Raw genomic sequence first — 67,947 nt, forward strand, 5'->3', positions numbered from 1 at the left:
ATGAACTGTAGAGACGAGCCACACGTGGAAATATTCAAGTGTCTCAAACATACAACTGCTGCTTTGGGCCCTTAGCATGTGTTCCTGAACAAAATCACAAGTTCTATCTTGATCACTGTGTATCACATCCTGAATGGTCCCAGAGATATTTAGTGCATGAAAAGTAATTATTACTCTGAAACATTATGTCTCATAATGATATGTTTGTACACTTGTCTCAGTAACGTGTGGAAGTGCTGTGTCTGAATACAAAACATTTACGAGCAGAAACACGCTTGTCTGGAGACTCATTCGTTAAAAGCTGTTGTAACATGCAAGGTTTCACCACATGGAGGCGCACTAGATCTCCTATTAGCAGGTGTGAGGTTGAAATGAAACACACACACACACATCCTGATGACTCATAACCTATGTATATGTCGATGCTCATAACTAGTGCAGCAGCCTTTTTTCTTTCCTTTTCTAAACCACCAGAGGGGATCAGGATATTGTGCTTCCTGTCTAGAAAACATGGAGGATCACTGGTATTAAAATGTATTTCCATGTTCGTGTGTTACAGCTGTTGCTGTCTGTCCCAGAAAACTGACTCAGCAGAGGACAATCAGTGCTTTGCCTCCTCCTCCTACCTGCACAGCAGCACTCACTTGGGCTGATCACCTCCTGAGCAACATAAAAAGGAGGGCTGCCAGGAGGAAGGGAGAGACTGGATCTGTGCACGTTCTCTCATGTGCGCCATTTGTTGGTGTTGTAATGGCTTTTAATGGGTTTTAGTTGTTTAAACTTGGTGAAGCTTAACAACTTTTAGAGGTTTTTAACAGACGATGGACCAGAGTGCTGGTTTCCTCTTGGCTCCCAAACTTGTGCTTAAGTCAGTGGACTTTTTGTGAATGCTTGGGAGCATTCGGATGTCTGTTTTAAACGCAAACCCTTGGCCATTTTAACAGTGCGTTTTAAATACTTTTAGATTTGGAGCTTTTTGTCATTTTAAAATCCTTTAATAAAATCATTGTTTACCATTCTAACACCTGAAACACATGCCACTGTGTCACTCCCTGTCCTCCTTATCCACCGATAGAAGACGTAACATCGTGTGTTTCGGTTTCACCCATGTGTGATATCAGATGTTGATCTGTACAGATTTTCTTCAAAATGAGCACATGAACTATCTGACAGTGATCTAACAACCCAGTCGTCTGGTGTTTTCCTTTCCAAGCAAGTGTTAACATTTGTATTCATTTATCCATCCCCTGTCACTTATGATGTTGTTTAGATGGAATTATACGTCTCATGCTCCCACTTGCAGAGAGATGATGGCTGTGTTTGCCTCCCTTCTGTCTCAGCTCTGAACTCGTCCTGTTGTACATCTGGATGTGACAGGAAGTGTTATTGGCGTATGCATAAAAGACCTCAAAGCAGCACTTGACCTGAGAAACCTATAAAGCAGAGATGTTTCCTCTCACCGCTCTGGGAGAACGATCACATCTGATGGAAATCTTCAAGGCGTAGTGTTAGTGGAAGTGGAGCAGTGAGCACAATGCATGGTGTCTCATTAAGTGGATTTTTAATAATCCAGTCATATTGTCCAGATTGTGTTCTTCAAAGTGATCTCAACGTAGGCTTGAGCATGCAGAAAAACCTCTTGTTAAACACAAAAGCCTGCAACGCACACACGGGCAGGAAGGGATCTTTGCACGTATTTTGACCTCCTCATCACACATAACTTCCCTTCCTTTAAGACAACAAAAACAAACATTTTTGGTTCCTTATCATGGAGCTCAACTGGAGAAGTGTGTGTGTGTGTGTGTGTGTGTGTGTGTGTAAACCCTGACAGTGTGCAGGCTGTTTGTGGGAGGCAGCTGCTAGTGAATGGAATGCATGTGAATGTATGAACAGGTTTAGCTCTAATTCAGTCTCCAAGGTAGTCTGCACATCTGTATTCCCTCATCCCACCCCATGTGCGCACATGGATGAAATGCAATCTCACCACAAGCACCATCATGCACACCAGCAGTAGCCACAGAAAGCTGTCTCTGATCTCAAAGGAGATGCGTGTAGTGGAGTTTGGGAGTGAATGGATTTCACCTCAAGAATAAAAAACTATCTAATCTGTCAGCATCCTTCTATCCTGAAGCTTTCTGCAAAAAGGCATCATGGGTTAAAGTTGCAGGATTAAGATGTGCAGATGCAGCCCTGGCGTGCACACATCATTCATGCGATGAGGGCATTCTGACCCTGACACTACAGGAGCTCCAACAGGCCTGTTTAGGATTTGTTTGTTTGCTTTCTGAAAACATGTTGTGTTTGTGTCAAAAAGAGGCTCAACGTAACCAAACGAGGTGCATAATAGGAACCAAGGAGCAACCCAAGTAAAGATCTACTAAATTATCCAATTAGGATTATGAAATAATCATTGATACAAAATTAAGGCCTACCTCAATGACTCACAGAAGGAAGGCAAAAGGATCAAAATGAAATTGTCTTAAAAGTAAGGTCAACAACTATAGCTTGTATTCCAAACTGATTATGGTGTTTCAGAAAAAAATACAGAATAAAGTAAAACAACACAGCACAAGTCCCAAAATAATTCTACAGAAAATCGCTGCCTGTAATGTCACGTTTGTCTGAAAACTTCCTCAAAGTCATTTTACGTAGTTTACGGTTTTAACGTAGCATCTACTTCATTCATGCCAAGTTGGGTACAGACGCAAGAGAACTCAACTCTGCCCCCTGGTCGCAGCCTTTGGTATAACAACTGTTCCGTCTGAGCAGAATGGATCAGAAATCGATCAGCGGTCCTCTTCTACCAACTAAATAACGCCAACGTCATAAACCACGTGTCCCAGGCAGGGCACCGTTATAGAAGAGTAGAAGCAGTGCTGCAGTAGTAGTGCACGTAGGTGCGTGCGTATGCTTGTCGACGTCCTTTATGACGTCACGCACAGCACTTCACACCAGACACTCGACGCAGCAACAGGTAAGACTCAGCTCAGAACGACATGTCTACGTTTGACAACATGAGTGGAAATATGAATGTTGAAGCTCTTCTCAGAGTGCCTAAACCAGATCTGATAGATGAACTCTTGAGATATATGGCAGAAAATAAAACACTTGAAGACAAGCTCTTCACAATGAAGAATAAACATGAAGACAATATTTCTGCAGTCACCTCAGAATTGAAACAATGTCATCACGACCAATTGTTAGAGAGAGATAAACAAATTAATTTACTTAAGGATGACGTTAGGAGGAAACACAAAAAAATATTGAAATTACAAGACGAATATCGAATGTTAGGGATTAACTTGAAAGAGTCAGAGAAGGAACTCTTCGAAGTTAAGCAACAGAGAGACGCCGCTGGATTACTGGAGTTTGAAATTCATGATTTACAAAACAAGATTACTTTTCTGACAGAAGACAACGAGGAAGTGTTGAAAAATAAACACGAGTTAGATGTTAGAATGCATCACGTGGACCAATGTCACACTGAGGCCCAAACCCAAGATTTTAGAACTAGAAGAACAATTACAAAATGAAACTACCAGCCGCATCCAGGCAGACACATTGATCGAGATGTTGAAGCCTTTCGAACATAAAGCCAGCTATTTGGAAATCGAAAATGAGTTACTGAGAGATGAGATACACAACCTAACAAACAAATCTGCTGAACACATCAACCAGATTAATCTTTTGACTGAAAAAACCAACGAGCAGCAACTGAAACTTAACTTTCACCATGAATACTGTGGAAAGAGATTACAAGCCTCCCAGATACATCAAAATGATCAGATGGTTGAACTAAAAACAGAGTTACACACCTCTCAGATGAACTGTCGGATAGCCCAAAACGAACTTGGCGAATACAAGCATTTTAACAATGTCCTTTCAGATGAATTGTCAAACGCCAATCAAGAAATAAGTAAATTAGAAAATGATATCCATAAATCTGAACATACGAAGTGGCTGGACTCAAGAACTCAGGATCGGAAGGCTCATAGAGATAAGTGTGATGCTTTGGAGAAACAACTGCAGCATGCGATGATGGAGTTGGAACGTGCAACGGAGCAAATGAAACGCTCAGCTAATGAAGACAGAATAAGAACTAACGAAATGAAAAAGTTAGAAGAAGATAAAAGAGAATTATCAAAGCAGCTGGAGTTGAGGAGAGCACAGATTCTTGAACTAAATGGTAAATTACAACAGAGTAATCATAAGTTAGAAACCAACAAAACGTTTGCAACACGCGAAAAAAGGCTTCTTGAGTGGCGCTTGAGAATAAAGGAGAATATGCTTGTGGCAAATCCGTCTTCTGCTCAGGAAGGCAACCCAGATAACCAGCCTGGATGCTCGACTCGTTTCAGGAATCACGTTGTCTTGCCCTCTAAAGCACCCAAAAGGAAAGGTAATCCCCTTCCTCTGATAAATAAGTAAGTCCCTCTAGATTTTACGCAACACATCACGAGAAGACTAACAAAAACACCTTAGAACATCTCTGAATGAGGTCCATTAGATAGCTAGAAGATGTTAGAACATATCAATACTCGGACATATCATGTGTTGAAAACTTAGTGACATCATAAAGGAAAAGGGGAAGTGCCATAGATGGAATGTTTACTCTGAATACACTCCACCCAGCTGTGGAGACGATAACCAGTAGGGTTATTGAGAATAACACAGATCACCTTACAGGTGGAGATCAGCAGAGCCAGCATTACTGAAGGCTTGTTGTTTTTTGAATTAGCTAAAAAAAATGAGGCAACACAAGAATTATGTCACAGCTGACACCTTCCAAATCCTGTCTGTGACTCTTTGTGCTGCCTGGGGGTTTTCTCTGGGAGCTCCAGTTCACCCCCGTCTAAAATCCCACATCCTAAAGCGGTTATCTTCAGATTTTAGTTAAGGTTCAGGTAAACTATAACCAGAATACATATTTCATCATTTTACTGTAGATTTTTGGAGAAACTGCAGGTCACAGAGCAGTAAAACACCTATGTAGGATAAGTGTTTGTGTCATTTTCAGGAATTTGTTTCTCCAAACAGCTGAGAGGCGACGCCAAACTCTCCACCTCTCTCTCAGGGCGTTCAGGCTCTATGCTGCAAGAGATCTCTCACCAGATAGAAAGTCTTAACTCTGAACACAGAGGTGACAGCTGTGGAGACGATAGGCAGGAGTGTGTGAATGTAGATTCAGTTTTGATATGAACTCTTGAGTAAGATTAAACTTTTAGATGATAGATTCAGGGGTATTCAATTCCAGGTCTGGAGGGCCGGTATCCAGCACGTTTAGTTTTAACCCTGCCTCAGCACACCTGATTTCACAACACATTCTCACCAAGGTGACCAAGCGTTTCTGCAGAGCCTGATGAGCGTCTGCACAGGTGATTCAACCGCTGAATCTAGTGTGTTGGAGCAGAGAAACCACAAAAACGGAATGTGTACGGGCCTTCCAGGACTGGAATTGAATTGAATATCTGTGTTAAATTGATAGATAAAATATTTATTAATGAAATAATAAAAGAATAACGCCATTACTAATTCATGATTTAAAGTAGAGAAACTGTGCAAATGATAATTGTTTTGGCTCTTTAAAGAGTAACTTGCAGGTTAGAGACTCCCATGAACCGATGTTTAGAGAATCTTAATAGAAACTCGTCTTAAACATTTTTTAACACATACATAAATTATTTAGGCTTTTAGAGTCATTTTTGTGGGAAAGGTTTTTTTGGGCCAAACAAAGTGATGTCGGCTGAGTCCTGTTAGCTGAATCCAGAGAAAATAATGGACTAATGCCGGCTCTGACACAGAGGAAACTTTAAATCAGGGGTGGGGAACCCTGGTCCATCGAGGGCCGCTATCCAGCATATTTTAGTTTCAACCCTGCATCATCACACCTGATTTCAATCAGCACGTGTCTTGTGAGTTAACGATGCTAGCTTAAACTCATGTGCTAACACCACAATCTGTCAGCTGTCCCATATTTATTAATATCCGTTCACGTAACATAGTTTAGTACTTATAGAGATGCCTGTGATCCGGTGTTGTGCCATAAATCGACTGGCTGCCAAAAAATGATTAGCCACCGTGGGATCACGCACGGTTAGGGTAATTGCATTTCTAGTCGAAATTCCCCAGGATTTCGCCTTAAAACTCAGCATATCTAGCAATATGGACATTGAGAAAGCAGGGATAACCTCGTCCGGTACTTAAACAGATGTTTATCGTGGATATTAGTTTTTCCAGTTCGGAAGTTGTTTTAAGTGTTGCTATTTGTCCTAAACGTTCACAATGAGGACATTTTAATCCTTTTTGCAATATTTGCGATTGAAAGATGGTTTGTGGTGGTCACATGTAAAGGGTTAAATTGACTTAAATATTGTTGTGTGTCGGGGTGAGTACTCCTCCTTCTCTACAACATCTTTGTGAGATCTTCATTCCAGGAGAGGGCACTCACCAGCTGCGGAGCATTACCAATCAGCGGCAGCTGCAGATCCTCAGATCAACCGCAGCAGAGCTCTATTTAAGAGGAGAGGGAACTACTTCACATCACTGGATGATTAGCTACTCACGGTAGTATCTTGCCACTCTCAAGTCTTAGGTTATGCTTGGTCTCTGCTCAGACATTTTGCTGTCGCAGTATTTGGATTTTTTCGTGGATTCTTGTGTTTGGACCATTTTGGACTCAAGTTTGTATTCCTCTTCAGGATACTTGGAAACGCTGAACCATTAATTGGAATATACCTACCTGGAACTCACCATAACCCGCCTGGACAACAACTCTCACGGTTCGCCTCTCCTCCTGTTCCTCCTATCCTCTGCCGCCATCGTCTGGCTCCCTCTTCTGGACGCACCCCGTCACACCATCTGCCCTCCCTACTGACTCCTGGACTCTTTCTGGCTTCATTGAACTTGGATATCTCCAGGACACTTTTAGTTAGGTTTAATAAATCATTGTTTGAACTTTCTGCCGTTGTTGTGATGATTCTTCATGTCGTGGGTTAAACACCTTCCCAGGGACATGACAAATATTACTTTATTATCTCTTGATGTTATTAGTCTTATCACAGGACGCTGGGTGTCTTCCACATTCATAAACACCCCAAAGATGTCAAAAAAAATTAAAGTTGTTTTCATTTTTAACCTTTAAAAATATAAGCTGTAGATCAATTTTGTCTAGAAATGCAATTACCCTAACTGTGCGCAACCCCGCGGTGGCTAATCACTTTTTAGCAGCCAGTCGATTTATGGCACAACACCGGTTCTGGGGATCATGCGGGCTTCTTTTAGTTGGATTTGACCCAGCCACCCATTCAACTTGGTATTTTTAAAAGTCGCGCATCCTCTCCTGGCGGTCCAGGCGGCCGTTCTGATGTGGTTTCGACCCAGAAACCAGCTGACCCGCATGTCTCTTCTGGTGGTCGGTTCTAAGCTGGTTCTGATGGCGGGTTAGGGTTACCCTAACCTACCCGGTACCGACCGATGTGGGCTACAGAAGTCAGTCTTTTCAGCTGCGCAAAACGCCCTCAGGCAAAAGGTGCTTCACATCCATGATGCGTTCACATAGTGACTGCTGCTATTAAACGAGTGCAGTTAGCCTAAACCACCATGTGACTAGCTAGAGTAGATGGCAGAAATGATGAAGGTGCTGGTTAAACCTTTGTCTCAGAATGTGCGGCTGTCAGTTTGTTTGAATGCTAACATGAAGGGACCTCAGAATAAAAGCTCTGGAAGGTTCTTTTCTTATATTTATATCATAGTTCTTTATTGTGTTTACACTGTCTTCTTTAGTGGAGTTTATAAACGTACCAGATGACTAAACAGCAGATACGAGGGTTTGACTCCCACCCACCCCTAAAGCTGCTCTTTTGCTTCTGTAGATGGAGCTGATGCAGCAGAGTCAGGTGAAGGCTGAAATCCAGTCCCTGGCCTCCATAGCTCCTGACTTCCTCACCAACATCTACCTCCCTAATAAGCTCCGCTATGGAGGCTGGGTGTGAAGATGCTGCGCCCTGGTGGAAGAGCTAGAGAAGGTCTGACTCGGGTTCTACTTCTGCATGGATCTGCTGAGGCTGAAAATGATTATCGGTGGTTGTGTGGATTCTTGATCTGTGTCCACTTTTCCATTATCACAATAAGAGCTTTGTCAGGATATTTAAAGTTTGCTTCCTCTTCCGGGGTCACTGGTGAACACATTTTGATTAATCTGGAGACTATTAAATAAATAAGGAGAGGGATTTATAAGCGAGGGCTTCATCCCACTCCCCTTGAACATGTTTCTCATTCATACCATTTTTTCTTTTTCTTTACTTCTCATAGCTTGCTTTACTTTATCAGAATTGATATTCAGAGTTGGGACCAGGTGAAGAATAAAAATAAACCCACTTTAGTTTGTTTTTTGACCCGTGAAAACAGGTTTAGTCTGAGGAGTTTTGGGTTAATCTACGTTTAAGTAACTACATGAACATCAGGCTAGTGGTTGTTTTACTGGGGTTAAATGTTAAATGTGGGAGGAGTTTTTCACCATCTAATTGAAAAGGAAATAACCATCATTTGCAGACACGAAAACCATCTGTCTGGCCTCCAAATCCAGAAAGTTCTGCTCCGTTCTTGTTTTCGTACAAGAAGACAAAACATTCTCACCCAAGGCCTCATGCAGACTCCTGCATTTTCACTCTGAGGAAGTCATCCTGAATTATAAATAACTTTACAGCTCATAAGTTGGAATAATCATATGTGTTGAAGGAACAAGATGTTTAAGTCAAATGTTTGTGTTTATAAAATTTAAGTTCAACGTTTTGGATACGTACTGTTATTTTAATAAAAACGAATAAAGGCGCAGTGCAGCACATTGACACAGACTAAATTCAATCAGAGTGTAATGTCATGATTATAGGGTTGGGCATCGAGCATTGAGCATCGATTGGAACCGGTTCCAGCGAGGCGCGTTGCAAGATTTTCAAAAGTGTGGGGGATGTTGTCTGTGCCTAAAATAAGTTCATGTTATTCATCTTGTTAGTTTAATTTCCGTAATAGCGGAGCAGGTGCAAATTTTAGACGCGTCACGCATGTCTCCGTTTTAAACATGTTTAAACTGTTCAGAATACAAATCCAGGCTCTGTTTCGTTAAACTGGTGTAACTAAAGTTTGTACTGAATGAAACTTTACACTAAACCATGTTGATAAGAAAAGGATCCGATTAAATCGTTTCCCCCTCATTTACAGTCAGGAAGTACAGCGCAGTGCTCACGGCTCTGGGTTTAATCAAGTTTAATTGTTTCTCTTTGCAACAATCTTCACAAGAAGGCAAAACAGTTAAATGGCAGGGTTATAGATATTTCCATTTGACTGTTTATTTTGACAGATAAACTCAAGGATGTTGGTTGTTTTGAAAGAATTACCCCGATGCACACTGATGAGCTGACATTTTAATCGTTACACACATCGCGGAGGTAACTAAATCCATCAAGAAAAGATTCCCATCAGAACATCAGAGCTTTATACTGGACACTGTGCTCAGCGCGGATCGGAGCGCACACGGTGGACAGTGAGCTGAAGATCTGTAGAGGGGTTCGCAGCGCAGAACCACAGCGATGCGGTAAGATTTCCTCCCACTGAAACGGTCTGGAAACCCGGTCTCTCTGAGGGATGTGTCACTTGGAAAAATGTTCACTGATTATGAAACTTTGGCTGAATAGTGCTTGTTCCCGTCTCTAATATGGAGATGCACGACACATCCAGTCTGAGGCAGAATAGCCTCTTCAGCTCAGAAAGCACCTGTAGAGACATTTGATCACGCACAAAGTTTATGTGGAGCAGAAGCGGTCGGGCCACGGCAGGTGAAATGTTCCTAGCCTACATGAAGTGTAACGGTTTAATTGTAACATTAATATGTTACTGGACACACTGGTCTGGTTGGTTAGACCAGTGTTTGAAGTGGAAAACACACACACGCACGCACACACACCAATTAAATAACGCTGATAGCATGGACTAGAAGACAGGTGATGGTATTTAAATGATGATCAGGCTGCTGTAAAATGTAATCTCTATCCACATCAGACTTATCCTCTATTCTTTCTCTATTTGCTCTGCTGTCTGGGCTGACCTACCTGATGGTGCGTGCGGCGCATCTAGCGGCTGTGATGCACATTTTACGCATTTGGAGAGGTGGGTTGGATGCTTTGCTTTACTGGCAGATGGATTTTTTTTTTTCAAAAATGTCGGAGATTTTGCCCCATGAATAACCGTTAAAACCACCGGTGTGCATGTACCCTTATGAAAGAGTCCTACGTTGAGAGGTAAATATTAGAAGTGCAGGTAATGCATTCTGGTGCCTATAAATGAAAAATGAATGAAACATATCTATATAAAAAGGCTGCGCAGCGGCACAGTCGTTAGAGCTTTTGCCTTGCAGCAAGAAGGTCCTGGGTTCGCTTCCCGGCCTGGGAACTTTCTGCATGGAGTTGGCATGTTCTCCCTGTGCATGCATGGGTTCTCTTCAGGTACTCCAGCTTCCTCCCACAGTTCAAAAACACGACTGTTAGGTTGATTGGTCTGTCTAAATTGTCCCTAGGTGTGTGTGTGTGTGTGTGTGTGTGTGTGTGTGTGTGTGTGTGTGTGTGTGTGTGTGTGTGTGTGTGTGTGTGTGTGTGATTGTTTGTCTTGTGTGTCTCTGTGTTGCCCTGCGATGGACTGGCTCTCTGTCAAGGATATACCCCGCCTGATTGCCCGTTGACCGCTGGAGATAGGCACCAGCCCCCACCCCCCCATTCGCAACCCTGCATGGACAAGCAGGTTCAGAAAATGGATGGATGGATCTATATAAAAATAACAAAAATACAGAGAACAAATAGATTAAACATACTCAACAATCAACTTCTTGTATAATTCTATTTAACCCAGCTCATCAACATAATGATCCAGTAGATGTTTTTTGTAGCTCTTGATTTACCTTTACACATTTTTTGCAGCATGGATAGTGATTGTAGATTACTCAGGTATGTGTTTCCCCAAACTTCCACACAGTAATTCAAGTATGGCATTACCAGTGATGAAAACAGATTTATCCTAAAGATATAATTTCGTATGTCACAAATTTGACTCAAAAAGTTTATTTTGAAATCACAGGTTGGTGCGGTTTCATAGTTCGCACCATTTAATTCCTGGTGGTTTTAGCCGCGCTTCCATGCGGGCGGAGTCTAGTAGCAATAAATACCTCGAATGTTAAAAATAGAAAAGGCCACATTGGTCAAACATTCATGCAAGCTATTTGAGATGTTAATATTGTTTTATATTGCATCTGTTTCTATTAGCGAAGTTTCCCCTCTCAGTTGATCACAAATACAACTTCCTCCCCGCTCGTTTTGACTTCCGCCCGGCGAATCAAAAGAAGCAAACCCTACCATCGACATAAATATACTGGACATCTCCATTCCAAAGTCAACCCAGGGCCAAAAACTTAACGCTTTATAGTCTTACTTTATTCACAGAAAACCTTGAGTTCCATTCAAGTTGAACTCTGTAATGTTATTTTAGTTTAGGAAAATAAATAAAACGTTTTCATGGTACTTCCTGTTATTTGTGACGTAGTTGTCGCAGTTGTTTGTCATCACTGTTTCTTTCGAGTTTTCCCGCGCTGTCCTTAGCTAACCAAGCTGTCAGCTTGACTGAAGAGCAGCAGTAACATATACCTAGCTGCACATTAGCTTGGCTTTACTACATTATAATGCCATCTTCAGACTACGACTCCGCTTGTCTGCCGGACTTATTACCGCTGTACTACCGACGACTGTTCCCCTTCTACCAGTATTACCGCTGGCTTACCTACGGAGGAGGTAACTTCACAAACAGACCAGAACCACGAGCAAGCGTCAGACCGGGCTGTTAGCTTGTCTTCTGTGATTTAACTAGCTATATATGTAATTAGGCTAGCTAGCCTTCTATGCTGAACTTCAGGGTTTGTGGATTTTACGTTTGCTTCCCCCTGTGTAACATTTGAGATGTATTTACAACTGTTACAGAGCTTTTCAGAGCGTTTGACTTATGTTACGTTTAAACAAGGATTCACTTTAGTAAGACAGCTGCTAATTTATTTAAGGAAAGCAGCTTGTTCCCAGTATTCAAGAGTTGATGAAGACCTGAAAAAAACAACAATAAAGCCTGGGTAGTTAAACGTCACCGTATTTTATTGCACTGATAAATTCAGATAAGATTAAGTAAAATTTTTCTGGAAGACGTTGATTTTATTAGTAATGAAACTTTACAGCGATTATTTTATATGTGATATTTAAACAAAAGTTTGTCACTCATTAGAAAAGAGACAGATTTTGCTTGATTGCCTTTATGAAATAAACACATACAGTGTTTATTTGTCCATTTTCCCACATTCTCAGTGCAGAAGAACTACTTCCAAAACCGAGAGTTCTGCTTCACGCTCAAAGATGACATCTACGTGCGCTACCAGTCTTTCAGCACGCTGAACGAGCTGGAGAAGGAAATGCAGAAGATGAACCCTTATAAGATTGATATTGGAGCAGTGTACAGTCACAGGGTAAGACTTTATTCTGGATCAAATCATGTTTACTATCGTGTAAGTGTAGTAAAGTCACTGTTTGTCATCAACAGCCTAATCAACACAACACGGTGAAGTCCGGCAGCTTCCAAGCTCTAGAGAAGGAACTTGTGTTTGATATTGATATGACAGATTATGATGATGTCCGAAGCTGCTGCAGGTGATTATTTCTAGTTCTGAGCCTGTTCAGAGTGTTCTGGAGGACAATCTACCAAAATGACCTTTTCAAACTTCGATCCAGTGCTGCAGACATTTGCACCAAGTGCTGGACGCTGATGACCATTGCTATCCGCATCTTGGACAGAGCGCTCAGAGGTGTGTCCCTGGTCTTATGTCAGGCATGTGTTTATTTTGAATCAAATCAGATTGACATTTTTTATGTTTCTCCCAGAGGACTTTGGCTTTCAGCACCTGCTGTGGGTTTATTCTGGCAGAAGGGGAGTTCATTGTTGGGTGTGTGATGAAGCTGCCCGGAAGCTCTCTGCTGCAGCACGCTCTGCTGTGGCTGAATATCTCAGCCTGATCAAGGTAGCAATGGTTTTACCGGTATTAGGTGATTTTAAAGCAAAACTCCAAGATTATTTAAGTCTTTTAAGCAGTCCTAGAATTTAAAACCACATTTATCTGGTTGTTGTTGTTGGATAAAGGCAGCTTGGGGGTGTCTAGTGTAGCATACCAAAATGTCTGTGCTGTTGCTGACCTGCTTTCCTATGTAAATTAATAATGCTGTAACGGCCACAGAGAAATGGTTCGTTTGGAGAAAAGCTGGTTTAACACGTCATTAGCACGACACACACCCTAAAATCTGCAGGTCCCAACCTAATCATTGGTCATGATTAGGGGTGTGATGGTTCACGGGGCGGTGTTGAACCGTTTCAGTTTGGTCCACTTGCGTATTGTTTTGGTTTAACAAAGAAGAATGTTGGAGCACCAATCACATTCCAGGATATAATGGGAGTATCCAGATTGTGAATGAATGAATGCTAGATTAATCCATAGCCTGCAATCTGGTCTAACAGAGTACAGCCACACACACACACACACACACACACAGACAGATAGGCAGATCGATCCACATCTTGCAGTCCTTGTTCTCCTGCTTGTTTATCTGCAAAACCTGCTCCTCAACCCATTTGAATCTCTCTTTGGAAAACACTCACTTCTTTACTCGTTTGTCTGCACTGATAGTAACACACACACACACACTCACACACAGGTCACAGACTTACTTGCTTCAAGAAATAAAGCTATTGGGGTGCGTTGGTCAATTTTTCTGGGTTCCTGAGCCCCAACAAAGTTTCATGGGATATATTAAGGCTCAAATAATAGTTTCCAATCGTTAAAAAAATTACTTTTATCTAGAACCCCTTTAAAGTTCAAATTCAAAGCCACTTAACAGCTGCTCCCATAACTAAAAGCTGCTTATTTATTGGTTTCTGACTAACATACAGTACAGTTGTATGTCCAGATGTGATTTCTAAATGTAACCTTTTAGGGTGGTGAAGATACTGTGAAGAAAGTAGTGCTGACAGATCCAATTCACCCCTTTATCAGGTAAATATACGTTTGACTGTTGTTTTTGTCATTGCTGCTTCTGTTTGTGGCTTCAGCTGTGTCTAATCCCACCAGAGAGTCTTTGGCAGTGGTGGAGCACTTCTTCCCTCAATACGCGCTGCAGGATCAGGACATACTGGCCCGCAAAGAGTCTGTAGACAAAGTCCTGGCTCTAGTTCCTGATGATATCCTTTCTCTAACGTGCTTGCTCAGTAATTTCCTGAATATGAAAACCAGCTGAATTGATATGATTTTTAAAAAGCAGTGATAATTATGAGGCCTTAATTTGTTCTGTACATGTAAAAAAAGAGTTACAGCAGGACTTCCAGAATGAGAAGAAATCAGATGTTCGTTGGAAACTGATCAAAGACCAAGCCCGAAAGAAACAGGTTGGTCTTCGTGGTTGTTCTAGTAAATAAAATTCTGTGTATTTATATAGCACCAGGTCACGCTGAGTCCTCTCATTGCACTTCACAAAGTTAACCGTTGAGTTCAGTTCATTATGCCAGTTAGTGAAGTTTCCTACAAAAGGAAGTCCTTTCAGAAATGCAACAAAAACTTAATAATGTTCCTGATCATTTTTTGTTTGTTTTTATATTTAAAAAAACAACAACTGTTGTTTGTAGTAGTCGGTTCAGATGAATGCTTCTCAAATTGTGCTGCATCCACAGCGTGCCAGTGTCAGCAGGTTCAGGCTTGCTGGCAGCCTTACATTCAGCAAGTGCAAGGCTGCAAAATCCCTTTTCTTCCTAATGTAAATATTTGTTTAAATATGTCTGAAGTCAAAGTTTTGATAAATTAAATGTAGTTTTCATTGAATTTTTGAAAGTGTATTTTATGGGAACTAGTTTTGTAAACCATATGAAATTTAAAAAGTAATATTCATAATTTTACCGATTAGTGAGCATTAAAGGGATACTTTGCAACTTTTTCATTTTTTAAATAATTTTCTTGAGTGGGTATGTGCTAAAATGACCCTTTACAGCTGGACTATTCAATTCCGTGCCTCGAGGGCCGGTATCCGGCACGTTTTAGTGGTTTCTCTGCTCCAACACATTTAGTTCAGCTCATCAGGCTCTGCAGAAACCTGTTAATTACCTGGCGATTGAAATCACGTGTTGAAGAAGAGTTAAAACTAAAATGTGCTGATACCGGCCCTCGAGGCACGGAATTGAATACAACTGCTTTACAGAGTTGGTGAAAAATCACTCAGACCCCTTGCTATTTCAGAGTTGCCGGCCAGTCTGGTCCTGGTTAGTCTCAAAGCAGCACATTTCCTGCATGTTTTAGATCGCTAACACAGCTGATTTGTTTGATTTAGGCATGAATTTCTCCTGTAGAAACTAAGGAAGGAGACCTTTCAGCGGTTAGATTAAGATGTTAAAAAGACAAAGGTGATTTTGCTTTGACTGACAGAACACCAGATGGTGGTGAAAGCCAGCAAAACTGCTTAGTATTAATTTAACAGTCTTGCTCCTCCTAGTCTACAGCTAAAAAGGGCCAACACTTTGACAAAGAGATCATGCTGCAGTACTGCTACCCTCGGCTTGATGTGAACGTCAGTAAAGGTGTGAGCCACTTACTGAAGAGCCCCTTTAGTGTTCATCCCAAAACAGGTGAGTTGGGTCTGAAAACACACAGTGACCTGTTTTCTCTACCAGCTGTTAGTAAAACCAGCTCTGCTCCTGAATAGGACGTGTCTCAGTTCCCATCGACTTGAGGGAGTTGGACAGCTTTGATCCTTTCGCTGTTCCCACCATCAGGTCAGTCGTCTCTGTGCTGTTTTGTGACCAGGCTGCAACCCACAGAAACTGATTTTATTTGATTTTTTAAGTCTGATCTGTGAGGAGTTGGATCGACCCAAAACTGGGGAGGAAGAAGAAAAAGTGGAGGATGCCACAGAGAAGGAAGATGAGAGAGACGCCTCAGAGAAGCGGAGGATCAGAGGTGCCGTAAAAACACCAAAAATCTAACTTTCCCCTCACATTTATTCAAAGATCTTTCATCATTAACAGGACATAATTGTGAAGATATCTTTGCTGATCATCTGGTTAGGAGATCTCCTTTCCCCCCAACTAGTTTCAGATTAAGAGTTTTATTAATTCATCTTAGATCTAGGAATTGAGAAACTTTGCACTACTCCTAGATTAAACGGATTGTCAACATCTTCAGATTTTCAGGTGATTTTGACATCCAATTTTCTTAAAGAGTAAATTGCAGGTTAATTTATTTTTTAATTCATATAAAATGCTGTCCAAAAACACTATTTGAAATGCTTATTGTGGATATTTCATTTTAAAATACATAACAGCAGTTTTCTAGTAAAAAGTGGCCTTTCTCAGCAAAGCTTCTAAAAAAAGCTCTTTTTTCTAAATCTGAACCTCTGACGTAACCAAAGGAGTTAGAGGCTCGGTGCTGCCTCAGCTCTGTGTGAGAGTGGGTAGTTTCTGGGTAGAGAGGTCATGTTATCCAGCCAGTGTGTGTGTTTGCTAGATCTGGATTGTGTTCATTTTGATAAACTATAGTTTGTGAAGGCTGTACCAACTCCAGCCTGTCTGGACATCAAGTCCACGGGTTTCCAGACAAGAGAAACAATGCCTCTATCTCCATGCCTGAGGGTGTTTTGTGCAGCTGAAAAGACAGACTTCTGTAGCCCACATCGTTCGGTACCGGGAGGTCCGCACTGGGCTCTAGAGACCCTTGGCAGGGTTTAAAAAATTAAATGTGGATATCTGGAGGTTGGATCACCGTCAGAACCAGGTTAGAACTGACCACCAGAAGAGACGCGCGGCTCAGCGGGCCAGCTGGTTTCTGGGTCGGAACCACATCAGAACTGCCGCCACAGGAAAGGATCATGTGCAGCTTTTAAAAATACCAGCTCGACTGGCTCGCTGGTGTCTGGGTCAGATCCAGCTACTATTTTAATTGTCTGGTACATTATAGTTATCTGTACAATGTTGTGAAATTAGCACACGAGTTTAAGCTAGCATCGTTAAGCTGCTCCCCCGCTGTTGTCACATCGCTGCTCAATCTCTCTGCTTTGGCTGATTGGTTCTCCCTCTGGTTTGTCTCTGCTCTCTGGGGCATGCAGCAAACTCATAACCTTATGGTTTTGGTCCATCAGAAGTATGATTATAAACATTTATAGTTTCCTCTGTGTCAGAACCGGCATTAGAATCCATATTTTTCTCTGGATGAAGCTAACAAATCTCCCTCAGCTGACATCACTTGGTTTGGCAAAAAAAAAATAAAAATCTCACAAAAATTACTCTAAAAGCCTAAATTATTTATGTATGTGTAAATAAATGTTTAAAATGAGTTTCTATTATGTTTCTTTAAACATTGGTTCATGGGAGTCTCTAACCTGCAAGTTGCTCTTTAAGTTAAATGTGAGTGTGGTGCAGCAGGATAACTTGTCTGTTTTTGCTCCCAGATTACAAAAGAACCAGTTTGGCAAAGTATGTGAAGAACTTTGATCAGTTTCTAGAGGGGTTGGCTCGCTCATGGAAAGGAGAACTTCTCAGAAAGAGTGGTAAGAACTAGCTGTGAGAGATGAAACAAATGTCTTGAGCCTTTTATACTTTATTCTGTTTGGTTTGTTTTCCTTGTAGATCTTCAAAAAGAATTCTGAAAAGTACCAACAGTCAGAAAACAACCACTGGCTCCGGTGCAGCTGCTGATGCAAGTTTGGGACCTGCTCTGTGGTTATGTCCCTGGTCATGTTCCTGTAATAACACATTTTTACTGAAACTGTTTAATAAACGTTTCTCTTTTTAAGACTTTTGTTGCTTTAAAATCTAAATAAAAGGCGTTTCTGTTCTTGTACCACTAATTATTTTATATGCATCTATAAATCAGCTCAATTTCATTTGGTTGGGTAATAACTGAATATTTTAAAGCATAGATTGTTATAATATAAATTACTTAGTCACTTTAAATATTTTTCTGTAAATCCCATTTATGTAGCGATCGTTTGCCCAGTGGTTTATATAATTGTTTATTTGACCATTTATTGGTTTTACCAGATTATAGCCATGTTTACTTTTATTATTCAACTAGGTAAAACAAGTTGTGTGTACAGCAACAGTAGTATTTGTTCTGTGTTTGATTCTCGGACAATTTATGAATAGTTTAAACATCCATCTTACCTATTTTAGTGGAATGGATTATTGTAATGATTCTCAAACAAGACATCCTTTGATAATGTTAAGATATGTGGGCTCTTCTAGTGTTTTTTGAAAATTAAGCAAACATACAATTGATAAGTGAAACGACATTACGTATACGTTATTAATACAGTATCAATAAGAAGAAAAGATGGCAAAGGTTTTTCTCACGTAATTGTATACAAAACTGGGTTTTAGTATTTTATAAGTGAAAGGAATTAATCTGTGAATAAAAAACTATCAAATACAAAATTACAAGCAGTGAAATAGTCTTCTACAAGGCTGCAAACCTTTGCAAAAGTATTGGAGTGCGACTTTAAATTTTAAAAGAAAAACCAAATGCAACAACCAGTAACAATAGAAATGCAGTTTGTTTTCTCTCACGTTTTCTGTCTAAATAAACTTTTATTTAGTCATAAACAGTTGTTTGATTTGACTGGTGGCCACACCAATGAAGGAATTTCTGATTTGTAGGAAGTGCTCATCAGTTTGTTTTGTTTAGCTTTATTTTAAAGCTGTAGGAACGGCTTCCGTTCGCCAGAGGGAAAATGAATAAAAGCCAGACAAAATATTTCAATAGCATTTCTGTTAATGCTATCTCATTGTGTTCACTAGATGTAGGACATTTACTGGTCTTGAAATAACTAGTAATTTTATATCTGACATGTCTGATTAGAAATTGCAAACTTATGTAAGTCAAATTATTTAACTAAAATATAGCTATCAATAACCCAATTTAATCTATTAAGATTGAAAATCCCTTTAAATCTACGAAGGACAAAAGTTTGCCTTGTTGCCAAAGGGTTACTTTAGATAGCTGCTCATAGTTCATGCTTTAACTCACTGATTTAACAAATAAGTAAGATAGCTTTGGGAATTTAGATATGGAAATGGCTAATTTTATGTCTTGTTTAACTTGATGTAAACACTGTAGTAACAGCTTCCGTCTGCTGGAGGACGAAACAAAATTCTTACTCTCAAAAGCCAGACACTAAAGGATTGAGTTCTTGTGTTTCCATCAAGCTGATGTAAATAACACGTGTCTGTAGTTTGTGTTTTGTTTCAAGAACATGTGCTTTTACTTTGTTTATAAATATGTTCAATAACATTTGTTGGTGAAATGAAAATATCATAAAATTTAATATTACAATTTAGAGATTTGAAGCTAAAAATTTGTACTTTGATCTATAAATAGGTTTAACACCGCATTGTTTACACGCGGGACAAGAAAAATAGTGCCTGTTCCTTTAATTGACCCGGAACTAGAACTTCCCCCACCGGATATTACAGACAAAGTGAGGTCACGGGTTCTCTCTCACAGCCATCTTGGAAACAGCGTCCTGAATCGGTGAGTTTCTCCGTTTACAATCTTGTCTCATCCAGTCGTTTCTAACACATTTCAGTATCTGTCGTTTGTTTCATTTGTCTGATTGAACTCTGTCAATCAGATTGGTAAAACTATTATTAGTATTTGATCCCGTTATCTAGAAGAAATATTCCTCTTCTGCTGATTACCGGCTCAAAATGGGGGAACATGTAAAACGCATTAGTAACTGTCTGTCTGGGCCGCAGAGAGCTGCTCAGCATGATACGTTTGCTGAGTATAAATGGCCGCTAGCTGGTTGAGTCATTAACGCGTCTAATTTGAATTAATGTATGATAAACGCGTTTATTAACTATAGACTTCTCTGCACAGGCCCGCTAGCTCAAGCTAATATTAGCCCTGTCAAGAGCTGAGCTAAAGCATGGGCTCCGTCAGCTGTTCAGCCAGTCACAGCAGCTTCAGTCTACCGACAAGAGTGGCCTCCAGATCTTGCTTCACACGACTGAGACAGTTGTGCTAACAGCGTGTTTTATTTTACCTCATCCGCAGCCATGCCTAGTGAAGCAACAGACACGGTCCCAGTCACCGAGCAGGAGATGCAGCAGCCTCAAGTGGAGACCGGTTTGTATATCTTGTTTGTTTGCTGATATGGTTAATAAAGCGGGGTTTTGGCTCTTTATGAGGTTGTAATTTTCAGAATTTGCTGCAAATAGTTGAGAGGAACTTGGTATTTGGTCTTCTGTAAGGAAACCCCTCATGTCTGTGAGGTGTTTAAACAGGTGACAGTTGTTTCGTCACTGTCTTCAACCTCTTGTAGCATTAGTTGTGGTAGTATTTGCCAACTTGAAAATTGTAGGTAATATTTTGCTAATCAGTCCACAACCCCCCTTTATTTACTCAAACTCGCCGAAGCTGTGATGTGCTCTAACAGTAGGATTGTTATCTTGTTTGTGTGAGTGCATGTATTTTATATACTACACAGCAACACTGTGTACAAGTTTAGTCTTTTAGAAAGCAGTGTAGAAATATTTCCTTTGCTACTTATTTATTTTGAGTAACTAACTCAGACGAGCTCGTGAGGTCAGAGATGGTGCCTGTATGTTTATTTGGCAGACGCTTTTATCCAAAGCGACGTATGATTGTGAATCTGTAGGGCTTGTTGTGATCTGTGGGGGAAACCAGAGTACCCAGAGGAAACCCACTCATGCATGGGAAGAACATGCAACTCCACGCAGAAAGGCCGCAGCAGAGTTTCGAACCTGCAACCTTCTTGCTGCGAGGCAACAGTGGTTAAAAAATGCGACACCATGTAGATGATCGAATTCTGTAACTTATGGAAACCGTATAACTAGATTATTGGTTAGGGCGAGGTCCTTAGGAATATTTTTTGTAAATGGTACTATTGATACTTAAAGTTCATGCAATAATTCAGTGAGGCTGAAAAGAGCGACTGCTGCAGCTTTAACGCTTACTGTAGTTTAGAAAATTTGATAATTACTAGTTTTTCTGATTTTCTCATGAAAAATGTTTACATTAAACTACTCCTTGTTTAGTCGACTTTGATGGTTATTAATTTCTCTACAATCTTTTGTAATTAACTTGATCCAATAGTGGTTTATTAAGCATTTGGCAATAACTGTAAAGAAGTAAAGATGCACAACTATGTTTGTTTTATTAGGCAGTGTTGGACCAGACTATCAGGAGTTGTTTTGTCTTTATGCCATACACAGTTTGAGGCATTGGGTCTGTTTTTTTCAGTACAGAGTACAACTTCTAAGGCCTTCATTCCTACTAGAGACCACTGCAAATGTACTGATTAAACGAGTGAGCCACACCTTTAACTGATGGCTAACACTATTGACACACTGAAAGTGTTGGAGCGCTTTAGGAAAATAGCTGAAATAATTTTACAATCTATTTTAGTTCTTGACCGTCTGGATTTGTTCAGTTGTTGTTTAGACTCAGACGAAGCTTCCTGGCTCTCAGTCACTTGGAAACTGCATGGATTTTGGATCATGCACTGCTTTCTAACTGAGCACACCCAGCATGTCCTGTCCACTTGTCTAACACCAGTGTTTTTTTATTTTTTTTTCTAATAAAAATTAAAAACATTGAACAAAGCAGCTACCACTTTTTTCACCTAAGTGCTTTTATGAAGCTTAAAACATTGCTTTTTAAAATAGTTAGATATTGTCTTTTTATTTTGTTGCCTTCCATCAGTTTCAGCATGCAAGTTTCTTTGGGGCCGTAAGTGTTGCATTTCTGTCATCATGTGCACAGCCACACAAATAAATTGGATTTTCTCAAACATGGAATTGAGCATCAAGGCCTGCAGTGTGAACATAGCCGTAGAGATGTGAGCAAATAGAAGTAGTCTTTTATTTGGATAAGGGATGTATTTGCTTCTTTGACGACGTATGGCGGACTGCCCAGTTGACTGACATCTGTAGCTATGAATACTTATTTGTTCCATTTGACCCTAGTGCTGTCCAATTACATATTCTAGTTGTAGTTGTCAAGGTTAAAATTGACTTTTTAAGACACTTTTGTTATTGCTTTTATATACTGCTGAAGGAGGATGCTTCTTAAACCTTATAGCACCCCAGGCTGTTTTGTTTGTGTAATGTTTGTGGTGCAGTATTCTGTGGAAGTGTTGAATGCATTGCATATTTAATCACCTTTGCCAACAGTGTAACCTAAGTACATGTAAATGAGGGTTTTCTGTGTGGAAGTACTACAGGTGCTGGCCAGTAAATTAGAATATCATCAAAAGGTTGAAAATATTTCAGTAATTCCATTCAAAACGTGAAACTTGTACATTATATTCATGCAATGCACACAGACCAATGTATTTCCGATGTTTATTACGTTTAATTTTGATATTTATAGGTGACAACCAATGAAAACATCAAATCTGGTATCTCAGAAAATTAGAATATTCTAAAGGCCAATGAAAAAATGTTTGTTTCTCTAATGTTGGCCAACTGAAAAGAATGAACATGAAAAGAATGTGCATGTATAGCACTCAATACTTAGTCGGGGCTCCTTTTGCCTCAATAACTGCAGTAATGCGGCGTGGCATGGACTCGATCAGTCTGTGGCACTGCTCAGGTGTTATGAGAGCCCAGGTTGCTCTGATAGTCGTCTTCAGCTCCTCTGCATTGTTGGGTCTAGCGTATTGCATCCTCCGCTTCACAATACCCCATAGATTTTCTATGGGGTTAAGGTCAGGCGAGTTTGCTGGCCAATCAAGGACAGGGTTACCATGGTCCTTGAACCAGGTGCTGGTGGTTTTGGCACTGTGTGCAGGTGCCAAGTCCTGTTGAAAGGTGAAGTCTGCATCCCCATAAAGTTGGTCAGCAGCAGGAAGCATGAAGTGCTCTAAAACTTCCTGGTAGACGGCTGCATTGACCCTGGACCTCAGGAAACAGAGTGGGCCAACACCGGCAGATGACATGGCACCCCACACCATCACTGACGGTGGAAACTTTACACTGGACCTCATGCAACGTGGATTCTGTGCTTCTCCGCTCTTCCTCCAGACTCTGGGTCCTTGATTTCCAAAGGAAATGCAGAACTTGCTTTCATCAGAAAACATAACTTTGGACCACTCAGCATCAGTCCAGTCCTTTTTGTCCTTGGCCCAGGCGAGACGCTTCTTGCGCTGTTTCATGTTCAAGAGTGGCTTGACACACGGAATGCGACACCTGAATCCCATGTCTTTCATGAGTCTCCTCGTGGTGGTTCTTGAAGCGCTGACTCCAGCTGCAGTCCACTCTTTGTGGATCTCCCCCACATTTTTGAATGGGTTTGTCGTCACAATTCTCTGCAGGGTGCGGTTATCCCTAGAGCTTGTACACTTTTTTCTACCACATTTTTTCCGTCCCTTCGCCTGTCTGTTAATGTGCTTGGACACAGAGCTCTGCGAACAGCCAGCTTCTTTAGCAATCACCTTTTGTGTCTTGCCCTCCTTGTGCAAGGTGTCAATGATTGTCTTTTGGACAGCTGTTAAGTCAGAAGTCTTCCCCATGATTGTGGTGCCTTCAAAACAAGACTGAGGGACCTTTTAAAGGCCTTTGCAGGTGTTTTGAGTAAATCAGCTGATTAGAGTGGCAGCAGGTGTCTTCTATATTCAGCCTTTTCAGAATATTCTAATTTTTTGAGATACCAAATTTGGAGTTTTCATTCGTTGTCACTTATGAATATCAAATTTAAATGTAATGAACATTGGAAATACATTGGTCTGTGTGCATTGCATGAATATAATGTACAAGTTTCACGTTTTGAATGGAATTACTGAAATATTTTCAACCTTTTGATGATATTCTAATTTACTGGCCAGCACCTGTATGTAGTGTGTTCTGTGTGCATCTAAACTTGGTATGTTTGCTCCCATTTTACATCCTAACCAAAGCACGAAGAGGGGTTTTGATTTGTGGACTTTTAAACGGCATGACCTAAGATTTATCTGGTTGGATAAAAAATTTGATAGTTTTTTTTCTGTTCAGCTACACCTCCTGCCCCAGCTTCATCCCAGCAACCTCAGGCAGCATCTGGCCCTGCTAAGCCAAAAGGCAAAGATGCCAAGAGTCCGCAGGGTTCCTCTGCCCCAAAGGCTGTCCCTGGCAGAAGAAAACGCTCTTCTCTTTCTGCCTCTTCATCTTCACCCACTTCACCCAAATCTACTCCTTCCTCCACCCCTCGCTCACCTATGCCATCACCCTTAGCTTCCCCTGCTGGTAGCACTGCAGCTAGTCAAGCTAACCGCCCTGCCCCAAAAGTTGTTAAGGCTGGCAAACAAGGAAAAGCCAAAAAAGTAGAGGCCTTTGTACCTGCTCCTGTTAAGGTGATTGATCCAAATAGAAAGCAGGAGGAACCACATCTCGATAAACTTGCAACTTCTGAAGCTAAAACTGCAAACTTTACTGCAGCTCCTGCTGCATTTAAAGTTACCTCAATGCCAGCTGTTGCAGCACCAATTTCATTTTCAGACACAATTGCTTCAAGCCCTCCAAAATCAATTGATGTGTCTAAGGAAACTCCTGTTCTGGCTGCTGCAGATGAGCTTCCTCCTCTAATTCCACCTGAGAAGTCTGGTAAAGTGCCAATAAATGAACCTCCTACTGATAAAAAGGATGCGGATGAGTCAAAATTTCTGGGTTTGTCTCCTACCCCAGTTGAAGCCAAAATGGGTAATGAACCCAAAAAGGCTGTCGAGTCTGCCAAAGCACCAGCCCCAGCAAAAGGAGCAGTTGTGGATCCTGTCAAAGCAGCTCCAACTGAAGCTGTTATATCAGTATCTAAGGGCAAACCTGTCCCAAGGAATACTGCTCAGGAGAAAACTGCTTCTGCTCAGGATGTTATGCCAGATGCCAAATCAAATTTTAAAATGTCTCCTAAACAAATACAGGAAACTAAAGGTTCAAGTCAAAAAGTTACTAAGCCTAATGCAACTCCCGCTCATGTTGACAAGCTAGCAGAGTTTACCAAGTCAGCTTCTGACAAAGATGTAAAATCCTGTGCTGAGCCCAAATTGGTTGAAGTTAAGGCAGCACCGGCTGAAGAATCTAAACCTGCAGCCAAGGCTTTGCCTAAACCCGCCAAACCATTGACAGAGGCCTCACCCAAACCTGTTAAACCAGAGGCCATAGTTAAATCTTCCAAACCTGCAGCTGAGGCTGAAGTACTAACTGCCAAATCCAAGGCTGTTGAAAAATCCGAGGCCGTAGCAAAGCCTGCCGCCAAATCCGAGGCCGCAGCCAAGCCTGCCGCCAAATCCGAGGCCGCAGCCAAGCCTGCCGCCAAATCCGAGGCCGCAGCCAAATCCGAGGGTGCAGCCAAGCCTGCAGCCAAATCCGAGGTTGCAGCCAAGCCTGCAGCCAAATCCGAGGCCGTAGCCAAGCCTGCAGCCAAATCCGAGGCCGCAGCCAAGCCTGCAGCCAAATCCGAGGCCGCAGCCAAGCCTGCCGCCAAATCCGAGGCCGCAGCCAAGCCTGCCGCCAAATCCGAGGCCGCAGCCAAGCCTGCCGCCAAATCCGAGGCCGCAGCCAAGCCTGCCGCCAAATCCGAGGCCGCAGCCAAGCCTGCCGCCAAATCCGAGGCCGCAGCCAAGCCTGCCGCCAAATCCGAGGCCGCAGTCAAGCCTGCCGCCAAATCCGAGGCCGCAGCCAAGCCTGCCGCCAAATCCGAGGTTGCAGCCAAATCCGAGGCTGCAGCCAAGCCTGCCGCCAAATCCGAGGCCGCAGCCAAGCCTGCCGCCAAATCCGAGGCCGCAGCCAAGCCTGCCGCCAAATCCGAGGCCGCAGCCAAGCCTGTGACTGAGGCGGTTGCCAAACCAGCAAAACCCGACACTGCGGCCGAGCCTGTCAAGCCCCTGGCTGAGGCTTTGCCCAAACTTGCAGTCGTGGCTTTGCCTGAACCTGCCAAAGCAGTACCTGAGGTTGCAGTGAAGGCTTCATCTAACCCAGCAACTGAAGTTGCATCTGCTCCCATAAAACCTGCTCTTGTTGAGCCAGCTGTCCCTCCTCCCCCAGCCCCTCGTAAACTCACCTTTGCTGAAGCAGTTGCAAAGCCTGCACCTGTCAAGCCCGAAGTTGAAAAAATCAATATTTCATCCTTGAATGCCGTTGAATCTCCCAAACCTGCCCCTACACCTGATAAAACCACAGCCAAGGTGGAACCTGTGGTCAAGAACGATGATGGTATTTTCTCCTTTCTCTTGTGTGTTTTCCATTAGCTTTTCAGCTGCTTTTCCTGTAACCTCTTGCTATGCTTAGGTGCACCTTTCAAAGGAAGTATAGATTAGATTTAGTTCCAGATAAAGTGTTAGTGGTTTATTTATCTGTTCCTGGTTTGGCCAAGGTTAGCTTTGTTGGTATAATGTGGTCTTTCGTAGGTTTAGATCATACACTCGTGAGAGGAGCTTGGTGAAAATTGCTTGTCATTTTTCTGTCTTGAGTCTTTAAAGGGTGATTATAAGAGGATGCTGATTTTAAGTTACGCTGCTTTAATCAGATTCTGTTCGAACTTTTGAGTGCAGTAAGTAAATGATGTTTCATGGTGTGGTTCTTGCAGCTTGATTGTGTAAATGACTCTGGTGTTTAGTAGATAACTTTGTCTGCTGGTGGCTTTTGTAGGATCTGGCACAGAGTCGGACAGTGATGACTCCGTTCCTGAACTGGAAGAACAGGACTCTGCCCAAACACAGACACAGCAAGCCCAGGTAAGACCCCAGTCTGACCAGTCGTAATTGTTTACTGGTGTAGACTTGGATCATACTTTGTTTCAGTTTTATCAGTCCTATTCTTCAGTGATGAACAACGCAGTGACTTTTGTTCTTCTGAATTTTCTGAAGCCAGTCTTTGTGTATTGAGAGATGTGTATTGCTATAAAAATGTTTAGTCCATTCCTCTGATATACATTAAAAATGTTTCACCACAGCTTGCAGCAGCTGCTGAAATAGATGAGGAACCTGTCAGCAAAGCCAAACAGAGCCGCAGTGAAAAGAAGGCACGAAAGGTAAGGATTGTACCTCTCAGTGTTAAACTAATGCCAACTCTGCTTCACGCTTTGGCTGCATTTGCTTTTATGTTTCCAGGCAATGTCTAAGCTCGGTCTCAGGCAGGTAACAGGGGTCACCAGGGTCACCATTCGCAAGTCAAAGAACATCTTGTTTGTCATCACCAAACCAGATGTCTACAAGAGCCCTGCGTCAGACACATACATCGTCTTTGGTGAAGCCAAGGTAAACAGTCAGCAGCAGACCAAAGCAACTTGGTAGTTACTCTGAATTTTCAGCTGATATGGTGAAAATGTTGATTCTAAATTTGGTTTTGATTTTAAATCCACAGATTGAAGATCTTTCCCAGCAGGCACAGTTGGCTGCCGCAGAAAAGTTCAAGGTACAGGGAGAAGCTGTATCAAACATTCAGGAAAACACACAGACGCCCACAGTACAGGAGGAGAGCGAAGAAGAGGAGGTAAATGGTTTGATTCAGTCACTATTAATGCAACTTATGTTTTATAGTTGGGTATGCTAAGGGTCTTCGTATACTTGCTGTTTAACCTCGCGTTGGCGCAGGCTGCGTCTTTGTTCACACCATCGACATACAGGTCCTTCTCAAAAAATTGGCATATTGTGATAAAGTTCATTATTTTCTGTAATGTACTGATAAACATTCGACTTTCATATAAATATTACATTCATTACACCCAACTGAAGTAGTTCAAGCCTTTTATTGTTTCTAGTGTTGATGATTTTGGCATACAGCTCATGAAAACTCAAAATTCCTATCTCAAAAAATAGCATATTTCAGCCGACCAATAAAAGAAGTGTTTTTAATACAAAAAAAGTCAACCTTCAAATCTGTTCAGTATGCAATCAATACTTGGTCGGGAATCCTTTTGCAGAAATGACTGCTTCAATGCGGCGTGGCATGGAGGCAATCAGCCTGTGGCACTGCTGAGGTGTTATGGAGGCCCAGGATGCTTCGATAGCTGCCTTAAGCTCATCCAGAGTGTTGGGTCTTGCGTCTCTCAGCTTTCTCTTCACAATATCCCACAGATTCTCTATGGGGTTCAGGTCAGGAGAGTTGGCAGGCCAACTGAGCACAGTAATACCATGGTCAGTAAACCATTTACCAGTGGTTTTGGAACTGTGAGCAGGTACCAGGTCATGCTGAAAAATGAAATCTTCATCTCCATAAAGCTTTTCAGCAGATGGAAGCATGAAGTGCTCCAAAATCTCCTGATAGCTAGCTGCATTGACCCTGCCCTTGATAAAACACAGTGGACCAACACCAGCAGCTGACATGGCACCCCAGACCATCACTGATTGTGGGTACTTGACACTGGACTTCAGGCATTTTGACATTTACCTCTGCCCAGTCTTCCTCCAGACTCTGGCACCGTGATTTCTGAATGACATGCAAAATTTGTTTTCATCCGAAAAAAGTACTTTGGACCACTGAGCAACAGTCCAGTGCTGCTTCTCTGTAGCCCAGGTCAGGCGCTTCTGCCGCTGTTTCTGGTTCAAAAGCGGCCTGTCCTGGGGAATGCGGCACCTGTAGCCCATTTCCTGCACACGCCTGTACACGGTGGCTCTGGATGTTTCTGCTCCAGACTCAGTCCAGCTGCTTTCTCAGATCCTCCAAGGTCTGGAATCGGTCCGTCTTCAGTCTTCCTCAGGGTCCGGTCACCTCTTCTCGTTGTGCAGGGTTTTCTGCCACACTTTTTCCTTTCCACAGACTTCCCACTGAGGTGCCTTGATACAGCACTCTGGGAACAGCCTATTCGTTCAGAAATTACTTTCTGTGTCTTACCCTCTTGCTTGAGGGTGTCAATGATGGCCTTCTGGACTGCAGTCAGATTGGCAGTCTTACCCATGATTGCGGTTTTGGGTAATGAACCAGGCTGGGAGTTTTTAAAAGCCTCGGGAATCTTTTGCAGGTGTTTAGAGTTGATTAGTTGATTAGGTTAATAGCTCGTTTAGAGAACCTTTTCATGATATGCTAATTTTTTGAGATATGAATTTGGGGTTTTCATGAGCAGTATGCCAAAATCATCAATATTAGAAACAATAAAAGGCTTGAACTACTTCAGTTGTGTGTAATGAATCTAATATACCGTAAATCCTCTAATACAGGCCGGTATTCAATTAAAGGCCGGGTCTCCAATTTTGGCTGGTGCCGGAGTCAGCGGAGGTGAATAATGGCCGGTCTCTTATTGTGGCCGGGTGGAATGTGGTAACAAGCGTCTCAGCGGCAGGGTTATAGTCTCCAAATCAACCAGCAGGAGGCAGTAGAGGTTCACACAGACCTTTATCAGGCTTTTTCTTCAACGCTGTGTAACGCTACAGACACGATCCTCTATCACGCTCCTACCACACAGAGTCACGGTGTCAGTTAACCATGCTAATTCAACCCGCTCCACAGAACACACATCACCTTCCCTGTGGCTTACATAACACTCACACAACACGCAAATCAGCACATAGGAACTAGCAGAACGATAGGAAACACATATAACACAATACCCAGAATGCACCTGGCTTACAACCCCAGCCAGGTCATTACACTATCAAGTTCAAAGAGAACATGCTGATTATGCTGCAGAACACTCTGGGGAGCAGCAGTAGGGGTTGTATGAACTAGTCGACTTCACTATAGTGACTTTTTATGCCTGTCGTCGACTAGTCGCTGTCACGTGATTATGACCGGCAAGATGCAGCCCTCGGAAAAGACAGCAGCCTGCTGTCAGCAGGTGACAAGCTCCTGCGCTCAGGGGGGCAACGCGCTGTGTCAGAGCATAGGTACTGACACGCGATCGTTCATGTCGGTTCATTTCCTTTAATGTTTTCTGTCTTTTATTTGCGCCTGATGCGTTTTGCTGCATGCTGTGGAGCGGGGCGCTGCGCGCATCACCTTGTCCTCCGATGCATATTCCACTACCTCCGCTCCGACACGAACGCCGGAGCAAAATCGGTCCCGTTGTAGTCAATCAGAGCAATTCTACTACTGCGGCCGTGCTCCGGCAGTGCGGCGCCGTGCGCCGCCCTCTGTTCCGGCGTTCGGCAAAAATAGAATCGATCCTATTTTCGCCGGAGCACCTCCGCAGTCAATGGACAGAAATCACAACTGCCCAACAGGAAAAGGAGCAAGCACAACTTCCTTTTTTCACAATAAACCAATAAACAAAAGGCGTTTTTTGTTTCATATGCATAACAACTTTTAACAACTATCAATGGCGGCTGAACTTTAAATGCACAAAAATAAGCCATAAATACAGTTTCTACTGTCAAAGTAGTCGCCCTTTGTTGATCCAAACACTGCTGATCTCTCAACACAAATGATGGGCAGATTAAACAGTTCATTTCGATGCTTCTCCCACACAACGGGTGTTTGGATCTAACTTCCGCGTTTATTGCTCGGACTGTATGATACGGCCGCCAAGCAGGGAGCGCTCCACTGTTTTTGCGGTCGGTAGCTCTTTTAGAACTGCAGTTCAAAGATAACTCATAAGGTCAATATATATGAACCCAGGTAGCAGTTTCTCTTTAGGATTGAGAGGAGATGCAGGAAGATAAACAGGCAGGACAGAAAAATAGTCAAATAAAAACAAGTTAGTTTTTGTACCTGGTGGTTGCAACAAACAGACACCATTGAAGGTAATCAGAAGTGAGGAACAGAAAATGAAATAATTATTTTAATGTTTAGAGCAGCAGGAACTCCGAGAGGCTGCAGGCGCATCAGTGAGTTTACGGCTGCTGCGCAGGGGGAGGGGGGAGAGGGCTGAAGCAGAAACTACCGTTGTTAAAAGAAATGTGTTTAACTTTGAAAATGTGGGCGCAATTTTAATTGTCCAAAACTCCAGTGAACCATTAGTTCATTTTGCTCAAATAGAAATAGAGGCCTGCCTCTAATACTGGCCCTCCTTCCAATAAAGACCTGGAGCTTGATGAGCTTGAGTCAAATACAGGCCCGGGCCTGTATTAGAGGATTTACGGTATATGAAAATCTGTTAATCAGTACATTACAGAAAATAATGAACTTAATCACAATATGCTAATTTTTTTTGAAGAACCTGTATATACTGGACAATTCATGTCCATAGGCTTGTATTATAAGTTTTTAATCTGAAATGGGAGGTGGCCTCCACCGCCATTTTGATTCTGTCGCATGCCTCGTCAAGCACAGACAATTCAATAAAAGGGAAAAGAGGTGGGGCTGGGGCTGTAAAGCTAGGTTCAAATGACTACACCTGTCGAACTGAAGCGATGCAGCTACAAGCTAACTAAAAGCTAACTCGGAGGTGGGAGCTAAGCTAATGGAGGTTCCATTGTATTAAACACCACTAGTTCTCATGAGAACACGGCACCCAGTCGTGGCTGTTTGTGGACTAGTTATTTAGTTGCCCCCACCACCACTATTTTACAATTACACAAAATAATAATAAAAAAATAAACGAGCGAGTTTCTGATGTCATACAGACTTCTGGAGACTAACATCAAGCACTATCAACCAACTCGCCAAGCTGCAGTATTTCTGTGGTCAGGTCTCTCAGAGTGAGAGCTCCACAAGCCGGCAGCCCGCACAGCAGACAGGCACTGCGATCAGAGAATGTGCCAAGCTGCCGCTGAGGGGAGGTAGTTCAACCCATTTTCAAAAATGCAGCGTTATGTTAAATGCACTGGGTCTTACCATATTACATTTAAATTTCATGGTTACACAGTACATGTTAAAATGGTAGTTGGGTAGCTACTTTGATAAGCTCAGCTAGCGTAAGAGCGGCAGTGACTTAAAATACATACCGTATTTTCCGGAGTATAAGTCGCACTTTTTTCCCATAGTCTGGTTGGTCCTGCGACTTATACTCCGGAGTGACTTGTATACCAAATTATGTATACTGCGCTGCTGCGGACCGGCTCCGGACCAGGAATAAGCTCCTCTGCCCCGCCATCACCTGCTGTAGCCTGTGACGAGCTGCTGCGGGCCGGGTGGCTCCGACCCAGGAATGAGCTCCCCTGACCCGCTGGGAGGGTTTGAAAAACTGCCTTCCTCTGCTGGAGACTGCGGTGCGCTGCTGCGCCCTGGTTGTTTATTCTGTTGTTGTTACCGGTACTTGTCTTGCAATATGAAACGCTTGGTCTCAGATTTTGTAAGAAAAATAGTAAAAAAATTTCCCCCCAAAATGCGACTTATAGTCCAATGCGACTTGTATATGTTTTTTCCTTCTTCATTATACATTTTATGGCTGGTGCGACTTATAGTCCGGAAAATACATAAATATAATTTTAATGACTGAAAAAAATGAAGTGGAGACTCCTTGGACGCTCTATTAGTGCAATTAATGCCACAGCAAGTCATTTTGTCCACAGGGTGTCCACGGGGTTTTAAAAAGTATTAAAAAGTGATAAATAAAAATAGTCAAATTTAAGGCCATTAAAAGTGTTAAATTTGGTCTCAGAGGTATTATTTTTTCCAAGTTAGGTATTATTTTTTTCAGACTATCAGGTGTCGTATTCTGAACATCGACATAGAAATATATTCCGAATGAAATGTTTTGAACGATTATAAAAATAAAACAAGCCGATTATTTGCTCCTCCCACTTGAGCTGCCCTGAGTTACAAATGAAGCGCTCCGTTGCCAACTTAGTGACTTTGATGCTATTTCTAACAGCTTTTCAGACCCCCTTCTTGACTTTTTAAATCTTAAAAGTACCTAGCGAACACCTCAGAAACATCTCTGGTAACCCTTAGCTACTTTCTGGATAACTATCGTCGACATTTCCTGCTGCAGGTTAGCTAAACACTCCGCCTGCGCTCCGGACCGTTCTTCAGGACATTAGGAAAGGGAATGATGTAGTGATGTGTCAGTCGCTAAAAAAACGGCTCTCAGAGTCGGCTCCCTGTTGGAGTAACCAGAGTGAGTGACACACACCGTACCTGCGGGCTCCTGAGCCACTAAAAACGGCTAAGTGTGCGCGTGCGGCGCGCTAAACACACATGCAGCTTGCCCCGATTGCTGTGAGACCGGGTTGGGGGGTGGGGGGTGCAGCTGTGGTTGGGACAATTATTACATTAACTGATGGACTTGTAAATAAATAGTTTATAAATAAGGTAGAAATAAGTTCCTCACGCTGATAACTAATAACTAATCTCTCTGAGGACACGGTGCTAGTGCACTCTCCTACAGCACCTTGACACGACTCAATAAATGCTATGCAACATTTAGTGAACAGCAATTTGCATGTATTTGTTATAAATGCCACTGTATAATTCTTGCTGTCAGTATTTGCAAGATATTGGTATTTGGGTCTGTACTGGTTAGACTTAAATGAGTTAAACCAAGGTCTATAGCCCTTGGGTTATAAACTATGAGCTATAAGTATATTGTTCTTTTTATACTGGGAATCAGGAGTTCTTTTAGTGATCATCTTGTTTCTTGTTTATTTTTGCCCTGATTGTGCCCTGAGCAATTTTATGACTGAATAAAAATAAATTAAAAAAATCTACATAAATTGAAAAATCGTCTTAAATAATCGAGATCTCAATTTCAGTCACAATAATCGTGATTATTGTTTTTGCCATAATTGAGCAGCCCTACTTTAGCATATCCGGTCACATTATGATGACGTCATATTCAGTGGTCGTTCTGCATCATTTCAGGCCCCGTGGTCAACTGTCTGAACCGCTGAAAAGAAGTGCCTGGCATATTTTCTAAGTAAAATAAATATGCGCAATACGTTGTCAACATCAGTGAGTCTCTAAGTCTATGCTTTTTGTATGTTATATATGTTAAAATATGTGTAAATAGGTCGCTGATTAACACTTGCAATTTAGTGTTGTGATGGTTTTAAAAAAATTCTGAAGGTAGTAAAAAAAAGTATTAAAAAGTAGTAAATTTTACTTAAGGATTGCTGTATATACCCTGGTCCAGTTGCACAAATAATATCCAAAACGAATGCACAAACGGCACAACTAATGGTCTAAGTTGAGAGACTGAAAATCGCAGAACCGTTTTAAGGCGAGGCTGAGGCCTTATGCCGAAGCTAGCTCTGCGGTCAGGTGGGTCTGATGCTCATTAATTTATTCGGAATTTTAGGCATTTAATACACTTAAACAGAAGAGTGACAAAAAATTCACCCCTCTCAGAGTTGTCATGAGTGTAAACTAGATCTATTAAACCTAAAACATGTTTTGGAACCAGGCTGTAAACATGGTTATTTCTGCTGTGATTTGGTATTTTTAACATGGGAGTCAATGAGGATTTGCTCGCTTCTGACACCAGCCCCTAGCAGATGAGGGTGGAACTGCAATTTTTGTCACTTCCTGTTTTGCTTCATATCCAGACCCGAATTATGGCAGCTTTTCACACACTTGCAGCTACACGTAGTACTGGAGTGTTCCACTAGAGGGCACACTAGAGAACTCAGACCGTAAAGGGAGCCGGGTTTGTGGGTACAACCAAAACAAACATGGCGTCAAAAAAAAGAGCTCATTAACTGGTTAATTTCGAGATCACGACGGAGAAAAATATAGCAGCGGTATCGTAGATTGTGTGAAAGACCTCTAAAGCGGAGACTGAGTCACCATGGTGAGTCGTTTTGTCAAGTCCCCCTACTGCTTAGTCGTATATTGCAGCGTTCGGGTGTGTCGTATTAATTTTAGGGGATGCGCACAAACAACGCTTCAAATCAACGCAAGTAACGCGTGGCAGCCATTTAAAACATGCGTATGCGTTATTAAACAGCAACTATATCAAGGTCCTAAATCTTTGCCCTTGTTTCTGCAGGTTGATGAGACCGGAGTTGAGGTGAAGGACATTGAACTCGTCATGTCTCAAGCAAACGTGTCGCGGGCAAAGGCTGTACGCGCCCTGAAAAACAACAACAACGATATTGTCAATGCTATTATGGTGAGATTGTTAAAACTTTCACTTGTGTTCTATTTTCAGCCATAGACATAAACTCTTCTGTGATGATGAAACACAGTGACTTTCGTTCTTCTGAGTTTACTGAAGCCAACATTTCTGTCCTGAGAAGAGTGAAGCCCTCTGAACAGTTTGTTTTGTTTAAATCTGTGCTGACCTGTTCTTCTCTCTTTGCAGGAGTTGACGATGTAAGGGGACTCTGTCGACTAATAGCTGAAGAAAGGTTGCTGATTTAATCTAAGCTTGTTTGTACAATTTATACCCAAGATGGAAATAAAGTTGTGGCTTGGTGAAATTACTTTTTGAAGTTTTTGTAATTCTTTGGAAAATGGGAAGTTTTTTTTTTTTAGACTGATTAATGACATGTTTAAGAGGAGCTCATCACCACTTCAGAGTCTTTTAAATGTTACTATTTTCTCCCAAATTCTTCACTGAAAGACTTGTTTCATTTCTCAGGGTTAGGCTTTCTCACAGAGTGATGCTTGATGTCTCGCCTCAAAGAATGCAACTAAATGTGTTCTCCAGATGCATTTGTAACAACCATAAAGATGTCTTCTTTTAAACTCCTTTAGACCTTACGTTGGTTTTCACTTCAGTCAGACATGAACTATTTTCATGTTCTGTGTTAAAGTTGCTTTAGGGAATTTACAGACCAAGCAGGGTTTTGAATGCAAACAGTCCTGGAACACTCATCCCCCCTCTGGTGTCTTCCCTGAGATGCTTCTGCTGGAGGAAACAAGATGCTGCTAAACGCTAGTCGCTGCTTTCTATGTCCAAACATCTTTTGTTGTCCGTTTTTCTATTTGGGACTCTGGTAGTTTGTCCTAAATTTGAAGTGGTTGCAGCCGACCGTTTCTCCTTCTCCGGTACTGAGCCACAAGCCTCTCATGACTGGTGTTCTGTTCCAAAATACGAGTGCGTAATGAATGCAGGACACAAGGAAGTGCAGCAAGACAGACAACTGGATAAAGACTAAACTTGTATAGTGCCTCTTAAGATGAAAGACAATTCACAAGGACAAAGATTTTAAAATGTTAAATGGTCCAATGGTTGCTTTTAGTCCGAGAGCAAACATTAGTGGAGGTTTTTAAGCAAACGCAAGAGAACCCTTTATTTTTTCAATGTTAAAACATTAAGAGGTGTTAACATTTTTTGTATTTGTTTTCCAAGTTTGTCATTGTAGCTTTAATGTTAAATTTAGAATTATGTTGAGGGACTAAAGATTTTAAGCGGGCATTTAATTCCTAAAATATGGGTTATCAGACTTCGTGGGTTATCAGACCTTCCTCTATCTGCTTCCTCTTCAGCACATCCTGAGCTCCTTCAAAGGGATCTCCTACCATCTATGCAGATGGCATCCAATTGTACATCTCCTTTAAGCCCCATGAGATGTCTAAGCTGCAGCTGTTACACACCTGCTTAGACTCTATCAAAACCTGGATGGCTGGGAGCTTTCTTCAGCTGAATGAAGATAAGACTGAGATCCTCATCTGTGCCCCAGACAAGCTGGTTCCAAAAGTCAGGTCAGCTTGCTTCTCACACCAAACCTTCCGTCAGGAATCTTGGCGTGACCTTTGACCCAGCTCTCAACATTTTTTTAAATCACAGTTGTCTATTTTTTGCTCATTTTAAATATATTTTAACCATTTTCTAAATTCTTTTTTGTATTTTTACATTTTTTGTTTTTGTGAAGCGCCTCGTGATTTCTATCTTGAGGCACTATAGAAATGATATTTTCTTCTACCTTATAAAAACAAAATGGTTTCTAAAACTAAGTGTATTTGGTATGTTTTTAATGAATAAAACTAAATGAAAAATCATTTTGGCTAACAATTTGAAGGGCTGAGTATAAGTCTAATCAGAGGAGATGGGTGTTTAGGATAATCTGACAGACTATTCATTGGATATCTAAGAATAGATGTTTGTTTTTAAGTTATTTGTTTTGTGTGATCTTCATTTTCTGGTTGTAAAACAATGTAGGAAGGGTTTAGAAGTATTTAAAAATGGAACTGTTGAACTTTATTTGCTATACTATTGTCTGAAAATGTAAATCAGACAGTATTTGGTTCAGATAAATTCACCGTGTCTAAAAAAGCAAATTGAACCACAGTCGCAAGCAAAATTTGGTTTTAAATTTCTGTAAATTGTCATTTCAGAAGAGATTCGTGCGCTTTTGTTTTATGTTAATTCATTTCCGCATCTAATTAGATTTGAGCTCACTGACAAAAAATCAGGGCTTTATTGACTTGTCTAACTTTCTCTGAGGAGTTTACCTTCTTTCTGACAGAACACAAGTTTTGTTCCTTATTTTTCATTTCCAGTTTAGCACGAAGAAGTTGCTTTCAGTTTAATTGTTCGAAACAAATGAACCCTCATTCATTTAGAATTATGTATAAAATACATTTCAAACTTTTATTTTGTTCGATTATTTGATGTTATTCTATTTCATCGCGTGGGACACAAGACATCCAATCACATCAGAGTTTATGGAGTCCTGAAGCGCAACAGAGGCTGAAAGCTCTAGAAACGTCTAGGCGGCGGAGTGCGTCAGTCCTCCCATTCTCATCCCGAGATACGCAACAAGATCCGGAGGAGAGTCCACGAGATATAGGCGTCTGCATAGGTTCTGTTTGGATAGCAGTTCCTCTAATACTAGTATTAGTTTCACACGCCTGGTTTATCTGCGATAAAGAAGACGCTTTCAACCCGAAACATGTAAGTTGTGAACGTGACTGAGAGTTGGGAAAACTGCGATAGTACGGATAGCTTAGCTAGCAGCTAACTCCGTCGTTACCCGTCTGACAACATGCTTTCCCAAAGGCGGGAGGTCGGCCTTTCTGCTAAGAGTTCATAGTTTTCTGGTTGTTAAACTGCAACAAAGGCGCAGTAAAAAGTCATGGTGTGTTGTACACATCTAATGTTTTTGTTTTCTCATTACTGGTTGAAAAGTTAGCCGTTTTCATCTTTCCTCCGAGGCACCGCATGGTTTGGACACTTAGCATGGTTAGCAGGGTTCATTCACTATTGGAATGCTATCATTGCGCTAACACCAGAGCCGTTTAGAGTCGCCATCTGGTCATAAGTGATATATCTGTTGGTCTTCACAGCTGAAGCACCGGTCTAATCTCTTGGGGGCTTTGCCACTAGCTTTAATTAAACCATGCTACTCCTCTCACACTGTTCTGTTGGGTTTGTGATCATCTGCAGTTACAATTTGAACAATGCGCCTGCTTTGCAGTAATGAATCAATCATTAGGTTAAAAATCACTATCTAGTGATGACTTACAACAGGTGAAAAGCCTTTGCTTTTGTTTTTTCATCAGAAATATTGGACCCGTACTTTTGATTCCAAAAATTACATTTTAATGTAAAACTTTGTCAATATCTGGCAGAATAAGTTCACATGACTTCATAGGACATTTCACATGTAACATTTCTCTTGGTGAAACCTAACCTGTGGTTGAGTAGCAACCTGACACAGGTGTGTGTTGATGACCTGTTGTGTATAGACTTCAGAGGCTCTTGGACAGAATAGCATGGGATGTGTAGCTTCCATCTGTTGATTAAATTAAATAAGCACAAACAGTTAACAGGTTCCTAAAGCTGGATATCAAATAGTTAACCATAACCATGCAGAACAAGATTACTTTCTGTGACCGACTTCATTGTTTTTAGATCTCTTACATCTCCCCCACGATGGACTTTCTCGGCAAATATTGACATTTAGCTATATGGTGGAAACAAAACATAAAAACACGTAATTAACATTTGGTTCTAAAATGAACAAAAATCAAAAAGTTCAATCATCAACTTTAATTTAAACAGATGGAAGTGGTCTTCTAGAGATCAAGAGATTACAAAAATCTTTTTACATTTGCAGGTTTACTATGAAGATGCAAAGATCGGGTGAACAATGGTTAATTCTCTTCATGTTATGTCCTTACAGGCATCCAGCAACTGCCAAGTGGTACGACAGGAGGGACTCCGTTTTTATAGAGTTCCTTGTTGCAGACAGTAAAGATGTTAAAGTCGATTTTGGTAAAACAAAGTGTGGTTTCAGGTATGTTCTTAGTATTTATGTATGAAGTCTAAATTAAATATGCTACTATTGTTTGAGTTTAAACAGAATTCTTTGTCGTTCACACAGTTGTACCGGAGGGACCGACAATGCCAAGCTTGCCAATGAAATAGACCTTTTTGATGCAATCGATGAAAGTGTGAGTAGTACAGACCTAACTGCTGATAAATATAGATGGTACTGCAAATTCTATTTCATAAGACCTAACTGATGTGATCACGTTTTCTTTGTTTTGTCTTTATCCTGATGCAGCAATCCAAACATAAACGCACAGATCGCTCAGTCTTGTGCTATCTACGGAAAGCACAGCCGGGGAAGGCATGGCCAAGGCTAACGAAAGAGAAGGCTAAGGTCAGACACGCACGTTTCCAGGATGTACATGTTGATTTATTTGGGAACTGTTTTTATCGACACAGTAATACCTGTAGGCACAGTTGGATGGACCGACAGCCCATATGATAACTTAAAGGTGTGCTGTGTCTTAGCCATGCTTCTCTGAACCACATCCATAGATGTTTAGCTGTGATTGGCCTGTTTAGTCAAGAACAGGTGGAGAACCAGATCTGTTTGAGGGACCAGACCCTAATTAAACATAGTTCCTGAAATGTATTAGATTTCCACTACAAATCATTAGATTGTTATGCCTTTTTTATTTATTTTTATCCACAGCTGAGTTGGCTAAGTGTTGACTTTAACAACTGGAAGGACTGGGAAGACGACTCCGAAGAGGAAATGGGCAACTTTGATCAGTTCTCTGATGTAAGCTCTGACGTTTATTATTGTTTTGAATTCTAGTCTTTAAAAATGCTCAGGAATCATTTAAATAAATTCCCACATGAGGCAAAATAAAAGTCTCGAGTTGAGCCACTTCGCTAAAGGTGGCTTAAGCTCAGACACAGCAGGAAGAACAAACCCAAGAGCCAGCATCCTGATGAAGATGAACGGCTTGGGCACATGCAGAGAAGCCCAAAGCTCTGACAGGGCCCGCTTGCACTCACACATTTAGTTCTGGTTCAGATTACTGTTCAGGTTCTCATCCTTGCTTTTGGCGAGATTTAGAATAATGCATTCTTATAATTTGGTTCTGGAAACAAATCTATGTGGAGATGATGGCCGATAAAACACAAATCAGCTGAAACATAAGTTGGAGTTGGGCCAGTTGCAATATCGAATTTTGCAGAAGATTACGTTGTCTCTGAAGTTAGCAACAATGTTGTTATGAGGCCATTTTTAATGATAATGGCCTAATGCAAGATCCATAAACTTTAAGATAAATGTTTCCATTTGAAGTGGAACACATAATAAAAATCCAAAATAAATAAAACAACCAAAAACTATAAATAAACTGTAGTCTCGCTCTGTTTAATAAAATAATGTACTTGTGCTCATTTTATTTTACCATGCGATACGTTTATTGCCCTTTGGGACAGCTTACTTGGAGTGAGTGAACCTATTTTCTAGAATGCCCGTCTGATCTTTAAAAAGTCTGTTGTGAATCCGAAGGCTTTAAACACTTATTTCTTTTGGGAAATTATTGTTTTCCTCACTTGTAAAAAGTATCAACCTTAATGTTACAGATGATGAACAACATGGGGGGTGAGGATGACCTGGCTGATCTAGATGGGGCAGATGATGTAAGAATCTTTCCCTTCCATCATGCATCCATCAGCAGATTACCATTAAGCAGAAGTGAACCGGTGTTGGGCGTTATGTAATCTTGTATAGCCGTTTCACCAATCTCATTTTTCCCTTGCTCCTCTTTTTAATCTAGGATGAGTCTGCAGATAGTGATGATGAGAGTAAGTGCCAGTGAACTTTTTTACTCACTACCACTGCAGTTCATATCAGTTATCAAGGGTTTAATGTTGGTTTTTCTCTTCCAGAAATGCCAGACTTGGAGTAGAAGACACGAAGACTTTGTGAAGAAACTGAAACAAAAAGGGGACAAGAGGAATCTTAATAAATTTATATCTGGAAACTGAAGGCAGTGACAAACTGCTGTACATATGAGTCAGTAGCTATATTTAAATCCATAGCCTCAGCTCCAAACTTCTTTGACTAGTCTACTTAAGGTTGATTTGCATGGTATTTGTACAGAGCAGCTACTTCCATGTCCATTTGCTGTACTACACCTTTTGGGTATTTTGTTTCAATGTTTGAAAAGTTACTACCAGGCTCATATTTTACCTGTCGGGAAAGAAAACTGTACTTGTACTCATCTGAGCAAATCACAATAAGAGATTTACAAATAGTTTTTAAACCATGTATGGTTTAAAATGGTCAGGCAAACTTCTTCCTAACGGTGTGGTCTAAGTTAGTCAACCGGTGTAGCAGATCTGAGTAAAACATAAATTTAGTAATTGGGCTCCATGATCTGTTAGAAATTTGGGACATGCATCAACAGCTTACACGTACCCTTGTTAAATATTTGTAAAATTTAAATATGCATCTTTCGAGTGATCTACTTTAATTCTGTTTTCCATAGTTGACAGCGTTGTCTTCGTACCCACCTCACTTAGACACATTTCACAGGACAGGCTCAGTGAAATGTCACAGCTGATTAAAGGCTAGTTTGGCCCCAGCATTATGTGGTTTGTTACTATCCTCCAGGTTCGGTTGGTTTATCTTTTGTCCCTCGCTGGTGAGAGGGTGTCTGAACAAAACAGCAGCAGCAGCGTTAGATGACCAAATCATATTTGCACTGTTGGACGAAAAATGCAAGGGGAGACGAGTAATGTTCAATTACAGTGGAAATTCTTCGTTTTGTTTTTTTAACTGTCTACATCTTTCTAATAAACTGTTTAAGAATCATGATGTGGGTTAATTGTCTTGAATAAGATTTGTACACATGGTTAGTTGTGGGTTAAGGTGGCTAAGAGCTTCACTTAAAGTCTAATCTGCATTACATCAGATTTATCTGATTGCTCTTTATTAGGGTGAATGAAGACCACAGAGTCTATTCATTTTAGAGTATTTATTTCTAGTTTAAGAAGAAGGTTGGGGATCTCTTCTCAGGCCGTATAGTTTCGGCGCTAGGACCCAGAGGCTTGCTGCTGGCCCTTCGGCCCAGGATATTAGCATACTTCCTCAGGCCTGATTTCCTCGCGTCATTTATGAAAAGCTCACGTTAATAAGCAACTCGGGCTTCCTGTTAACACACCGGCTTATTTTAAAGTAATTTCTTTATTCTGCACAGAACTCCTAAGAGGTACAAATACACATCATTTGGCTATTCTTCAGGAGACAACCTCGTAAGAAGTACAGTTTAAAAGATTAAATAAATTTCTGGTTAATTTTAACAATGTAATAACATGGTTATAAACTAAAGCTTTATTGTTTATTCTACTTTTGACTTTCCAAGTAGATTATTGCGCTTCGTAGAGCTGATCTTGTTGACTAAAGCCATCTCTGGGTAACAGTGATAAAAGTTTATGGCTCTACAGTCCATGGTTGAACCGATTAGTATAAATATGTTTTGAAGAGTCGGCACTGTTACCGGATGTGTGCGGGGTTGCTGTTTACTCATTGACGCTTCTCCAGGCAGCTCGCTCCGTTTTGTGATCATGGCTGCACCGGACTTCACCAGCCATGTTTGCTAATTTAAAACCCAAAGGTTAGGGGAATAGTTGTTTATTATTTATCGCTGTGTCATCTTCACCCGCATATCCGTTAAGACGAAGGTTTAGAGTCATCCGCGCCTTCGGAACCCACGGACTTAAAAGGTTGGGCAGCTTTTAGTTAAATCTGAGTAAAAGTTTGGATGGTGGCGGTGCGAGAGGATGATGCTCTGCTCAAATTGCAGCATAAACATTGAAATTGCATCTGCCTGCTAGCTTACGTTAGCCCGTGAACAAAAGGGAGTGCGTCTTCCTTTAGAACAGTGGCTGTAATTATGTTTGACAAACCGACTCATATTTATTTTCATTGGCTTGGTTCTACATTATTGATTGGTACCATGGTTCTAAACCAGCGTGGCTACGGTACCTGCTACCTGGCTATATTAGTTAGCATCGCAGCCTACACTCCGGATAAATGTTATGGATGCTATTAGTTAGCTTTATAGCTTACGTCTGTTAGCGAGGTTCTTTTGTGATGTTCTAGCTAAATAACCTTGGAACCAAAACAACTATGTTTCACGTTCGATGTTTCACACGAAAAAGTAAAGGAAACGTTTTACGTACTGGAGTTGAATGCCACATTAATAAAACTAATAGCTAGCCCAGTCGTTCGGTAGCGTTTTAAAGTGATGCCTTGTTCATTTGGAGGCTTTGCTAGCGCCGTTCAGCTAACGCGGCGCCCGCGGTTGCAAAGGCCTTGTTGAATTAGGAAATCAAGTATCCTGGATGACTACCAGGAACTGGCAAAGTGTTGTCGGGGCCTTTTGTGTGTTAAATACTTTCAATAGTCTCTCTGTTATTATTTTCAGGCCGGTTACCGGCTCTTTGGAACGTTTTGCGTGGCTTTTCTCAGCCTGTGATGTTACATTTAATGAACCGGAATGCGGAGGCTGTGCCCGTGTTAGCAGCACTTCATCAACGGTTATGACGAGCTCCTACCGTGAGATTCCGCCTGTCCGTCCCCCTCGCTGGGGCCTGGCATCTGCTACTGCTGCCGCTGCTGGCTGCGACATTTTGACGGCTGCTTTTGGAGTGAAATGGTGCTGTCACAAGCCACAATCACCAAAATCACACAGGAAAGGCGCTTGTTTATGAACTGGGACACAAACGACTGTTTTCATTAATATACGTAATAAGATAATTATTATATTTCTGACACATTTGGTTTTGCACATCGTTCATTTGGATGACTGTTTCTCTGCAGTTGAACCACGCAGTTTGATGGTGATCACCCTTTAGTTATTTCTCTTTTTTCATGTCTTTTTTCTTCAGATGGATTCAAATAATCATTTCAACTATGGCAACCACCCCTCACCAAACTCAGGACTGAAACTCTCCTCAGGGGAATCTCTTTACACAAACGGGTCCTCCGTGAGTTTCCCTCAGCAGAAGAGTGAGTATCCTCATGCTGAATGGGCAAACATTTCAGGGCTGCCACTCAAAAGTTTGGGATCACCTGGAGGTGAAGTCTGTAAAGGAGAACATGCAGTTGTTGCTTCTACAGGAAGCACAAACACAGACCCATGGGTCTCCTAAGACACGCTTTTAATACATTTCTGTTCTTTTAGAGCTAATTAACAAGCAACAATTTACTGATGAATCAGATACAAAACATTTAAACTCTACAATAATCAGTCTGTCTGAGATCTGTCTGTAATGGAGCAGTCAGCACAGACTGGTGATGATGCTCCAGGGTGAAATCTTGTTGGAATATCCAGAATACCCAAAGCTAAGGGTTGCCAGTTAGTCATTTCCATGTCTGCATGTCTTATTCATCTTTTCTATCCTGTTCAGACTCATTTTATGTGCATTTCCATGCAAATTTTGAAAATATTCACTAACATATTTCATAACTGCTGACACTAGCTCATAATGAATGTCCTACGTGATGATGATCACGTTATTTATTATGTTTGCAGTGTTTAGTGTCCCTGGATCTTGTTTTGTGCTATAGGGAGAAACTTGGTTCTGAGTGTGACAGATAACCAGCTGTCCATGTTTCGTCAAACATCAGAATAAAAATAGCCAGTTTTGTGCTTCCAAGAGCTGCAGCTCACTGTTCACCCTAACCAAACTCAGCCTAGTTCAGCCGCAGATGTCTTGCACCAGTGCAGCTTTTTCAGTCGTGTCTTTGAATCCAACAGATCTGAATGGCGAAATGAATGTGAATGGCATCACTACTGTACTTGGGTCGAGCGTGCCTGCTTCCCACCCACCATCGGCTCCATACCCACACGTGAGCAGCCGCCAACAGAGCAGTGTGGGATACGACTACTTGTGGGGAGGGCACCCTCAGTACGGTCCCAGCGTGGGCCCGTCCCCAGGGCACGGGATGCATCAGAAACAGACCACACCTGCGATGGCACAGCCACAGTCACACCACTTCCAAGGTCAAGGACAGTACCAGCTGAACGGGGTCATTGAAAGCCCCCATCAGCCCCCCGTTGCAGGCCCAGCCAACGTTCCTCTAACAGGGAGCCAGTACTGGAACAAGGGTAACTCTGGTCTGCAGCAGGTGAGCTATGATTCACGTGGCATGTTCGGGCCCTACCAGAGTCAAACGCTTCCCGGCATCACTCCATCGCAGCATCAGCAGCAGCAGCAGTCCCTCCAACAAGCTGCTCATCAGCCGTCACAGCAGCACCTCCACTCCCACCGTCAACATCACCACCAGCAGCTGCAGCAGTACAGCCTGATGCCAAATGGGATGCCCTTCTATCAGCATCAGCACCCATCTCCCCAGCATCAGCAGCAGCAGCCTCAGGGTCACGCTCAGATGATGCCGCCCACTGCCCAGAATGCGACTCCTCCACACAGTAGCCCACAGCACCACGGCATAGGCAGAGGAAGCTCCAGCAGTCCTCTGCCCGTGGGGGCGTCACCAACACCTATTAAATCCCCCTCCCTGCAGGAGACTGGATCGCCCAAAAGTCACAGCAGGGAACGGAGTCCCCATCCCACCAGTGTGGGCCTCTCTTCTCCAGTACATGGTAACTTTTTATTAAAATTTAGCTCACTTTGATTTTTCTCTATTTGTTTCCTGCTATTCTGACCTTATTTGTGATTGAAAAGTTAAATCGTCGTCGTCAACGTTCCGTTTCCTCTTTTTAATGACCGAGCCAATGCCACGTAGTTTTATTTCTCCATTAGGAAACATGTGCTGCTGATTTTTATTTTATTTTTGGGATTCTCATGTTGTGCAACAGCTTCACTTCATAATGTTACAAAACGGACTCATTCTGCAACGGAGTAAAAAGCCTAGCTGTATCTTTCGTACTGGACTGAGGATTAAGTTATTGGTGTTGGGATGTAACCAGCAGGAGGCGCTGTTCCAGTGTTTGTTCCTTTATCTGAACATAGTGGCAGATAATTTGTTTAAAGGTTTTATTTTTGTCCCCTTCTTGTTTTTCATAATTATGGGATCAGAGGTCACCAACGTAGTTTTTGATGCCACCGTGGTTCTTTTTCTGCTTTAGGGCATTCGAGGGAATCCGTCCAGGAGATTGACCTGAGCTACAACAGCAGTGAAAGGGCACCTGTTGCACAGAGGTCCCCAAAAGCTGAACGTTACCAACCCAAACCTTTGTCTGCTCATGTGAGTCCTCAGAGGGATTTTTGTTATTACTCCGATCAGCCTGGAGCGACCTCCCCAGCCAGAGATCCAGTCGTCCTCTCACATTCCCAGTGTGTGTCATCACCACGCTCTGCATCAGGGTCCTCGGCGTTTCAAACAAAAGCCTCGTCACCACCAGAGGTCTCCGTTTTCTCTGGATCGCCAACATCTTCTCCTGGACCTCAAAAGCTTTCGCTGTTTGACGTTGAGTCCTCTCCTCCACAAATGACAACACCTCCTAAAAAGTCCATGGCTCCATCTGTCGTCACTTCTTCCAGACTTTCTTCTCCTCCGTCAGCAGTTCAATGCCGCAGGCCCTCTACCTCGTTTGCATCTGCAGGCTTCAAGCATGCACCAGAAGATGCCTCTTCCTCTCTTCTTGCGTCATCTTCAAAGCTGTCCACACCTCCCACTTTGACTGAAAGCATATCTAGAATCACAAAAGATTTCTTGGATCCTCCAGTTTTACCTCCGTCAGAGTCTTTAGTTCATCCAGCAAAGCCAGCACTGGCCCTTACAGATCCTGGACCTTCTACAACCGTTTGCCCTCCTGCCTTAGTCTCCATCCCTTCTTATTCTGCTCCCAAAACAACTCTGAAGACACAGGTGGCTCATGGGTCCAAGTTGCCTCTGACACCTGGCTTTACTGACGCACCTGAAGGTCACTATGAAAAACCAGCTCCTCCGAGGCCAATGCCAGTAAAGACCAGTAAAAGCTCCACATCTCCTGGTGCGACTCACTCTCAGGTGTCAACATCTGGACCAACCTCAACATTACCTAGTCTTTGTTTATCAGCATCTGCACCTTCATCTCAGACTCCTTCAGTCGTCAGTGGAGTTTGTGAGCCTTCACCAATGCTCCGGTGTCAGACGTACACTCCTCTTGCTGCAGCATCAGCACCTCCAGGGTTGGTAAGCCCCGCCCCTCGTTTGACCCAGCACAGCCTCACAGTCCGACCTCTGCTTATGCCGCCTCCTGGAACCACTCAAGCCACCAAGACTGCACCCATTTCCTCCCCTCCTGCCTTGGTGCCGGCACCCCGAGTAATTGTTGCATCTTCTAGAGCTGTCCAAGACTTCAAGCAGCCTCCACCGGTCCCCGCCACTCCTCCTGCTCAGGTGCAGTCAGAGCATCGTGTTGTCCGTGAGGACAGCAAAGCTGTGGCTCAGCTTGATTCAAGCACAGGAAGAGCATCCCAGGTGGAACTCTCTGAGACCAAGAAAACAGAAACCCACTCACACAAATCCCTCATTGCTCTCCCTGAAAATTACTCACAAACCTTCCACCCAAACATCCAGAAACCCGATTCTGAGAAGCAACTCATGAAGATCTGTGTCGTCTCAGAGGCCGAAGACTTCGCAGAGTCCGCTGCCGTCAGAAAGTCCCCACAACCTAAAAGCACAAGGCCACATTTGAGCGATGAACAAAGCTTTGATACGTCTTCTCACACTGTCTCTTATTTTGGTGATGACTCGGCATGCAGCACCCCCTCTAGACTCCACGTCAGCTCGGTCACGGGTGGGGACGGCTCATTCTTATGCGACTCCACTCAGTTTTACAGCTCATCCTGCAACAGCTCGTTCCCTGTGGAGGACTCCAGAGAGGACACGGTGGACTTGACCAGGGAAGGAGAACCGTCTGAGGCGGACACGACCCAAAACGCAGATCGGCAGGAGAACGGCTCTCAGGTCCAGGAGCCTTCCGTCGACCCTAGTGATGTGTCCAACTCACACTCGTTTGTGTCATCTCATCCAGTTCATCAAGGTACCCAAACCGTATTTATTGCGTTTCATATTCTTTGTTGTTATTCGCAAAAAAACAACAACATAACTCGCCTGGTTTGTTGTGGTTTCCTGCCAGGTTCTGAAGCAGAGTGGGAGCCCAGAGGGTACGATGCTCCAGACTCCGCTAGACACTTCGTTATTAAGCCCCCTGCTAATGACGCAACACCTCCGAGTTTCAGGATCAAACACCAGAACTTCATGGCCTTCAGTACCCCAGCTGAAGACCACAGTGTGCACCCACTCCAACCGGTTACCGACCAGACGCCAGGGAAACCACGCAGACCTCGAGCTCCAAAGATCGTTCTGATTAAAACTACAGGTTTGTCCATTTCATGATCACTTTTAAGATAAAAGATCTCATTTTAAATGTTATTTTTTTTGTTTGGTTTTTTTAGCTTCAGAGGAGGGCCACCGGAGGTCTCGAGGTCAAAGGCCAAAAGTGGTGAAGATAAAGCTGGGCGAAGAGGGAGGGGCTAAAGAGGAAGGAGCAAGGGGCAGAAAGAGGAAGAAGTCGTTCAAGGTTGAGGATCAAGAAACATCTGGACTGTCAGAAGGGACTTCTCTGATGCAGGAGGTTGATCCGATAACGGCAGCGATCGAAGCTGTGCTGGCCAACGCTTCCACCATCAGCACGGCTGGTGGGAAACCCAAGAAGATGAAAAGGGTGAAAAAACAAGTCCACGAGGGAAACGAGAGCACGCAGAAACAAGACGCTGAAACCACCGCGGATGATGTGGACGACAACGATGAGGACAGCTCCACTGCAGGTAACCTATCAGATCTATGTGTTTAATCCCATCATGTGGCGCTTTGTTTCTGAGACGGTTTCTCTTCATTTTAAACAGGAGAATCAAACAGAAGAAGGGTTGCAACCGAAGAGCAGGTCCAGTTCCCTCTGATGCACGGGTACCAGTTCTCCCAGTTCTTTAAACTTCAGCCATTCTTAACTCATTCACTGCCAGCCGTTTCCTGATCACTAACGGCCTTCGCTGCCATCGTTTCTCACCGTTTTTACTGTTTTTTTAAGAGTCACAGAACGTTGTGCGCTAGCATGATGTCAACGCCAAAACAACCAAAACAAAGAGGAGACTCACCTCTTACATCAGGAAGAAGCCGCGTGTTTCGAGCGTTATCTGTTCTTTCATAATCCGTTGTTGAATTGTGATCGGCAGACGCTTTTCCAGTTCGCGCCTCACTTTTTTTTACAGGAACGGCCCAAAACGATCTCCAAACACATGGATGTGTTGCTTCCTGATCATGTGATCTGTGACGTATGCGGATGAAGATCGGCTTCAGGGCTGAGATGTTTGTTCTCTCAGCGCGGGGGCTCGTTCCGATGCTCAAACAGTAAAAAAATGCAAATGACGACTTAAGTCGTCAATGGCAGTGAATGAGTTAAGGCTCCTGTCCACTCTGTTGCAGATTTTAGTCGATGTGTTGCAAATTTAGCACAAAAACGAGATAGAAGCTGTTGAGCACAGAGGTGGAGAGCTGGTGATTTCTGACTGGCCTGCAACTGTTTCTGAGTCTCAGACACAAAGATGAGAAAATGTGAGAGAATCGGTTTGCAGGAATCACAGATTTGGTACCAGAACTTCAGCTTGTTTACATTTATCCTCACTGGACATTTTGTTTTTCTGTAAACGTTTGATTCTCTCTTTAGTCCCGAATCCATCCTGACTGACTTCCCCATGACCCTGACCCCTCCCAGACAGCTCAAACTTAAGCAAGCCACCCACCCCCACCCCTTTTTTTTTTTTTTTTTTTTGTTTCATAAACCACCTAAGAGTGAACTTTGTGGCAAATTACAAGAAGATTGTGAGAACAGAATTTGCGCTACAATTGCTAGCCTAAAAACGTATTTTCGTAAATATAAAGCACAAACCTCTTCGTGGAGCTGCGGCTTTCGTGACATAAGCTCTAGCCTATCCAGTTAACACAAACTGGAAATCTTAGCCTCTTACATGCAAATAGTGCGTAGCCCAGTGACATACTGGCCTACTGTTTCCTGAAAGCTACAACAGAAATGTAAATAAGCTGTCGTGTTTGTAGCTGGAGGAGGGAGATTCGTGTGAAGAAAACCGAGAACCGCATGAAGGGGGAAACCTGGTACTACACTCCATGTGGGAGGAGGATGAAGCAGTTTCCTGAAATCATCAAGGTAAGGGATTCGGTTCCGTCACACACCCCTCAAAGCCACGTAACCTTCACTTTTCCTCTTACATGTTCATGATGGCCTTCCGCTGATTTCTGTTCTCAGTACCTGAAGAAACACTCGGACAGCGTGGTCACCAGAGAACACTTCAGCTTCAGTCCACGGATGCCTGTTGGAGACTTCTACGAAGAAAGAGAAACACCAGAGGTCTGAAACGTTTTGTCTTGAGGTCAAATGTTTAGATCAAAATGTGTGGACGAGATTTTAGAGAAACTGACGTTCTTGTCTCCATTCCAGGGTATGAAGTGGTTTCTTCTGGCTAACGAGGAAGTCCCCTCCATGATCATGGCCATCACTGGTCGGCGCGGTCGACCTCCGAACCCCGATAAAGAAAAGCCCTGCAGGGTTCGAGGCCAGAGGAGGGGCCAGACCCGCCGCCCTGGTAGACCTCCTAAGTTTGAGATGGTTGATCTCCTCAGCAAAGTTGATGCTAAGCTGCTGAAGCGCCTCCAGACTAAGGGTGAGCGAGTGTTGTGTTGTTTGCATGCTTTGGCTCTGAGGTGACGAACGGCTTTCAGCATTCTGTTCTTGTTTTCACAGAAACTCTTACGGAGGAGGAAAAGGAGAAACTGTCAAAAATCAAAAAGAAAATGAAAAGAAAGGTAAGTCGTCCAGCCTGGCTTCAGTTTTCACCCCGTGAACCGTTCAGATCCCACCGTGGGTTTGTTCCTGCTCTTCCTTCTACAGGCAAGGATGAAGAGAAGGGAGGATTTAAAGATTAAGAAGATGAATGAGGAGAAAAAGAAAGCGAAGGTTCGGGAAAACTTAATCAAAACAATCAAATAATCATCCTCGTTTCACATCTTATCTCACCTGGTGTTTCTGTCGGGTGTTCTCTGTGGCTCTCAGCTCGTAGAAGATGTGAAACTCCTGGAGGTGAAGGCGGAGTCAACAGACCCCGCAGCCCCACAGCTCACAGATTCAGATTTCATTGCCGAGCCGAAAAAGCCTGGCCGCAGGAGGTCGCTGAAGGGTGAAGCCACCTCGCCCGTCCAGCAGACTGCAGCAGAGACGGTGCCCCAGGGTGTCCGGGTGGCAAGTGCTCGTAGTAAAGCCAAGGCCCTGGCTAGGGCGCAGGCAGAGGCGGAGGCGGCGGCTCAGGCCGCTCTGGCAGCCAAGAGGGCAGCAGAGCGGAGGGCACTGGCCCAGAAGCGCCTGGAGGAGAGGAAGAGGCAGCAGCTGATTGCAGAGGAGCTGAAGAAGCCCACAGAGGACATGTGTCTCACAGACCACAAAGTGAGTTGTTAAGAGTTTCTCATTTACATCTTCTCTCGACTCTAAATCCTCCTAACCTTCCTGTTCTCAGCTGCTGCCGGAGCTGTCTCGGATTCCAGGGCTGGTTCTTTCTGGAACCGCGTTTGCCCACTGCCTGGCCGTGGTCGAGTTCCTACATGGGTACGGGAAGGTGATCGGTCTGGATGTACCCAAGGATATCCCCAGCCTCGCCACCCTGCAGGAAGGCCTGCTGGGCCTGGGAGACAGCCAAGGAAAGGTCCAGGACCTCCTCATCAAACTGGTGGAGGCTGCACTGCACGATCCAGGCCTTCCATCTTATTATCAGGTATGTGGCCAGCGTTACGCTCGTGAAATCAGTCCTCGCTGGCGATCTGTTAAACTTCTAAATCCTGATTATACTTCTATCGTCTCATTCTAGTCGGTGAAGATTCTTGGAGAGAAGCTGGTGGACTTGGGGCTGACCCGCAGCACGGTTTCAGAGGCACTGCGCATCTATTTGGAGTCTCATGGTTATGAGACGGAGGTCTGTAACTCTCTGAGGACCAAAACCTTTCATGCGCTGCCTCCTGACACCAAGGCAGCCATCTTGGGTTTCCTGGCGGAGGAGCTAAACAGCAGCAACATCGTGACCAGGTGAGACTTTAAGGGACTCTTGCTACTCTCGCACCGAGACATTTAACCGTTCCTCCATCACCCCGATGTGTGAATCTGTTATCGTAGTGACATTGACAACACGCTGGAAAACATGACAACCTACAGGAAGAACAAGTGGATCATTGAGGGAAAACTGCGCAAGTACGATGTTTTTTATCCTCAAACACAAAATGTTGCGTCTGACTGCCCGGGTGTGTTTGTTGAGGATGTGTGATGTTGTTCTTTCTACCAGACTGAAGGTGGCGCTAGCTCGTCGGACAGGACGCTCCGAAGAGGAGTTGTGTTTCGAGGAGAGGAGGCGCAGTGCCAGAGTAGCCGAGGAGGAGAACCTCAGTCTGGAGGAGGGGGGTCTGACTCTGGAGAGAGGGAGTCGGCGCGCCCGCAAAGAGGAACCCAAACTTAGCGATGTGTGTGACAGCTGGAGTGTGTAAGAGTCCCGCTTTGGTCATTCTTTCCTCTCGTGAACGTTGTTCTTCTCTGCAGAATGAGAGTCCGGCCAACGCGAGCATTCCAGAGCTGGAAAGGCAGATCGATAAGCTAACTAAGGTAAGCGCGGTGCCGCCCGACACAGTTCTTCATACGTTTCAGTTCATCTGTAGCTTTGATCTCCAACAGCGCCAAGCGTTTTTCCGTAAGAAGCTGCTACAGTCGTCTCATTCCATGCGCTCCATAATGCTTGGTCAGGACCGTTACCGCCGCAGATACCTGGCTCTGCCTCACCTCGGAGGCATTCTGGTTGAGGGACCAGAAGAGCTGCTCAGTGAGTCTGAGACTCCGTTTGGATTTTCAGATTTAGAAATGTCTCCTTGTAATCCCCATCTCCTCGTACCTTTTCTTCCAGCGTCAGGGGACGTCCTTGTCGCTGAGGTGCCCGTCGCCTTCCTCAAAAAGGAGCCCAAAGTTGAGGAGACTCCCACGCCAACCACTCCTCCTCCTCCTCCTCCTCCCCCCTCCGAGTCTTCTGCCACTCCAGCCCCAGCCCAGTTCTCCCTCCCAGAGGAGGACCCTCTTCCTGGCACCGCGTCCCTCATGAGCACACAGCGAGGCCGCGGGCGCCCTCGGAAGATCAAACCTGAAGTTGAGCTTCACCTCCGCACTGCGAAGATTCGCCGCCGCCGCAGAAGTAGCATCAGGTCTGTAGGAGAGGAAGGGCCAGGGTCGCCAAACGGCTGCTTGTTGGACCTCACGCAAGCAGCTTTCAAGAGCTGGCTCAGCCAATCGCAGGAGGCAGTGACCAACGGCACATGCTCCGCAGAAGCGGACGGTCCGACGGAGAATCTTCCGGAGGAAACCGTCAAAGAGAAGGCCGAGAAACAAGGACAGTGGTTCAACCTGCTCCCCAAACAGCCGTGTGATGAAAACTCTTTGAGCGAGCCCCAGGCCGCCTCCACGCCCAGCTCTCCCCCTAAACTCCTGCCTCAGACACCGAGTGCTCTGCCAGCACTTGCTGCTCCTCTGACGCAGGTTTGCTTCTTCCAGACTCAAACGCACGTATGCTTCAGCCGCGCACCTCCAGTCTGAAAATGATCTCTCCTCTTTTCAGCCGGAGCCTCTCTTGCCGAGCCTGGACCCAGCTGACGCGGCACCACCTGACATCACCCACACAGGTGCAGCGTTCGACTATGCTCCTCCACCAGCTCCTGTAGCCCCTCCCCCTGCCGCTCCGACCACACCCGCCAGGCCCACACGCAGGCGACGGAGAGGCAGCAGAGGGAGCAGCCCGGCTCGGAGAGGAGCCCGAGGAGCCGCAGCCAAACGCAGAGGCCGTCCAGCCAACTCTGCCTTCCAGGAACTGGAGCAGCAGTTCTTCACGCAGCTGGTGGTCAAACCCATTCCTGCATGTAAGCAGCTCGTAGGGTTTTAAGTCTGCTGTCTGAACATGTTCTAGGCTGCATTTAAGTTTACCCGAGAGGGTTTGTTTCCAGCAATGACCCGAGGCTGGTGGTGGATCAAGGACCCAGAGGAGCTGTACACCACTTTACAGTCCCTCCACCCCAGAGGCGTCCGAGAGAAGGTGCTCCATAAACATTTAGCCAAACACATGGAGAGCTTAGCTGAGATCTGCACCAAACCCATCAGTGGTGAGTAATTAGGGCTTTGTCTTTTTTTTTCTCAGCTCTTGATTTATCTTTTTGAGTCATGCTCTAATTAAAAAGGTCCTTTTGCACTAGATCCGCTGTTTGAGGTGAAGCCAGAGAAGAAAGAAGTGCTGCTGGAGGCCCTGCAGCAGCCCTGGCAGGTGCAGGAGAAGGCAGTGGAGATGGATGTCAGCGCCCTCCAGTGGGTGGAGGATCTGGAGCAGCGGGTCGTTGCTGCTGATTTACATCTAAAGGTTCAGATGCCACCAAACTGTTTTTTTTTTTTTTACATACAAAATATGTTATATCATGACTAAGAAATTAATCTTTTCATAAAGAACAACAAATTTTGAAGTATCACAGTGAACTTTGTGTGCTCTTTCGTTTAGGCGCCTCCTCAGGGAGCCATAAACGAGACTGACACCAACACAGAAACACCAATGGCTGAATTTCAGGTAATTTTTGAAACTTCAGACCAGAAACATTTTGTCTTCACACTCGCCGCCACTTTGCCTCTGTGTATTTATTTATTTATTTATTTATTTTTGTAGCCCTACACAATCCCAGACCCAGACTCCACCCGTGATGACCTTCAGTACTACGAACACGACGTTGACCCGCGGGACGACTGGATCGTTCGAACCAAGAAGGAATGGTCCGGGTTGCCACGGATCGCCACGCACCCTCTGGACCTGGCCGTGCTGCGGCTAGCCAACCTGGAGAGGAACATTGAGAGGCGCTACCTGAAGGAGCCTCTCTGGAACCCGGCAGAAGTGATGCGCCTCGCTCCCCTCACCCCAACACCTGGAGAGGAGCATCCAATGGATGTCATCAGGTGAGAAAAACGGCCTCGAGTTGAAGCTAAAGGAGATCCATGTGGGTTTTTAATGATGTCAATTAGAATTTATTCACTAAATTGAATGTGTTCCAGTCTGGAGAGTGAAATCACCTCTCGGCTACGAACGTGGCGTCAGGCTTTGGATCGCTGCCGAAGTGCTCCGCAGATTTGTCTTTGTTTACTCCAGCTGGAAAAGGCCATTGCTTGGGAGAGATCTGTTACTAAAGTGGTGAGACGGTAGCAGCGTTTGTACAGGAAGACCAAGCATCCGCTCCAGCTCCGATTTAGCTAACGTTTCTCTGTTTTTCTAGACTTGCCAGGTTTGCAGAAAGGGCGATGACGACGAGCACCTGCTGCTGTGTGACAGCTGCGATCGGGGTTGCCACATGTACTGCCTGAAGCCAAAGATCACCCAGGTGCCAGAGGGAGACTGGTTCTGTCCAGCCTGTGTTGCTAAGGTCAGAGCAGTTCAGTGTGTGATTAAATTCAGAGCATTCGTCTGCGTGCGGGCCTTTTTGCTGAGCTGTTTCTTTCTTCCTTCGTTAAGGATGAAGGAGATTTGCAGCGCTCGTGCAAAAAGCGCAGCAGAACGAAGAAAAGAAGGTATGAAGATGACAGCTCTGAGGATGAGGCGACGCGGCGACGCAGTGGTGGCATGGCAACACGACACAAGGAGACCGCCACGCCTCCGTCATCCTCCCGTTCCTCTGGAGAAGGAGGCGGCACGAAACGGCGCCGCATGACGACACGCAACCAACCAGACCTCACCTTCTGCGAGTGGGTTCAGTCGCACGCAGAAAGATGTCGTTAATAACGCGGTTCGAAAGAATTCCTGTTTTTGAGCTGAAATCTGAATTTGTCCTCCAGGATCATTCTGATGGAGATGGAGGCTCACGCAGACGCCTGGCCGTTCCTGGAGCCCGTCAACCCTCGACTGGTGCCGGGCTACCGCCGCATCATCAAGAACCCCATGGACTTCCTCACCATGAGAGAGAAGCTGCTACAGGGAGTGTAAGAGAATCTCTTCTTCATCAACGTTCCTGCACAAACTTTAGAATTCTCTCTTCGTTATGGAAGGAACTCTGAAGTCAGACAGATTAAGGAAGTCGGGGGAATTTTACACTAATAATTTACTTTAATCCCTTTATAAAAAGCACCCATTTTAGTCCAAGCTTTGTTTGATTGGTATAGAAAAGCTGAGTGACTGTTGTAACGTGGGTCCTCCCGCCCCCCTCCAGCTACTGCAGCTGTGACGAGTTCTCTGCCGACGCCCAGCTGGTCTTCAACAACTGTGAGCTGTTCAACGAGGACACGTCGGAGGTGGGGACAGCAGGACACTCCATGAGACGCTTCTTTGAGAGCCGCTGGGCGGAGTTCTACTCAAACAAGGACAAATAGACTCTATCGCCCTGACGGTGGCGCTGTAGGACTGCTGGTGCTGCCGCCGCCTCGCCCCCACATGCCTGGAGGCGGTGTGATCTCATGTATAGGTATATATGTATAGATTGCTGGCTCTTGTCTGTTATTGTTTCCTCTACAGGTTGAATCTTTTTTCTAAAGGGCCACCGCTCCGTGGCTCATACTCTCGCTCATTCCCCACTCACACACTGAGAACATGTCCATCGTCACCTTCAAACCTCGTGTCTCCTCAGCGTTAATACGCACCTGATTTCCTGTTTGCATCCTGCTGTCACGTCATAGCGAGGCTTTTGGTCAGGCCCCGTTGCCGGGCCGACGGTGTGGCCCCAGGGTCGGGGGTACCTTCCCTCTCACTCTGAAGATCAGGTACCGATCACATCACTGCAGCCGGGACCTGCTCAGCACCACCAAACGGACCCAAACTCTACAAACTACTCATTTCTTATCCGTTCACTGGAGATGTAATGTAACGTGGTCTTATGCCTAGAAGTAATTTTTTGACTCAGTATATTTTTATTAAATATTCTATATAAATCTATATAAAGACTACAATAGCTGGGATTATTTAATAGCAATAGCTTGTAGTGAATGTGTACAGATGACCTAGAGGTGTGTTAGACATTTTACGAAAAGGCCAGTCAAACCTAAAGGATCCTGTTGTCAGACAAGTAGTATAACCTCCACTTAAACTCCTGCATGCTGACACCGTTTACACCAGAGCACACACACACACACACGTTTCTACCTTCTGCTGCTGTGTGAAGGACACCGGTTTCAGAAGCTGAAGGGTTTTAGTTGGTAAACTCGTAGATTTCACTGTCCCGCCTGTGAATGAGAACCAAAACGGCTCCTCTGTAAATACTCTGATTGGATGAATACACTGCAGGTCTTCTGAACGCGTGTCAGACATGACGGTGTGCTGCTCCCAGGCTGCATTCAAACAAGGGATTAAATGAAAGCTGTATTTAATGGACGCCTGACCTGATGGAAGCCTCTACGGTAGACTAAAATCCTCTCGCTTTTGGACTCTTGTTGCAGAAGAGCTGATGATGAAGTACCGGGCACATTTCTGCCTCGTTTCCTGTCTTACATTCCTTCTGATTGATTTCTGTGCTGTTGAAAGGGCCAACGTGTGATGCTGCGCGACACGGTCGGTGTGCTCTGAAGGTGACAGGACAAGCTCCACAGTCTGGCTTTTATTTAAACTTCTTACACTGAGCATGTTTCTTTTTTTTTCCCAGAAAAAGAAAGAAAATAAGACATGACAACCAAATGTGGTGTTAAGTGAATTTTTAATAATGTACAGTTTTTGTGACTTTAAATTTGATCCTTTATATTTTTAGGACCAGTTCATCATTTTTAAGAGGAGGTATTACAAGACTCTGTTGTATTCAGGTGATGTAACACGTGTGCATCTGTAGAATGTACTGTGAGTTGAATAAAAACACATCTTGTAGAGAGCATCTGTTTCCCTTCTGGCCTTTTTGAGTTCAGTTTTCAAGTTAAAACCAATTTCTTCTGTTTCCTTTGATGTTCCCTAAGTGTAAATTTAGGGTTAAAAACTATAAAAAGGTTTTATTTCCTATAGTGAGTACGGTACATAGTATTCATGTACTGAATAGAATGGAAAAGAAAGTGCCAGTATTGTCCCTCTGGGTACATTTTGGTGCATCTGCAGCCATCACAATCACAACAGGAGCAAAAAAAAAAAAAAAAAAAAGCTAAAGAATAAAAAAGTAAAATTAAACAGGACCTCAAGAAATGCATGTAAATGCATCTCTGTAGATTGGAGAATCAGCTAACCTTCCTTGAGAGTGAAAAACAAGAAAAACCAGGTTTTGGCATCCATGTAATTCTCACAAGAATGCTGCAAACATGCACAGTGAAGAGCTCCATTCAGATGTTTTGTGGTACATCTGTTTGGGTCGGTCTGACGCACTTGGTGCTGGAAACACCGCTCCATTTCTTTTCAAGTGCTTTAGTTTAGGTAGTACACATTCATGTGTTCACATATCAACAGATGTTGCCCTACATCCGCCAAAAATGTTAAGACTGATGCAGGAAGACTTAAAATCACTAAAACAAAAGTAGCTTGTCTCTTGAAGCATCTATTGCATTCCTCTTGCCCTCTGCTCCCTCAAAGCCCTTAGTTTGCACTTTGTGTGTGTGTGTGTGTGTGTTATTGTGTCAGCATCAGCATTCTGAGTGAGTGAGTGGGCTGAAAACTCCACGCCAGCAGGTTCCAGTTCAGAAAACCCTCCACTCAGCCAGGGCTGCACAGTTAGGCTTACCCACACAAAGGGGGGACAACTGTTACACAGTTGCTGTAGTGATTGGGGGGGGGGGGGGGGGAGGTAATCCACAGCATAATGGAGAACACCCTGAACAAACCTATACCTCTACCACCAACTGGTTCATTCTGGACATAGTTCACACTGAGGGACCCGGACCCAAAGAGTCAGGAAGCTCCGTTTGGGCCCTAAATAGTTTCCCATCACCGACTCTGTGCGTGTGTGTGTGTTGATATCAAAGACTAAGAATAAAAAGCATGCAGCATCTCATGGTTCTATGGCAACAGCATCCTGAAAGAGTGTGTCTCCATGGCAACCAGAGGTGGTAGCTCCTGAGTACTTCGTGCAGAGGGGACAAAAAGACCTTTAGATAACGTAGTTCCCATCCAGATCTCAGGGCACTGAAGGACAGAGTTACTGGCTCTGTCACAGACATAAGTTATAAATGAAGAGCGCCATGAAGGGACTGTTTTCCACCTAAAGTTCATTTCCTCTCTCTCCTCATGAAGAACTAATCTCCTTTAGATTTGGCTCAAGGCCTTTGACGCCTCTGCATCTACACTGTTTTAACGAGCTATCTGCCTCCCCCTACAGCTCAAGAGAAGACCAAGAAGAACTCTTTTAGAAATCAGAAGAACTCTATTAAATAATATATAAATAACGTCTGTTAGTCCAATAATAATGTGAGCCCAATGTAAATCAATCTGTGAAATGACAATGTTGATTACTTGAATTATAATACTGTAATCAGTAGTATTTGTATAAGATTTAACTTGGTACAGATGCACTAGACACTCTTATGACACAAGCAATGTTAAGATCACATGACACATTCCTTTTGTCTCTCCAATCAGAGCTTTCCTTTCTGACGCGTGGCGTGGTCTGCGTGGTGTTTATACAAACCCCTTGTTGGGTGTCAAATCCTGATTCGACCATAAATCAAAACATCTGGATTATGAAACTAATTCCCACGTCACCCTTAACTTAGTTCAAACGTTCTAGAGTTTCGAGCCGGCCACTCGTAACTTTTTAACCACAAAGAACCTTGACAAGATGGATAATAAAACCTGTTGCAAGCTACACCTGAATGCAACGCTCCTTCAGAGTAATCATCAAAGTACATCAGGCTGGATTGTGTTAAATGCACTGGAGAAATCAAAGAGCATGACCCAGACAGTGCTGCCTGCTTTGTCCAGATTCAATTCAATTCAAGTTTATTTAAATAGCGCCAAATTACGACAAGAGTCGTCTCAAGGCACTTCACATAATAAACATTCCAATTCAGGACAGTTCATTAAGCCAATCAGAAATAATGTGTCCTATATAAGGAACGCAGCAAATTGCATCAAGTCACTCACTAGTGTCAGTGACTATACAGCAATCCTCATACTAAGCAAGCATGCAGCGACAGTGGAGAGGAAAACTCCCTTTTAACAGGAAGAAACCTCCAGAGGATCCTGGCTCAGTATAAGCAGCCATCCTCCACGACTCACTGGGGACAGATGACAGTCGATTGGTTGAAGCAGCTGGATGATGGCATCTTCAACTCCAACTCCATGGTGATAAGCAAACTGCAGCGGGTCCTGATACGTCCTAGTTTGCTTATTCAGGTGGACCAACAGGAGTCTCTCCAGGACCTTCATGATGTGGGATGCCAGGGCAACCGGTCTGTAGTCGTCATTGACTGATGGGCGAGTTTTGGAACTGGAACAAGGCAGGATGTCTTCCACAGGACTGGAACCTTCTCCTGGACCAGGCTGAGGTTGAAGAGGTGCTGCAGAATCCCACAGAGCTGCTCTGCACGGGCCTTCAGTACCCTGGGGCTGACACCATCTGGACCTGCAGCCTTGTTCCTGTTCAGTCTCTCCAGCTGCCTCTTCACCTGACTTCTAGAGACAGATAGGTGGGAGGGGGAGGTAACTTGGGCAGCAGCATCTCCTGACTTGGTTGAAGATGAATTTATAAAACCAGAGCAATTTAGATTTTAATGAATTAAACAATTGTCAACCCGTATCTAACTTACCATTTCTTAGCAAAATTTTAGGAAAGTTGGTTTTAAATCAACTAAATGGTTTTATAAACACTCATAATGTCCTACAGAAATTTCAGTCTGGTTTTAGGGTGAACCACAGCACAGAGACAGCCATTTTGAAGATTTTAGATTGAATTATGATAAACGGAAGGTGACAGTGTTGGTTCTACTGAATCTAAGTGCTGCCTTCGATACAGTAGACCACACTATTCTTTTAACTCGTTTAAAACAGATCGGTCTCTCTGGTGCTGTTCACAGATGGGTCACATCCTACCTCACAGACAGGACTTTCATGGTGAGTTTAAATACCTGTTCCTCGAGGGTCCATGGGATTACATGTGGTGTGCCCCAGGGTTCAATTTTAGGCCCAGTGCTTTTAATCTCTATATGCTCCCTCTTGGTGGGGTCATCAGGACACATGGGGTCAACTTTCACAGTTATGCTGATGATACACAGTTGTACATCTCCGTGTCTCCTGATGACTCTCGGCCAATGGATGCACTTTTTAACTGCATTTTAGACATCAAATCCTGGATGGCAGAGAACTTTCTCCAGCTCAACCAGGACAAAACTGAAGTTTTAGTCATTGGTCCTGAGGCTCAGAGAGAGACACCATTGCCGAAATTACAATCTCTGTCTTTTAATCCTTCTGAGCAAGTGAAGAACCTGGGTCTGATTTTTGACTCTGAGCTGACTTTTATCCCACACATAAAAAACATCACAAAAATAGGTTTTTATCATCTAAAGAACATCGCCAGAGTCCGCCCTATTCTCTCTCGGGCCAATATGGAGACGCTGATGCATGCTTTTATCACCAGTAGGATAGACTACTGTATTGCCCTGCTTTCTGGTCTTCCCAAAAAGAGCATCTCAGGTTTACAACTTCAACAAAATTCGGCAGCACGTGTCCTGATGAAGACCAGGAGGCGGGAGCACATTACACCGGTTTTACAATCATTGCATTGGCTCCCCGTATGTTTCAGGATCAATTTTAAGGTTCTTCTAATGGTTTTTAAGTGTCTTAATGGTCTTGGGCCTTCTTATCTCTCACCATATGAACCCTCATGGTCTCTGCGCTCCTCTGGCAGGCGTCTCCTGGTCGTCCCTAAAGTCAGGACACACACTCACAGCGAAGTGTCCTTCCAGTATTACGGCCCTCGCCTCTGGAACGAGCTGCCAGAGGACCTCAGGGCCGCAGAGAACGTTCATGTTTTTAAGTCCAGGCTCAAGACCCACCAATTTAGGTTAGCTTTTATCTAAGTGTTTACTATAGTTTTATTTCTCGTTTTACATGATTATATTTTATTGCTAGCTTTGCATGTTTTATACGATTATATTTTAGCACTGTTTCATTATTTAATATTATTATTTTACTGTCTATATGATTTATTGATTACTTATTTTCTTGCTTTAGTCATTTATATTAGCTCTTTTATTTTTACATTTTTTACTCATTTTAATCCAGTGTTTTCTCTGTAGGGGCCCTGTGCCCCGGGGGCAGTGGTCGACTGTTGCTTCCTGGGTGCTCTATAGGTAGTGCTTAAGTGGAGGTGGGGGTCTATGCTCCCCCTCCTCTCAGCGCCCTGACTTAGTTGCTGTGGAAGACCTGATGCTGCCGGGGCAGACGGCTCCTCTGATGGAGTTTCCTTGCCTTACCTTACTTGGCTCATGTGGACTCAGCCGAATAAGAATTTTTACTGATGTATGTGTGTGTGTGTGTGTGTGTGTGTGTGTGTGTGTGTGCTTGCATATGTCTGTTAATATTTTAAAACTGTTATGGGAATTTGGGGTCATTTTGTAAAGCACTTTGTTTGAAAAGCGCTTTATAAATAAAATCTGATTGATAGAACCAGAAGAGTCCATGACTGAGTTAGAGGATAAAAGAGCTGGCATGTGACAGGAAAATGTTGGATCAGAGGAGGATGGGATGTCTGACTGGCTGGGGACAGGTGAGGAGGATGCTGGGTTTGTTCCTGAACTGAACCTATTGAAGAACTTGTTCAGTTCATTGGCTGTGTCTCACTCACCTATACTCTACTTAAGAGCAACAAAAAGCTTTAAAAGACTACAAACATACTCAAAAGTACATTTTCATCTGCGTCACTAATTCTGTCCTTTTTGTCCAGTTCTTATTAAGGAAGTGTTTAAAAGACCACCTTAAAAGATTAATTTCAATGAGGAGGAGCAGTGGTTGTACTCTGAGCCTCCTCACCCTATGTCTCCACCCCCCTTATGATGGAAGCTCATGTCAGCAGCTTGTATCTGAGATCGGCAGATGAGCGTTGACCGCCCAGACCTCCCCAGGTCACAGCTTGAAGCCGCTAACAGAACCACATCATCTGCAAAAGACCAACCTGAACATCATGTGTTAGATACAATGATGGGATTTAATGCTGCCTAACATCACCTTCATCCTAACTACCTCCAGTCGTTTCCATCTTTTTGTGTTCTACGGCCCTTTATGTAATTTATAACCCATTACCTCGTGTAACTGTGTGTGCTTAATGCATTTAGACACATGAAAGACAAGTGAGAAGACAAGTGGAGGGCTTGTTAGAGTTTCCTTTTTTAAGGTTGGTAGATTTGTTGACAGACTTTTGGAGGGCAGGCTGTTCGATCTACAACCTTAAAGGGACATCTTTGCTCTGTGTATGTGTGTGTGTGTGTGTGTGTGTGTGTGTGTATGTGTGTGTGTGTGTGTGTGCGTGTGCGCGTGTGTGTGTATGTGTGTATGTGTGGGTGTGTGCGTGTGTGCATGTGTGTGTGTGTGTGTGTGTGTGTGTGCGTGCGTGTGTGTGTGTGTGTGTGTGTGTGTGTGTGTGTGTGTGTGTGTGTGTGTGTGTGTGTGTGTGTGTGTGTGTGTGTGTGCACGCAGGAAGACAGAGGAGGGCCTGGAGTTCAGAGAGAAGGAGGTGAAGAGGGTGGAGGCTGTTCTCATCAAAGGACCTCTGAGACTCTGCAAGTTAATGAGACCCTGCAGCCCTCAGACCCCGACAGAGACACACAGACCGAAGGACAGGCGGATGAACAAACAACAAAAAACCTGAGGACAACATCTTCTGTGGATCTGAAATGACGTGGCGCGAGGTGAGCATCTTCATTTGACGCTTTAATGATCCGAGTCCTGATTTGTGGAGAATTTAACTCGTTCTCTCTCCACTGACTTCACCTTAAACACAGACGGCTGTGAAATGCACTTTTGTACAATTAAGTCTTCCTGAGTCATACTTGTTGTCTTTTTTTTCTTTTTTTTTACTGATTTCAAGTGTTAGGAAGTAAATTCAGTCATCAGCATGTTGCACCAAGTTTGTAAAACTGTTGAGAAGCTGCGTTAACAAAAAAGCTGCAGAAATAAATGCGTAAATAAAAATCTGCTGTAAAAATGGTCGATTAAGCGTTTCAAAACAAAATATATTGTTCCTGAATTTAAACTGATTACAAAACACAAGGAGTGATTCTAGCTTTGATTTTAAAAACTGACTTTTATAATTTCACAAAGTCACAGATTTTAGATTAAAAAAAATACTTTCATTTGTGTCCAGAGGCCAGAAGATAAATGAGGATGTCTCTTAAATAACCCAATTTCTTTTGATTTTGACTTTTGGGAGGAAAGAAAAAGTCTTTTTCCCATTTCTAAAACAAACAAAAAACTTTTTTTCTTTTAACTCAGTGGGAGGCTTTTATTTTTTAAACTAAATCCTATTATCCTTCTATTAGTTTTTTGTTATTTTAACATAATTTAATGGTACCAAGATATATTTAGGGGGGAAACCAGATTGTTGCAAAAAAAAATCAAATAAGTTTTAAAACCTTTGCTAAATTATTTTATTTATTTATAATTATGATTTACTTTAATATTTCATGAAATAATTTGTCCAGATTTGATTAAATTTATAATCTAACTAATAAATGATGGACTAACTTGACTTCGTTTATGTCTCGTTCTTTCCGAGAAGCTTCGTAGTCGGCAGTTCTGGAGTGCCATACTTGCAGAGCTGCTAGGCACCCTCTTGTTAGTGAGCGCTGTTCTGGGCACCTCGGTTCCAGGTCCTGACGAGGCCCCCGTGGGGCCCCTGTACCCAGCTGTAGCACTGGGTGCGGTCATCATCGCACTGGGACACTGTTTCGGAGAAATAAGTGGAGCACAGGTAGATGCTTTGTGGAAATCTGTACTAATAACAGCTGAATTATAAACAGATGAAGTGAACTACATAAATACTGAAGACAAGTCAGGTCAGGTCAGGTGAATTCGAGTGTGGGACGGTGACCTGGTGGTGTTTTTGTCTCTGATCAGGTGAACCCTGCCGTGACTCTCTCTCTGCTGGCCACTCGGAAGCTGGATGTTCTCCGGGCGCTTGTTTATGTCTCTGCTCAGTGTTTAGGGGCCTGTTTAGGGACCCTGGCCCTCTACCTTGCCCTGCCTCTCAAAACCACCGCAGACCACTTTGTGAACAAGGTCAGCTCCAGATGTTCCTGAGATGTTTGGTACCACTAATAAACCATTCAGATATGTTAAAAAATAATCTGTAACACTTTATGAACCAGTATTAAGTGTTAATTCTATATTAATTAAAGGGAGTGAGAAAAAACTAAACCTGACCTATTTTTTGCCAGTGAGACAAATCTGCCCACCTATTTAATCTGAAGTTGCCCTCATAAGCATTTCAGATTAAGTCGCTTCCTTGTAAGCACAATGAATATGGGGTACCGGGTCCTCTGATACGGGCCGTGAGTATGACCGGTGTCAGAGCTTGGTCTGCATTGCCGTCAGTAAGTTGGGCTTTTTTTGGTGATGGTTGGACATCACCAAGGCTGCCCTTTGTCACCAATTCTGCTCAGAACTTTTGTGGACCTGTTTTCTAGGTGCAGCTAAGGTGCTGAGGGGATCCTCTCTGCTTTTTGAGAGGATGTGGTCCTGCTGGCTTCATCAGAACGTGATCTTCGGCTCTCTCTGGAGCGGTTCGCAGCCGAGTGTGAAGAAGCGTGGATGAGAATCAGCTCCTCTAAATCCGAGACCATGGTCTTGAGTCGGAGAAGGGTAGAATGCCTTCTTCGGATCAGGGATGAGATCCTGCCCCAAACGGAGGAGTTTAAGTATCTTGGGGTGTTGTTTACAAGTGAGGGAAAGACCAACAGACGGATTGGTGCTGCTTCTGCAGTGATGTGGGCATTGTACTGGTCTTTTGTGGTGAAGAGAGAGCTGAGCCGGAAAGTGAAGCTCTTGATTTACAGGTTGATCTACATCCCTACCCTCAACAATGGTCACGAGTTTTGGGTAATGACCAAAAGTACAAGATCACGGGTACAATCAACCAAAATAAGTTTTCTCTACAGGGTGGCTGGGCTCCGCCTTAGAGATAGGATGAGAAGCTAAGTCATCTGAGAGGGGCTCGGAGTAGATCCGCTGCTCCTCCACACTGAGAGGAGCCAGTTGAGGTGGCTCTGGTGTCTAGTGAGGATCCCTCCTGGATGCCTCCCTGGTGAGGTTTTCTGGGCACATCTAACTGGGAGAAGAACCAAAGGAAGATCCAGGACAGGCTGGAGGGACTATGTCTCTCGGCTGGCCAGGGAACACCTTGGGAATCCCCCGGAGGAGCTGGCCCAAGCTGGGGAGAGAGAAGTCTGGCCTTCTCGACTAAGGCTGCTGCCCCCACGACCCGACCCCGGATCAGCGGTGGAAAATGGATGGATGGGCTTACTATTGGGCCAGATACCAGTCAATTTAGTCTCCTCCCTGTCCTTAATTAATCCATAATAAACATATTTTAATGATTTATAAAGTGTTAACAGGTTATGTATATATATATATATATATAAAACTATTTAAGGGGAGATGTTTCGTAAAGCGGTACCAACATTTTAGACACAGTATATACTCCCGCTTGATTTGTTTTATGTAGTTTTACTCTTCGTCCTTACTTAGGTACCCATAGAGCTGAACGCAGCACAGGCTCTGGGCATTGAGATGTTGTGCACCTTCGAGATGGTCTTCACCATCTTCTCAGTGGAGGAGCAGAGACGGAGGGAGAGCCCCGAACCTGGAAATCTGGCCATCGGGCTGGCGCACACAGCCGGAGTGCTGATAGGGGTGAGAGGAGCAGAATGAATGTTTAAACGCAGGTGTTGTTTATTTTAACTCCAAATAAATCATGCTGGAAACAGTTTTTGGATTTTCAACCAACAGTTTCTGATCATTTCTCTACTTTTGTGTTAATTTATGAATGTTTGGGTCAAGTTTGGTCAAACTTTTGTCAAAAACAATTTTATATTACACTCAGTGGTCCCAGACTAACTAACCATTGTAATTTTTAGCTGCATGCAATAATTTTGAGCTCCAAAGCAAAAAAAATAAATAAATAAAAATAAAAAATAAACAGTGAGCTCTGCTTTTCTTCTAAACAACGTTTTAAATGTTGTATAAAAATAGGAAAAAAATGGACTAAAAACTTTATGATCTGTATTTTTACATTAAGACTCCCCACAATGCATTGCATTCTAAAAAAACTACTAAAATGTACATAGTCCTCATTTATGTTGTATGTTGGTGAATTATTATAGTGACACTGAACAGTTGATGCTAAACCTACTTTATTAATTTAATCTTATTTAAACATCATCTGATTACAGAAGGCAAAAAAGTATTTAGTCAGCCACAAGTTGTGCAAGTTCTCCCAATTAAAAGATGAGAGGCATCAAAGGCACGCCTCAACTCTGAGAGACTCAATGAGAAAAAAAATACAGAAATTCACATTGTCTAATTTTTAAGGAAATAATTAGCTAATTATGGTGGAAAATGAATAAGTCCATCTCAATACATTGTTATGTACCCTTTGTTGGCAATGACAGAGGTAAAACATTTTTTGAGTCTTCTCAAGGTTTTCACATACTGTTGCTGGTATTTTGTCCCATTCCTCCATACAGATCTCTTGTGATGTTTTGGGCTGTCGCTGGGGAACAGACTTGCAACTCCCTCCAAAGATTTTCTATAGGGTTGAGATCTGGAGGCTGGCTAGGCCACTCCAGAGCCTTGAAATGCTGCTAATGAAGCCACTC

General features: G+C 43.4%; 6 protein-coding genes and 2 non-coding genes across 15 annotated transcripts in view; all 8 read left to right on the forward strand.

Moving 5' to 3' along the window:
* The first annotated feature begins 2,884 nt into the window (after positions 1–2,884).
* Positions 2,885–10,235, forward strand: LOC107391165 (uncharacterized). 3 transcript variants are annotated; one of them, XM_070545031.1, is made up of 3 exons: positions 2,885–6,564; positions 6,699–6,927; positions 7,872–10,235. In XM_070545031.1, exons 1-3 carry the CDS (start codon positions 6,548–6,550, stop codon positions 7,989–7,991), a joined length of 366 nt encoding a protein of 121 aa, XP_070401132.1. In that variant the 5' UTR covers positions 2,885–6,547; the 3' UTR covers positions 7,992–10,235. The 3 variants fall into 3 exon arrangements, 1 of the variants encoding a protein (XP_070401132.1); XR_011516722.1 differs by having other exon boundaries at positions 2,889–6,564; XR_011516721.1 differs by having other exon boundaries at positions 2,889–6,927.
* A 1,361-nt stretch (positions 10,236–11,596) lies between these two features.
* Positions 11,597–17,944, forward strand: prim1 (DNA primase subunit 1). The gene is made up of 13 exons (XM_070545033.1): positions 11,597–11,828; positions 12,387–12,544; positions 12,619–12,725; positions 12,807–12,880; positions 12,957–13,093; positions 14,061–14,119; positions 14,195–14,304; positions 14,417–14,508; positions 15,603–15,735; positions 15,813–15,882; positions 15,954–16,066; positions 17,553–17,651; positions 17,731–17,944. The coding sequence occupies exons 1-13, from the start codon at positions 11,720–11,722 to the stop codon at positions 17,748–17,750; spliced, it is 1,281 nt and encodes a 426-aa protein (XP_070401134.1). The 5' UTR covers positions 11,597–11,719; the 3' UTR covers positions 17,751–17,944.
* Positions 17,945–19,541: 1,597 nt separating this feature from the next.
* Positions 19,542–35,336, forward strand: naca (nascent polypeptide associated complex subunit alpha). 2 transcript variants are annotated; one of them, XM_015968296.3, is made up of 9 exons: positions 19,542–19,633; positions 20,159–20,230; positions 24,118–26,310; positions 26,746–26,831; positions 27,050–27,127; positions 27,207–27,353; positions 27,460–27,588; positions 34,901–35,023; positions 35,216–35,336. In XM_015968296.3, the coding sequence occupies exons 2-9, from the start codon at positions 20,161–20,163 to the stop codon at positions 35,228–35,230; spliced, it is 2,841 nt and encodes a 946-aa protein (XP_015823782.3). In that variant the 5' UTR covers positions 19,542–19,633; positions 20,159–20,160; the 3' UTR covers positions 35,231–35,336. The 2 variants fall into 2 exon arrangements, with proteins under 2 accessions (XP_015823782.3, XP_054602052.1); XM_054746077.2 differs by lacking the exon at positions 24,118–26,310.
* LOC129164846 (small nucleolar RNA SNORD59) lies at positions 26,913–26,985 on the forward strand. The gene has a single exon (XR_008564332.1). It is a non-coding gene; the product is annotated as a small nucleolar RNA SNORD59 (small nucleolar RNA).
* LOC129164844 (small nucleolar RNA SNORD59) lies at positions 35,077–35,151 on the forward strand. Its single transcript, XR_008564331.1, has one exon. It is a non-coding gene; the product is annotated as a small nucleolar RNA SNORD59 (small nucleolar RNA).
* A 2,251-nt stretch (positions 35,337–37,587) lies between the features above and the next one.
* On the forward strand, positions 37,588–41,700 carry ptges3b (prostaglandin E synthase 3b (cytosolic)). The gene is made up of 8 exons (XM_015968294.3): positions 37,588–37,753; positions 38,985–39,098; positions 39,186–39,255; positions 39,369–39,467; positions 39,786–39,875; positions 40,694–40,750; positions 40,888–40,915; positions 41,000–41,700. Coding segments are annotated over exons 1-8 (480 nt in total). The 5' UTR covers positions 37,588–37,751; the 3' UTR covers positions 41,020–41,700.
* A 605-nt stretch (positions 41,701–42,305) lies between these two features.
* Positions 42,306–56,752, forward strand: baz2a (bromodomain adjacent to zinc finger domain, 2A). Of its 4 annotated transcripts, XM_070545032.1 has the most exons (31): positions 42,689–42,838; positions 44,006–44,126; positions 44,878–45,723; positions 46,210–48,111; positions 48,208–48,235; positions 48,311–48,450; positions 48,527–48,898; positions 48,977–49,037; positions 50,184–50,292; positions 50,392–50,493; positions 50,584–50,806; positions 50,887–50,948; positions 51,034–51,099; positions 51,196–51,582; positions 51,653–51,907; positions 52,001–52,215; positions 52,303–52,377; positions 52,469–52,643; positions 52,720–52,782; positions 52,852–52,996; positions 53,078–53,700; positions 53,780–54,077; positions 54,162–54,317; positions 54,408–54,568; positions 54,704–54,769; positions 54,866–55,149; positions 55,246–55,381; positions 55,464–55,610; positions 55,700–55,929; positions 56,020–56,163; positions 56,391–56,752. In XM_070545032.1, the coding sequence occupies exons 2-31, from the start codon at positions 44,006–44,008 to the stop codon at positions 56,548–56,550; spliced, it is 7,752 nt and encodes a 2,583-aa protein (XP_070401133.1). In that variant the 5' UTR covers positions 42,689–42,838; the 3' UTR covers positions 56,551–56,752. The 4 variants fall into 4 exon arrangements, with proteins under 4 accessions (XP_054602045.2, XP_015823779.3, XP_070401133.1 ...); XM_054746070.2 differs by lacking the exon at positions 42,689–42,838 and adding an exon at positions 42,306–42,324 and having other exon boundaries at positions 48,208–48,450; XM_015968293.3 differs by having other exon boundaries at positions 42,614–42,729; positions 48,208–48,450.
* Positions 56,753–61,118: 4,366 nt separating this feature from the next.
* The window catches only part of LOC107391160 (aquaporin AQPAe.a), a 9,724-nt gene continuing 2,895 nt past the window's right edge, over positions 61,119–67,947 (forward strand). Inside the window, exons 1-6 of one of the 2 annotated variants that reach the window (XM_070545255.1) lie at positions 61,542–62,138; positions 63,409–63,467; positions 63,770–63,981; positions 64,851–65,042; positions 65,189–65,350; positions 66,818–66,982. In XM_070545255.1, the coding sequence (XP_070401356.1) occupies positions 63,967–63,981; positions 64,851–65,042; positions 65,189–65,350; positions 66,818–66,982 (534 nt within the window). In that variant the 5' untranslated portion in view covers positions 61,542–62,138; positions 63,409–63,467; positions 63,770–63,966. Of the gene's footprint in view, positions 62,139–63,408; positions 63,468–63,769; positions 63,982–64,850; positions 65,043–65,188; positions 65,351–66,817; positions 66,983–67,947 lie in introns of those variants that run through there. The other variant, XM_070545254.1, reaches the window with a different exon arrangement.

This window comes from Nothobranchius furzeri, chromosome 15 (genome assembly GCF_043380555.1).
Source record: "Nothobranchius furzeri strain GRZ-AD chromosome 15, NfurGRZ-RIMD1, whole genome shotgun sequence".
Lineage (NCBI taxonomy): Eukaryota > Metazoa > Chordata > Actinopteri > Cyprinodontiformes > Nothobranchiidae > Nothobranchius > Nothobranchius furzeri.

Excerpts from the sequence above, each read along its gene's own strand:
- LOC107391165 (XM_070545031.1), top strand. Across the intron at positions 6,928-7,871 it reads ATATCTCCAGGACACTTTTA|ATGGAGCTGATGCAGCAGAG; the intron begins GTTAGGTTTAAT and ends TTGCTTCTGTAG.
- prim1 (XM_070545033.1), top strand. The coding sequence starts at position 11,720 with ATGCCATCTTCAGACTACGACTCCGCTTGTCTGCCGGACTTATTACCG. Across the intron at positions 12,726-12,806 it reads GATGTCCGAAGCTGCTGCAG|TGCTGCAGACATTTGCACCA; the intron begins GTGATTATTTCT and ends ACTTCGATCCAG. Across the intron at positions 14,120-14,194 it reads CCAATTCACCCCTTTATCAG|AGAGTCTTTGGCAGTGGTGG; the intron begins GTAAATATACGT and ends TAATCCCACCAG.
- naca (XM_015968296.3), top strand. The coding sequence starts at position 20,161 with ATGCCTAGTGAAGCAACAGACACGGTCCCAGTCACCGAGCAGGAGATG. Across the intron at positions 20,231-24,117 it reads GCAGCCTCAAGTGGAGACCG|CTACACCTCCTGCCCCAGCT; the intron begins GTTTGTATATCT and ends TTTTCTGTTCAG. Across the intron at positions 27,354-27,459 it reads TCGTCTTTGGTGAAGCCAAG|ATTGAAGATCTTTCCCAGCA; the intron begins GTAAACAGTCAG and ends TTAAATCCACAG.
- ptges3b (XM_015968294.3), top strand. Across the intron at positions 39,256-39,368 it reads TTGATGCAATCGATGAAAGT|CAATCCAAACATAAACGCAC; the intron begins GTGAGTAGTACA and ends ATCCTGATGCAG. Across the intron at positions 40,751-40,887 it reads ATCTAGATGGGGCAGATGAT|GATGAGTCTGCAGATAGTGA; the intron begins GTAAGAATCTTT and ends TTTTTAATCTAG.
- baz2a (XM_054746070.2), top strand. The coding sequence starts at position 44,006 with ATGGATTCAAATAATCATTTCAACTATGGCAACCACCCCTCACCAAAC. Across the intron at positions 50,293-50,391 it reads AGTTTCCTGAAATCATCAAG|TACCTGAAGAAACACTCGGA; the intron begins GTAAGGGATTCG and ends TTCTGTTCTCAG. Across the intron at positions 52,783-52,851 it reads AGATCGATAAGCTAACTAAG|CGCCAAGCGTTTTTCCGTAA; the intron begins GTAAGCGCGGTG and ends GATCTCCAACAG.